General features: G+C 37.7%; 1 long non-coding RNA gene across 3 annotated transcripts; it reads left to right on the top strand.

The window, feature by feature from the left end:
- Positions 1–16,570: 16,570 nt before the first annotated feature.
- LOC118351062 (uncharacterized) lies at positions 16,571–56,655 on the top strand. Of its 3 annotated transcripts, XR_007402802.1 has the most exons (4): positions 16,571–16,769; positions 20,584–20,695; positions 45,971–46,104; positions 56,315–56,655. It is a non-coding gene; the product is annotated as an uncharacterized LOC118351062 (long non-coding RNA). The 3 variants fall into 3 exon arrangements; XR_007402804.1 differs by lacking the exon at positions 56,315–56,655 and having other exon boundaries at positions 16,571–16,765; positions 45,971–49,528; XR_007402803.1 differs by lacking the exon at positions 56,315–56,655 and having other exon boundaries at positions 45,971–49,528.
- The last annotated feature ends 15,434 nt before the right edge of the window (positions 56,656–72,089 follow it).

Below are 72,089 nucleotides of genomic sequence, written 5' to 3'. Positions count from 1 at the left end.
AAAATGCTATTTTGAGTCTCCCCACCATTTTTTCCTGCGGCCTCACTGAAAAAATGTTTGCTTTTCTGCAAAGTTGCAATGCTTGGAACCAGGACTAAGGATGATGGCCAGTAAATTCCAAGTCTTCTCTTAATGTGTTTGCTTCAGAGCAGGCTTATATTTTTCTAGTATCTTTTATTAGTGTTTCAGTCACCAAAAAAATTAAAGAGGATAATTCTGACCAAATTAGTAGCTATTTTTCATGGCATATCTGATAATGTCCTTTATAGATAAAGTGTAATATGCACTTAAAATAATCTCTTGAAACTCTCTCTTCAAAATATATTTTTTTTGGTCAAGTCTTACATTTTCTTTCCTTTGTAAGAGTCTGGATCATGTATAATAGAGGACATAAGTTCCCTTTCCAGTGACTACTTACTATGTTCATGATTCTCATTTTATTTTATTCACTCTATTTTATGGATTTTGCAAAGCTGACTTCCAGTTAACCTTATGCTCCGTGAGGCTAAACTTTTGATTGAAAATTATCTGATGCTTTGAACTCTGGATGCTCCAGTGCATACAGACCTATCTAAGGTTTTGGGTGACTCAGAGCTAGAAGTGAGCTTCCAGAGTTGATGTCATTAACCAGGTGCTGACCCCATGGGGTGCACTAGGTGGCTAAGAGTTAAACAGCATTACCTGTAGATCAGTGATGGTGCTAAGAGTTCCTCGTCCCTGGTCACATTATAGCATGGACACATCTCTAGCAGCATATGGTCCATTTCAAATTCTTCAGCACTTGGCTAAGCAATTCATGGAAGGCCTCACATCAACACCACAGACTTCTTTTTCTCTTAACCTTTAATTGTGACCATTGAGCCAATTCTGGAATATCCACTTCACCCTCCCCACACTCCCAATCCTCCTTATTCTTACACCAAGTTTAAAAGCTTGAGAAAGTTCCAGACTTATGTGGATGATTGGACCCAATAGCTCTATCTCCCTCCCTCAATAAGTAATTTATAATCCTATTTCACTGCGTAGATGAATGTTATCTCTAGAAACTCTACTTGCCTAATTTCCCCTGAAATGTATATCTCTAAGTCTTACCTTTATTCTGAGTTTTATCCCAACTATTGAATAAATGATGCTCTGTTGTCACTTTAAACTCAGACTCATGTGCAAATTCGAATTTATCTCCTATTTTAACACAATGTATATAACATAATATATAGGTAGAGGAGCCAATAATTTGCAACTGGAACATCTGAGTTTGGGAACTGGTTTAACTTGTAAATTTAGGTGATAAATTTGAAGTATGACTAGCATTACTAGTATTACATGTATTATCTCTATAAGTTTTTCTGCTTCCTTTTTATTCTCCCTGTTGGTGTCTAGGTCATCTATTCATGGAAATCCCAGACACGGCTTTGCGAAACACTGCTTTGATAAACTACTTCCCCGGAGCCAAACTCCTTGGTGTGATGCGTAAGAACTACCTTATACTTACTCAAAGATATGTTTTCAGATCTTGACTTTTCCTTTAAATTTTCTGCTTCCAGCAGATCTGCTACCTCCTGAACCTAATAAGGGACTACGATAACTTCCCAAATACACACTACTCTCATACTAACCTGTTAATTTCCTTTAATACCTATTTGAAACAATTACACTAGGATTTTGGCTTGTTCTTTGTCTAGAGGCCTGAATTGCATTATTATTATGTTTATTATTTTGTAGCCCCCTGCTTAACAATTTTTGCCAAAGAAAGACTATTTCCTTTGCCTTGGTTTTCTGATACATAAAATGAGGACCGTTGTATTTTTGACTTCACGGATCTTTTTTTAAAAGATCTTATTTATTTATTCATGAGAGACACAGAGAGAGAGAGTCAGAGACAAAGGCAGAAGGAGAAGCAGGCTCCCTGTGGAGAGCCTGATGCAGGACTCGATCCCAGGACCCCAGGATTACAACTTGAGCCAAAGGCAGATGCTCAACCACTGAACCATCAAGGTGACCCTACTTTACAGATCTTTATGGGATTTTATAGGTCAGTTAAAGCATTCTGAAAAACTTGAATAAAGATTAATAAAGATATATAATTTTATACTTGCCTGTCAGTTTTATTCCTCTGTTTACTACTATTATTTACATCAAGGTATTTTTCAGAAACTTATTTTTTTCTCAGGTTCTAAACATCAGTTCATAAATGAAAGGTCAAACTGTGACCAGTTGCCACTGTGGATGTAGAGAGAGTAGAAGAAACACACACATACATGTTTCTGTGCACTTCTTAAATATACTAAAGAAGAAAGGAAGGAAAGAAGGAGGGAAGAAGGAAAGGAAGAAGGGAAAAAATAAAACATGAAACGGAAGGGGAAAAAAGGAGAAATTCTGTAAGTAAATGACTAAGAATTTGCTGCCAAGCTTTCATTGAGCTCATTTACTTAAACTTTGATTTAAAGATAGAATATTTTACAAAAGAACCACCTATGACCCAGAAAACAAATTGCATCTTCACTCCTGGAAGCAAGTGGATACAGAAATCCCCCTTTATCCATGATCTTGCTTTCAGCAGTTTCTGTTACCAGAGGTCGGTCACAACCTAGAGGCAGATGACCCTCCTGATGAATCAACAGAAGGTCAACAGTTGCCTAACACTACGTCACAACGCCTCTGCTGTTCACCTCACCTCACCTTATCATGTAGCCATTTTCCCACCTCAGGTCAGGACAAGAAGAAGGCTGAGTACAGTACAATAAGATAAAGGAGAGACTGGACATTCACATCACTTGTGTTATAGTATATTTTTATAATAGTTTTATTTTATTATTAGTTGTTTTTCTTCATTACTTTCTGTGCCTGATTTGTAAGTTGAACTTTATCATAGGTAGGTATGTAGAGGAAAAAACACAGTGTACATATATATGGTTTGCAAGTAGGGGCAGTTTCAGGCATCCACTGGGCATCTTGGAATGTATCCCCCATGGTAAGCGAGGCCTGCTGTGCTGTGGCTCTGTCTGCTTTAACATGGTCTTGAAAGAAAGAGTAACTTGCAGGCAAGTAACAATATCCAGTTTTTAAAAACCTTACTTTTTCTCCTTCAAGATGAAGACCTTTTCTGTGTCTGCCAACAACTTTTCTTTATCTGGTGACCAGTGAAGGAACTTGACAGTTTTCATAAACCGAAAAGTAATTGAGAGATATAAATTTCAAATTGAAAATCTATAAATACGATTCAATTTGTTTGAGCAAAACCAGCTTCACTTTTTGGAGTCCCTGCACTCTCAACCTTGTGCTGATCTTGCTAATGTGTGGCAATGTGTCATCTTTTAATCTCTTTGGGTCTCTAGTCCCTTCTGGAGGTGAATCATTCCTTCCACAACTCTATACAATGTAGTGATTCTTAGCCTGGTTGGATAATTGGTTCTTACAAGAATCTGATAATAGCTATGACCAGTCTTCCCAATTTTCCCAGTAGTCTTCCTTCCTTCCTTCCTTCCTTCCTTCCTTCCTTCCTTCCTTCCTTCCTTCCTTCCTTCCTTCCTTCCTTCCTTCCTTCCTTCCCTCCTTCCTCCTTCCTTCCTCCTTCCCTCTTTCCCTCCCTCTCTCTCTCCCTCCTTCCCTCTCTCTCTCTCCCTCCCTCCTTCTCTCTTTTTTTCTTTATTTCTTCCCCCTCCCCTCCCCTCCCCTCCCTTCCCCTCCCCTCCCCTCCCCTCCCCTCCCCTCCCCTCCCCTCCCCTCCCTCCTCTCCTCTCCTCTCCTCTCCTCTCCTCTCCTCTCCTCTCCTCTCCTTTCTCTTCTCCTCTCCTCTTTTCTTCTCTTCCATGTTCAGTGTCTCCTGCAGGTAATTACCCATTATGCCAGTTTTTGTAGCAATCAAGCCCCATCAGCAACATGGAACTGAGAGTCCGCATAGTCCCACTGCACTCTCTGAGAGACTACATAGATAGAATGCTGGCTTTTACCCTAAGCCCTGCATTGAATCATGTACCTAGACCTGGGACTTTGAATCTGGAGCTAGACCGGGATAACTTTGCATTTATTCTGGAGGCACAGTGGGGGCAACATTCAATGTTCCAGATCAGTGGGGGAAGTGTTGTATATTGTAGCAGTGGGGTCCTAATCAGTCCCTTCCTGTGGTGTGATTTTCACTATCGTTTTGGATGCTTAGTGTCCCTTGTTTTTATAAGTGATTTCTAGATTCTACATTGTTCTAGTAAATTCAGTGAACTATACAATATCCGCCCAGTAAATTCCTTTCCTACATAAGTTCACCAGAACTGGTTTCTGTTGTTTGCAGACAAGAGTCCTAATATACATAAAGGTGAGAAAAAAAATCAGCCTATAATTTCAGAATTTTATTGAGTCCCTTAAACCTATCCATGAATTCTGGCTCCCTCTCAATCTTGTGATATTGGTGATTTGGGGGGACTGTGGGGATAGGGGAGGGTGGGATAAGGATGCTTGCTCTAATCCAGTTAATTGCTAAAAATATAAGGGGTCTGAAAGTTTCAATTTTCTCAGCACATTAATATAAGCTTGAGCTTATGAGCATTACTCCTAGAAAGCCAAATTTATTTAGGAAGTGTACACTTTTAATCCCAATTATGTACTTTAAATCTAGTTCTTGTTATTTTTGAGCTGAGGAACAGGACCAATCTCTGTTCACTGAGCAAGGTTAATCAAGAAAGGTCCTTCATAAATTCTTCTTCTGTAGTATGTACCAAAGAGGTTTTACTAGGGAAAAAAATAAGACACAAGCACTTACATATGGGTTTTCAGCGGGCTCACACAGACCTGACTCTACACTTCCCCCACACGAGTCTTTTCATAAAGAATTTCAGAAGTATTAACATGTAAGTTAGTCTACCTGTAGAATATATTCTACAAAGACAAGTTATACAAATCAATCTGAGCATGTTTACAGAGTACAGATGGGCTGCTGTTGAATATCTAGTTAAAGTATAACCAGCCTGTTACATATCTGAAACACCAGCTATGCACAAACATTGCATAGATTTTGTTAAAATATAAATTATTGACATTTGGGCTAAGAAGATGAATAAGCAATGTGTGTGTGTGTGTGTGTGTGAGAGAGAGAGAGAGAGAGAGAGAGAGAGAGAGAGAGAGAGAGAACTTTTCTCCAAAGTCATCAAGCTCTCCTAGCAGGACTTATAGCAGCCCTTGTGAGGTAATTATTATCATTAAAATTGTAAACACAAAGAAACTAGAAAGTATGGGATCCAGACAGTAAGTGAGCTGGGCAGGTGACATGACTTCAGAAAACGGGGACAGAGGGAAAACAAACCTGTTTCCTTGAACCCCTTTTGTGCTTTCTCTCATTTTGATCATGTAATTTCTAGACGGTCCAAAAACAGTTCAAAAGTAGATTTTCCTTTCCCCCTTTTAGAAGTCAATTTTCTTTGAAACACAGAGACAAACAGTTTGCCTGCTGCCTTCTTTGCTTATTAAAATGTATTGTTTTCCCTCCACTTGTAGTTCAGCTACCTGTGGCTAAGGCGAGCACCATCTTCTCCCCTGCAACCAGCATGTACTTCTCGTCTGCAGCCCACCAAGGAACACGAGCAGAGGCAGCCAGAGGATGTGGCTTGTGTGAGCCTTGGAATTATTCATTGTAGACAGAATTTATCTTTAATACTCCTGGAAGTCTCCAAAGTCAAATCTATTCCCCAGGCAGGCATTAAGTACAGGAAAGCAGACCTTTCCCACTCAGGCTGAGGTTGAATGATCATCTCCATGACAGAGTGATTGTCCATGAGAACGGAGTCTTTGGCTTCTCTGCCATCAGGGGAGTTGTTTATGGCCATTTATACTTTTTGTATAATGAGGACACCTGTTTGCTAATAACTGAACTGAGAGTAGCACAACACAGAATTAAAAAATAACATGGGACTACATTGCAGATCACATACAGAGACAGATAGATCTTTGCTCTTGGTAGCTTAACGGACCATAGCTTTCCTAAGTAGCTAAATTGTCTTACAGATTTTCTAGTATTTATTGCATTTCATTTTAATAAGCAGTTATTATAGTCGAATAACTAATTACTTTGTAGCAGGTATAACAAATATCATGGAGGTGTCATCAATTAAAGTGTTTTATCACTGCTTTTCCTGTGTCACAAGGTAATAATCAAAGGCAGAGCTTAAAAGAAATAAAATGAGTTCCATTAGTGAAGCAAATTAAGATTTCATTTTCAGTGAGACTCAGTATGCTTCAATGCTGCATGAATAAGCTAGCATAGACCAGAAACAATAATTTTATCAAAGTGATTTGTGCTGAATGTGTGAATAAACAAAAAAGATTTTCTGAGTCCATTCAGGGGCCAGTGTCCCCCTGAAGGAGCGCAGTGTTTGGGTTCCTTTTCTCTTTTACCTGGAAGACTATATAGAGAAGGCAAAGTCTTCAGTCTTAATTTGTGACTATGGTATAGAGGATGAGACTGCAAAATTCAAATAGGCTTGAAATAAGAAAGTTCTTATACTTCTATGGAGTCTATATGGAGGTCATATTTAAAAATGAAGACTAAACTCAGAACATTAAGGCATTGATTTTTTTTTTAAATGTCTGCAATGGGGCATGTTGATTGATATCCTTTTTGAGAAGTCAAGGGTCAGACAAACTGTAATAGGAATTTACTAGTTCTCCAGGGAGATTGATAAATATAACTGTTGATGCAAGACATCAAAAGTAAAAGTAACCAAGAATCAAGGGACTAAACTTTCAAATTACTGCCCTTCCCTTTTTTTTTTGAGAGAGAGAGAGAGAGGGAAAGAACGAGCATGTAGACAGAGGCAGGTAGGGGGAGAGGGAGAGAGAGGATCTTAAGCAGGCTCCATGCTCAGCATGGAACCTGTCGTGAAGCTCGCTCTCATGAACCTGAATTCATGACCTGAGCCAAAATCAGGAGTTCGGTGCTTAATAGATTGAGCCACCCAGGTTCCCCTACCAACCCCTTTTTGATTATACATGTATAAGTTATCATATGTATTTGAGTATATATATATATCTTTGTGTGTGTGTATCTGTGTGTGTGTGTGTGTGTGTGTGTGTTCTTAGAAACAGTTGATGGAATCATGGAATATTTGAAACATAGAACCAAAGGAAGTTTCGAGGATCACATTATCACAATATTTATTTCTCTATTTTTGTAATAAAAAGCTGAGGACAGAGAGCTCAATTGGCTTGTCCAATTTCATAGTTAATGATGAGGGACAGCAAGCACTTCCTTAACATTTAACAATACTATTTGCACATAAATAATAATCTATGTTCCTACTTTAAAACTTCAGTTTAGCTCACTCTGCAAAAAGAATTTTAATTTGGCTTCAAATTTCATCTCTTTACTCACCAATATAAAGGGTATTTGTAGCCTCATGCAGAGTAAAAATTACTTTAAATTGCTTCTGAAATTCAGTTACTACTTAGTACCAATGTTCTGACCATTATTTTGCAAGTAGAATGTGATCATGTTAATACTACTTAGTTGCAAATGCCCACCTGCCCAGGCAGAGCTTTGGGGCCAATCCCTTCCCAAATGATATCAAGAATCCCCAGTGAGGAGCAATTTACTCAGGAACATAGCTCTTAGTGTTCTTTTCTTCCAGATGCTTCTTGGAAGTTTGCTGTCCCCAAATCCTAAGCCTCTACTTTATGATGCTTCTGTCCTGTTTCTGTGTGGCTGGTCCCTGTGAAGTCACTTGGGCATCAAAACAGTACTTTTATTTTTGTCCCCAGTGCAATACTTGTGCTCAGAGCCTCATGACATCTTCAGGACACTCTTACAGCATCCTTCAGATGCAGGACTCATCTAATACTTCCCAGTTTCTCCTCTGTCCTTTCACTCCCTTCTAGCTTCAAAAAGCTTCTCCATTTTCCAGAAAATATTACAAGACAAATGAATACTTGCAGAGGAGAAGAATGTTGTTCCTCTGCCATCACTGAAAAAAACATTCATGTTGCAGCTTCACTCTGTGGAGACAACTTTTCAGGAATATCTTGAGATACATTTTACTTTCTGAAGATGGGTCATCGTTACTCTAATCATTCACTTCTGTTTGTAAGGATGATGGAAGTCTTTGTGGTTTGGCCAAAATATTGAGACTCCATTAAGATATGGCTCCTCTAGTCATTCAGATAAAAACCATCTCTAAAGTAACTTCCAAAAGGAAAACTGTGTTTTGTCTCTGCTTCTAGTGCCCCACTTTTATAAGTTCCAAATGGACCTCAAGACTTTTTCTGGGCCATTGACATGGAAAATGATAGTTGACAGTCTGTGGCCATTAAAAAGCATTCTTGGGAGTGCTGTCATGGCATTGGGCAGCCATTACTGTCATGTTGTGGGTAAAAAAAGGTAAAATCATGGTATTTTAAAAATGGAAGGGGACTTGGAAATAATTTTGTTCAACTCCCTTGTCTTACAGATAAAAGTAGTCATGTAACAATTTGTCATTTTATACCCAATTTGGAATCTTGCAATATTCTTCTATAAAATGAAAACATACAATCAAATAAGGTGTTATTCCTTGCAGAGACACTTGATTTGGGCATCACATTTCTATTCCATGTAACCACTGCACTGCTATATACTGTGGTAATTCCCATCCTTGATTTATAACAACCCCAGGTGCATTTTAGACTCCATCCATGAAATTACTGAAACACCTCAAAAATAATTCACATTTTAGTAAAGAATTCCACAAAATTCTTTCACAGTAGGGGAGTATTTCACAGTCAAATAAGATTAGGAAGATAAAGCAGCTTCTAAAATAGTGGAATTCTTAGAGCACTGATAAAATTAGTAGAAAGCTAAATGAATATCATGAATGGATAAGGAGGAGGAGACCAAAGATAAGAAAATGTACTTTATGTTTTCATGGATAAATGCAATAACATTTAAGTTTCTGAAAATTCTCTCAGGATGTTCAAATTCATTTCCAACTCAACTGATTGCCTAGTTCCCCTTGTATCACATTATATCAGCCTTGGATCTTCATGGCTCCCCAGTGAATTTCCAGTTCCTTGCCCTTTAGAAGAGCCATCTGCTGTATGAGTTCCCACTGGGTCTGACATAAACACTGATGTGTGAGTTCATCCTGAGGAGGGATAGTGTCTACTAAGTCCTTGGAACCTGGTGCCACCCAACATGTGGTTATTATGCTTATTTTTCTCAAGGCATCTTCTCTGACAAAGGTTATATTACAGGGCCAGTTTAGCTGAAGCTGGCACACTAATTTTATCTAATTAATTGAAAAACATTTAAAGTGGTGATTAAAGCATTGGTGGTCATTGAGAGCCCTAGATGATAAGAGCTCTTTTCTCAGGGGTTGAAAAATCTCTATTTAAACAAACAAAATGGCCACAGGAATTGAAAATATTTAAACGATATTTTCCCCATGAGTCAAATCTGATGATGGAGATCCACTAGAGTGATTGTATTGACATAGTTTATAGAAGGGTCATCAAAGTACCATTGACTGGAAGCAAATTGGTTATAATTCACCTGAGAATGTTGTGGTGCCTGCCTCCATTGTCTTCTGAAGTCGACTTATAAAATCAGACCAGCATCCTCATGGACGTATTTAATAATGCATTCGAGCAGGCATTTTGCCAAATCCCTTTGAGATAGTATTAAATAGAAAGGTGTTTTAAACATTCATTTTGATGAATGGCACGTAGGTAATGACCTTGTTCGGTCCACAGAGCTGATACACAATAAAGGCATTGACTAACAGAGAATTTATTTTAGTAAGGTGGAATTCATTTTTGGTACATTGGATATCTATCTATCTGTGTGTTCTTTATTTCAATTTTAGAAGATTTTTTTCTAATTAAGAAATTAATACATATTCATTGTAGAAAATTAGGAAAATACAGAGAAAAGAGAAAGAATAAAAAAATTATCCCTGAAAAATAACTACTCCTTATTTTTGTATAAATCCTTTAAGATATACAAATATATATTTATGTTTTATATTTTATATTGTTTTTTATATTTAATCTTATCAAAATTTTTGTATTTATTACCATCAAATTAAAATTAAATAGTACATATTATTGTAAAATTTGATACTTTTAAATATAATGCATTTAATGGAGGTATTTTTTTTTTTTTTTTTTTTTTTTAATGGAGGTATTAAATATATTAAATAACATAATTATTTTTTAAACTCTCTATTTGGTTATTTACATAGTTTCCTTTTTTGGGGTGGTTATTATGAGTAATTAATTCTTTGATGAACATTTGTGTATTTAAATCTTATTAGTTTCTTTTTAATTATGTAAAATTTAAGCATATCAGAACATGATTATACCCCATGTCAAGTTCCTAGAAATATTCATTTGGATAAAAGGGTGGGAGAGCTGTCAAGTACTCTTGCCATATAGGGTTAGATTGTTCTCCAAAATATTTTTTAGATCACAGTACTCTTGCCATATAGGTTTAGATTGTTCTCCAAAATATTTTTTAGATCACATTATCAGTTTAAGAGAGTTCATTTCCTCTTCCTTAATCAAGTCTATGGGTTTTAGTAATGCATCATTTAAATCCCATTTATTTGCATGAGAGAAAGATATTGCTAATAATATTATAATGCATAAATCTTATTTTAATAAGTTTTTACTTTCCCAAAGAAGTATTTGTATTCATAACTTACAGGGAATAGTGGTAGTTCCTTCTTCCCTTTCTAGTCTCATCCTTTGATTTTTCTCTTAATATTTTCAAATCCCCATGCTAACTGCTTTCAGGGTCCTGAATATACCATGATTTTTGTTTTCTCTGGGCCTTTGAGTATTTCCCCATTCTTCTAGCCCATTTTCCCATCCTTCCCTCCTTGGCCTCATTTCATCCTCATTGTCTGAGGCATCTTCTCTGTGCTCTCTGGGTGGGCTAGACACCTCTTTTCTGGGTTCTTAAACACTAGGTGACACCTCTAATATAGTATCCTCCCCATCTATCAGAAATTAAATATCCATCCAATGGATTATGGTCTCTGTTAGATGGTGAAATATGCAAGGACAGAGAATCTTATCTAAACACCAGAGAAAAGTACTCAGCACAAGCTAGGCTCTCTATGAATATTTGCTGAGTTCCTTGTGCATTATGTAATTGTTTTAAAGTCACCATGTAGATTGGGGTTTTTAATCTGGCATTCAGGAATATCTGTGATTTATTTCCAGAATGGTTCTTGAAATTCGTGTACCCTATCACTAGATTTTCAACAAGCTTAAATAAATTTAGCATGTTTTCCGTATTGTGTTGCTTTAGAGCAAGAGCCTTTAGTGGGGCAAAATAAACATTATCTAGGCTAACTAATAAAGCATGGTTAGAGAACAATTTAAATATTTGTGTATTAATATTTTACCATTCTTGTCAATCACTTAATTTTTTTGAGTTTTTAAAGAGAGAGTGAGAGATGAGCATCAGCAGGAGTAGGAAGAGAAGGAGAGGAGAAGCAGATTTCCCATTGATCGGGAAGCCTGATGGTGGGCTGGATCCCGGGACTCCAAGATCATGGCCTGAGCTGAAGGCAGACACTTAACAGATCCAGCCACCCAGGCACCCCTTTCAATCACTCTAAAGATGACTATTGAAGGATATTTAAAAAACGTTTTTGTAATCGGATTATCTAAATGACTGTCAGTAGGACTTTAGTTGTACTGATGTGAAAAGAGGTTCACAAAAAGTTGTCAGGGAAAAATGCAACATGTAGAACAACATATATAATAAGTTTTGATTTTTATGTTGAAAATTGTTAGAAAGCATATGATAAAAGTATTAATAGTGTTTACCTCTGAGGAGATTAATAAATGGAGCATGTGCATTTTTTTATAACTAATATTAGCTTTGTTATGAATAAGTAAGCGATTCTAGGTTATACTTTCTTTGTTAGAACACAGCAATCTACAGTATATTCAGATTGGGGTTTGTGACTAGGAAAAATTATTTATGAATTTAATTTGCTCATCTGAAAAGAATGTAAATAAATATAAAGATTCTAGGGGTAGGAAACACTACAGATAAGTTATTACCAATGTGTAAAACATAGTATCTGAGTGTAAAAGCAAAGGAGCTAAGACTATTTATTTAAAAGTAGGACATATGGAAATGATTTCACAATAAATATTTAGTGACTGGCTGCTATGCATAATGCCCCTAATGGGATGGTAATGAACAGAAATCACAGATTCATGGAAAATTGGAAAAGGTGTATGCAGTTAGGTATCTGGATCTGTCCATGGTCTGGAAGGCAGACCTCTGGACACAGCCCAGGGACAGTAGTTGGTCTACATGTGAGCAGATATTTTGAACATGGAACACCTGGGGCAGCACAGGCACGGGCCAATCAGAAGGTACACAGGCTCTGGCACTGGGGTAGAGGCCTGGAAGCCCATCTGTAGCAGCAATAACCTTTTGGCTCCTGGATAAAGGTAAGCTAAGGCAGCACAGGTCACAGGTCTCAGGGAGCCATGGGGCTAAATCCAAGTAACAATCCAATTTTTCAGGGTTTATAATGCTTACTGTTATTATTTTTTCATATTTTAGAAATTGGCATTGGATAGTCTGCTCATGAAATACATGTTAAATGAAGACATTACATTTGTAATAAATAAAAATGTAGATTTCAATGGCTTAAACTGTGGTTTTTTTCCTTAGGTTTTTCCACTATTCTAACTTTTAGTCACATAAATATCTTTGTAACTACTCTTCAGACCACTTTTACCCCAAATAAAATGGCCAAGTTAAATGTCATTCACCTTAGCTACTTTGGCACATTTTCTAGAAGTTGGTATTTTTTTAGATGATAAAGTACTAATAATAACCCTACAAATATAGTGAGTTTAGAGATGTCCTCAGGATACCAATGCTTTAAACTACCAAATATATATATATATATACATATTATTAACAACATATTTATTTTTGAACCATAGTTCATGGTAGGCCCTTCACAATAACGTCTTAGTTTTTCTATAGCATTTCACAAGACAGCATATGCGGTTTCATTTACTGATTGCAATAATCTTTTGAGAGAGACAATATAATTCATATTTTATAAATATGGAAACTGAGGCTCAGAGAAATCAAACTATTTACTTCAATGGACACAACTTAGAAGTCACATAATTAGAGCTAAAATACTAGGATGTTTTTCCCATACATCTAAAATTCTTTGTACCACATTCCACTATCTGATGAGTTGGCTGCCTTTTTTTTTTTTTTTTTGGCGGCTTTTTTTTTTTTTTAAAAGGTTTTTAGTATTGACTACAAATAACAGTTATGGTTAGTTTGGCTTTAAAGGAAGATGCTTTAAAGGCCTTTATAAATTTTTCATAGACTAAAAGCTTTTGCCTTTCAGGATGTAATAAAAATTCTCAATTACATAAATGTTGATTAGTTGGTTTTATAATATTGAATAATAGTCTCCATTGAGAAAAATGTATTAATTCCCTTCCTTTACATCCCATTTTCATTAACAAACCTGAAATGTGTGATGTGCCACAAATTCCTCTATGTATTTGATAATCCTTTGGGGTTTGTGTTATATAGCCAACAACTGCCACCACCAACCTACAGAAGCAGATGCTTTATGAATTATAGATTTTTGCATAACAGAAGTCAATGGCCACAAGTCCATTTGGATTTTAATAATTCAGAACTAATTTAATACAATTAGAGTAGGACAGATCCTTGTTACATGACAAAATAAGAAAAAGGTAGACAAACAATTAATTTGGTTAACTCAGGAATATTTTAAGTAAAGATTGAAATTAGTCTACCAGTTCCATTAATCAGTGTAAGCACTGTAAATCCAAAGGAAAAATCATGTGCAGGTGACAAAAATTTGTCTATTTTCTTCCCATTAACAGTAAAATATAGGCTCTTTTGCAGCCCAAGAATCATATGCTGTATATCTATGGAATATAAAATATCTATTAGAATATAAAATATCTTGTACTATTATGATGGTTAATTTAGTGTATCAACTTGACTGGGAAGAGGGAAGCCCAAATAGCTGCTCAAACATTTTTTGGGGTCTGTTAGGATTTTCCAGAAGAGATTAGCATTTGAATACATGGGCTGAACAGAACAGATTCCCCGCCCTCCCCCGGCTCCCCCAACTTCTAGCCCTCCAGTGTGAGTAGGTGTCATTCAATTCATTGAAGGCTGAATAGAACAATAATGTAGCGGAAAGTTGGATTTGTTCTCTGCCTGAATGACTGAACTGAGCCTATATTTGCCTACAGCACTCCTGGTTCTCAGGCTTTCACACTCTAGCTAGAGTCTACATGATCCACAATCAGCTCTCCAGCTTTCAGGCTCCCAAACTACACTGCTGGCTCTCCTGGGTCTTCAGTTCACAGATGGTAGATTGTGAAATTTCTCAGCCTCCATAACGGGTGAGCCAATACCCTACATTAAATCTCTTTCTACAAATATATTTTAATAATATATGACTATACTTATAAATTATGTATCTAGAAAGAATTAACATAAGAGATGTAATTATATATAATTATAATATTTATATATTATATGTCTAAAAGGATTTAATATAAGATTTTCAGGTATTTAATATAGTATTAATTAATACGTATTTTATATATATCCTATTGGTTATGTTTCTTGAAGAACCTTGCCTAGTAAAACCATAAATATCCTTATTTGCTGGGTGTGCTGGACTGAATATAATCCTTCCAGAAATGGCCACATTTTAATCCCAGAGACTTGTGAATGACCTCCTATGGCAAAAGGGACTTTGCCAATATGATAAAAGTTAAGGATCTCCATATAGAGAGATGATCCTGGTAGGACCTAAATGTCATCACAGGGTCTTTACAAGAAAGAGGGAGAGGGAGATTTGATTACAGAAAAGGAAGGTACCCTGATGCCAAAAGCAAGATGCTATGCTACTCCTTTGAAGATGGAGGAGGGGCTACCTGCCAGGGAATGTAGATGGCTTTTAGAAGTGGGAAAAGGCGAGGAAATACCCCTAGAGCCTCTGCTGACCCATTGTCTTTAGTCGGGTGAGACTGATTTTGGACTTGACTTTCAAAACTGTAAGATAATGTATTTACCCTGTTTTAAGCCATTAAGTGTGTGGCGATTTCTTATAGCAGCAGTAGAAAACTAACCTGGTGTTGGAGCCTATTCTGGATTTTGTTCTTTCCTGATAAAATCCCTATCAAGGATTTGGATGTCTCACATAGCACATTTGCCTCTGGATATTTTACTCCCATAATTCCAAGGAAGGTATTTGGAAGGGATAGGCCTGGGGTTGATGAAAGTCTCACTCAAAACTTCTGGAAAGTTTCCAGGGGAAACCAACTAGGGATCTGTGGGTCTGGCTGGGCTCTCCATAAGCCTGTCTGTGGGAACTAGACAAGGTGTTTCTCTCAGTACAATGTTCGGCAGCCAGTCCTTAGGAGGAAATGATCCAGCCTGGGTCCTGGCACCTGGTATCCTGCCCACTTATGCAGATCATGGATAAGATGATGAATAAACCAAGAGGAGAAGCCAGATTCTCTGATAAAATATCCCTATAAAGTACAATAAATTACTGGAATCATTTAATCAAAGGAGACAGACATTCAGAATGATGAAGCCCAGGAATTGCCCAGGGAAGGAAATTAGCATAATTTAAGAGTAATTTTTTTTTTGGTACTATTTTAACAGATAAGAAGTATAAAAAGAAAAGGTACAACATCTGAGGGGTTTGGGAACCTATGCTTTATTTGCCCTGTGCAGCATCCTTAGCTTTTCACAAGTGAGAAATGACAAGAGAATGGTTACCATCAGCCAGCTACACTCTTGGCAAGCAGGCTGGCCACAGAGCGGCTCAGTCATATTCGGGTGGGTATATCAACTCTCACTTTCCTTTTGGTGCCTTAAGACTTAGTAAGTTGTTTCAGAAACCAATAAATCTAAATTGCAAGCACAGAGTCTACATTTCTGTATCATCATCTGTTTGCCCCCGGGCACTCTGATCTTTGCTTGATTCATCTGCTGCTTTGCTTTGCTTCTCTTTGAGTCATCATCTCCTTGAGAGGCTTTTGAAGTACCTCTACTGTGCCCCAATGATTTATAGCGATTTCAGGATTCAGGGTTTTCACCTTTGACTCACAGTTCTCTTTTGCCTTTGAACGTGGGCTTGGAATAAATTGAACTGAGATAATACTCAATCATTACTCATTTTTGAATCTCCCAAGAATTGTGGCCAGTCAGCTCACAAAGCTGTAGGATAAGTTCTGTCTTAGAAGGATCCTTGACCATGTATTCAAACAAACTTCACAGAGGTAGTTCTGTGCATCTTCCACACCTGACAAAGTGCTTGAGTCCTAAAGAGCTGAGTTATTTTCTAAGAAGGTTCTCAGCTCAATGGGTATAGACTTCTATAAGGCTCTGCTCTCAGTTTATCACATTTGACCAGAAATGGACACAGAGGGAACACAGTCTGTACTCAAGCTATATTTCTGTTACACATGTAGAAAGGACAAAAACACAAAAGGATTTGAAGCACAGTGCCTGCAATGAAGACTGTATGCAGTCAATGATTGAGGCAGCTCAAGGGCACAGCACACTGCGAAACACCCAGGAGAAGGGCTTTGAAGTACAAGGTCAGCACTTCCATTTGATCCGTACTGCTTGGGACATCACCCAATACTCTCTGTTCTTTCATTCAATGCCCTGATTTTTGGCTCTTTCTGGATCTCCACCTCTGATCACCATCTCCTGCTTCCCGGCCGAGAGGGGAGGCAGGTAGGTAAGAGAAAGCACGGGCCGATGGGGAATGTTGGTATAAGGAAGAGACTTATTTCTGGGAAAAATGGCTTTTTCTTAATTAAGATGCAGATAATTCAGGATGAACACATGCTGGGGACGGCAAGGATCCAAGTGGATATACCAGACGTTCCAAAACTATGATCTCAGGTCTCTGGGTGTTTGGAATTAGTATCAATAGTTATGTGCCAAGAACACTGTCATTGTTTATAGATAGAATAAGTAAAATGTGTCAATTATGTCAATTACTTGTGCTACCATTTTTCAAATATAACAGAATGTAAATTCAGTTTTAAACACTAATAAATTCATATGAATTTAGTACTTTTCTAATTTTTATTTGTTCCTCAACATACCACAGTAAAAGTAAGAGTACCATCATGTGGACATCTGAAAAATAAAGAGCCTTTTGTTTTTTTCCTTTGAATTCTGGAAAAATAGGAGTAGGCAAATTCTGACACTTTAGAAGGGGTAAATGTTTCGTTGGATAAATGAAGCCATACTTTTTTTGAGTGCATATAGATATTCTTTCTATACAACCTAAATCTGTCCTTGGATGAATTTAGTTCATTCATGAAACTGTGCATTTGGGAGTTAAACTCTTTCTTTCAAAATCAGTTGTTCATCATTGGGTATGTCTCTTAAAATTAAAATATAAACATTTTTTCCTCTTAGAAAACAGTAGATATTAAATATAAAATAAATAGACAATGAAAATAGAAAAGGAAAAATTCTCATAATTTCACTGCCCAAGATAACTACTATTAATATCTTTCTCTATATATATCCTTCTAGAATTTTTAAAATATACATTCTTATGTATCTGATTTAAACAAAATGATCTTTTTCTACGTTGTATTTATAGCCTGTTGTCTTTTTGTCTTTTTTCTTTCATTTACCAACTTAGGATCAATCAACATCTTCCATGAGAAGACATATTACTAAAATTTGGAATTCCCTACTAAATAATTTTCAAAGAAATCTATGATTGAGGTAAATTCAGGTTCTAGAGAGCAGAAGGGAATTCTTATGTCTCCCTTTGAAATCATGCCTGGAAGGTATAGCAAGTTAATGCGACTACACAGATTTTTTTTCCAACACAGCTTCCTCCCAACTAAATAATTACCATTTCTTTCTTTATGCCACATGTTCTTTTGTGCTTTTTATTCTTCACCTGAGATTAAAACCTCTTTAATTAGGAGCTAGAGAATTCACTCTAATTTAGGATTCATATAAAAATCACTGGCCTGGACTAAACAATTCTAATCTTTCACTGCTTGTGTCCCTGTTCTAGGGTGCTTTTAGCAATACACATAGCTTCATATTTATAGAAATAAAAGGTCCTTTAAAAGCCTATTAAAAGGGTCCTCAGGAGTGCAGAGATATCAAATGGCACTCTAGTATTACACTGATTTTAGTTTAAATGAGATAGAGCCATGTTTCCTTTAATAAAAATACAAGCTTGCAAATGACAGACCTATAATATTTCCATGAGTCATAACCTCAGGAAGGGAAAATCTTCATAGGATAAATTTTATGTTATTCTTATTTTCTTAATTTATTTATTTGAGAGAGACAGTGAGAGAGAGAGAGAGCACATGGAGGGAGAGGGAGAAGCAGACTGCCTGCTGAGCAGAGAGCCTGATGTAGGGCTCGAGCCCAGGACTCTGAGATTATGACCTGAGCCAAAGGCAGACACTTAACCAACTGAGCCACCCAAGTGCCCTTTCATAGGATAACTTTTAGACTGAAATGATAATGAAATGGACTCAAGAAAAATTTAAAAACAATTAAATAATTAAGAGTGTGAAAATACTATCTATGAAGCAACTGACAAGATTGTATTTATTTCCTTTGGTAAAATGGCTGTTAGTGATTACAAATTATTATTTTTAATGGCAAATATGTTCTATGTTGACTTGTGACTGGCTATTAACCAATGTGAAGGACAAAACGAGAACCAGAAGCCTTAATATAAAGACTTAGATTATACCTCTCTAAAAGCAGATTTGACAGAAAGTACATTGGACCACCTGGAAATCAGATATCTGAGTGCTATTTGGGCTCTGCCACTGGTTCACCATACAATCCCTCATATGGCCTATTATCTCCCTGCATGAGAGTTTACTTATCTCTAAAATGAAATGATGGAACTAACGGATCGCTAATATTCCATCAGCCCTGACACACTCTGATCAGGGAACTATCATTCTTACCAGCATCGCAGAGACTGTCAGCTGCTTCCACCAACATCCATCTTTCTCTTTCTCCTTAGAAACAAATCTTGATGCCTTTAGCAGGGCATAATTTTTCCTGGAATAAAAAAGAACATTTCTCAGTTTTCTTGTAGCAGAGTGTGGTCATGTAACTAAGATCATGTCATAGACCTAAATAGAACTAAGGTCATAGACCTAAAAAAAGTAGAAGTAGAAGCAAAAAGTAGAAGCAAATGAGTTGTATGGGACTTTGGGAAGGGAGCCCAAATGAAACCATCTCAAGCTTTCTCTCCTTTAGGTCCAAGACTCAGATGTGCTGGCTTAAGCCATAAAAGTCACCTTGGACCACGAGCTGACCTTGAGAATGGAAGTCACTGCCTTGATGATAGAATAAAGATAAAATCCTCGGTCTCCCTAACAATACCACAGAGTCACCATATATGTCTTGGAGCTGTTCTGTGCTGTTTTTACATGAGAGAGAAGTTTACGTCTCTCTTCTTTAGGCGAGAATTTTTTTTTCTGTGAAAAGTAGCTATATTGAATTCTAACTGATGCAGTCAATAAAATGTGATTACTCGCTGTTGTAAAATAACTACAACTACCAATTATTTTGCACTTAATACAATGCCAGGTACAGTCCTAAGTGTTTTATGGACATTGTCTGATTTGATTTGCACAATAAGAATACTTATGAGTTAGGTAATATTACCTATAATTTACAAATGGGGAAATGGAAAGCTTAGAAAGATTAAATGGTATCTTCAGGGTCATGTAGGTTATGTGACAGAGCTAGATTCTACACCAGGTTGGGATGACTCCAAAACTTATTCTCTCAATCGGTATCATCAGTTTAGTGCATTCATTATTCCCTGTGGGTAAAAGATGCACAAAGAACACAATGTTAGCTGGTATTTCTAGAAAGCCTTACAGAATTGTCAAGAATTGGAGTGCCCAGCTGGCTCAGCCAGAGGAGTGTGCAACTCTTGATCTCAAGGTTATGAGCTCGAGCCCCATGTCAGGTGCAGAGATTACTTGAAATAAATAAATAATTTTAAAAAATTGTCAAGATGTAGACAACATTAACTGTAGTCTATTCTTTGAGCAAAATGAGGAGACAAAAATCCCTCATAACCACCATAACATGGACAACCTTAACTACCTAGGTCATCAAACATTTTATAAGAAATTTTAAAAATAGAAATAACATTACCTAATACTAAAGATTGCGTTGGCTATTAAATATGACAATATATGTAAAGTGAATTTCTCAGACATTAGAAGACCAGCTTCACAATGCGTGCTCAATAAATGGTACCTGACAGCATTATTAGGTAAGAAACCCATAGTGATGTTGTGAAAATTTGGGGGAGTCAGAAATAATAGGTTCAAAGACAACATCTGCAACTGGGTAACTATGTGAATGCAATTCAGTCATTTGATTTTTTTAGCATTTAATTTTCTAAGGAATGGATTACTTATCTTATAGAATTGTAATTGGAGACCATGTCTTTCAAATGCCCTTCCTAACACGGTTTAGAATCGCAGCAAATGGAAGTATTAATATTACTATTGTTCTCACAGGATTCAAATACACTTATTTGCCAACAGTGATTTTTCTCGTTGGTCTATGAACTTCGGCGGAAGAGAGTGTCTGCCGCGGGTGCGGCTGAACTATAGCAACATGCGCCTGTAGGTAAGGGGCCTCTGTGGGGTGGTCTCCGCAGAGGCAGACAGCTGTAGTACGTACTGTGGCAGGCATAACACTGGGCTGTTCTTCTGGGCCTGCCAGATTGTTCTGGAATTCAAGTTTGTCTCCTCCTATTTCTATGTGCCTTGGTCTCCTTCTGCCTTTATACTTTAGCCATGGCCGGTCCAACCTCAGTGGGGCAAGAGGAGGACTTTGCAATGCTCATGGGACACAGAGAGCCTAACTGCCTTGGGAGCTGTGTAGCAGGCTGGCGGCGGCTGCGAACACTGGGTACTCCACGTGAGAACATTTTCATCTGAGAACATTGTCATCTATTTCTGTTACTCATTCTCTTGGCAAATTTTCACTGTCTTGAGAAGCTAATTTCATAGAAATCAAATAATAAAACAGGACAGATTGAAAACAAGGGTTTTCTTACATAAATATCACGTATTTAATTCATTCTGACACTAATAATTTATTTAGAACTCTATTAGAAAGTGGACCTTGCTGACTAAGATTGCACAGCCTTCAAAGCCTCGTGCAAATTCTAAACTGTAAAAAATGTTTTCCCATCTCCCCTTACTCCCTTCCCCTCCGTGTCAGGTTTTATTTGAGGTTAAAATATCCATTTTTTCTGTTTTAAGTCTCCCAAATTTGCCTCATCCTTGATGGAAAATGGGTGACTCTCAACTCCTGCTTCTAGGCTGCAAGGGATGAAGGAAGGCACTGGAACCCTGGGGGATAGATGCTTGCTCATTGTCTCAATGTCACAGCTCTCCTCCTACAACCTACTGCCCCAGGAAAGGCATGCTTTGCTTGTGTTGGTGGGAGGTGCAAAGTCTGAGCAATCCACAACAGACCATCTGAAATAATTTTCCCAGGTAGCAGAATAAGCATCTAGCCAGGCATTGCACTGCTTTTCAAAGAGGTGAGTCCTTTCTTGTTCCCTAACTGCCATTTAAAAACTCCAAACAAAAAATTAAGCTGTTGATGCATGTATCAAAGCCAAAGCAAGGAATAACTCCTTTCAAAAAGACAGCAGTTTTTTGGAGGCGGGTGTGGGCTCTGTGTGGTTGCATCCTTAAATTGTGGTTTGAAGTCAGTATCAATTTTCTCTGATAACAAGACGTGTAAATCAGAAAGGCTGATATTACTACAACAGAAAAAAAGTGTAGAGCATTTGGAGGCTTAATTATGCTTTCATTTAAAAAAAAGATTTTATTAATTTATTCATGAGAGACACACAGAGAGAGGGAGAGACATAGGCAGAGGGAGAAGCAGGTTCCCGTAGGAGCATGATGTGGGACTCAATCCCAGCATCCCAGGATCATGACCTAAGCAGAAGGCAGATGCTCAACCACTGCCCACCCAAGTGCTCCAGCCTCCATTGCTTTTTATAACTGTGTTCTTTGAAGGGAAATGTCAAACCCTGTTTAGGTTTTTGTTGAAACTAACTTCCAAAGACTTACCTTCCTTGAGTATTTATTCCCCTTTGCTTTTCTGTTCACAGTACCCTAGAATTACCCTTCTGGCCCTGCCAGGCATCATGGTGTTTGCTTAGTGAGAGCTCATTGCACATTTTCTTTACCTTGCAGTGATGATGCTTTTTTCAAAAAAAAAAAAAAAATCATCAGTGAATTAACCAAACTGAGAAAAGAGTCTTCACTTCTGTTCAATGGGTTTTCTCTGATCTAGAAAAAATACGGTTTATGATGGAACTCGTGAAAACCAATATTTATCCCTGGCTTTCCTTTCTGCTCTAAATGTTGCATTACATTTAAAGCATTCAAATATTTCTAAGTCAGTTTATACCTTGACTTTTCTTAGAACTGTATAGTTTCCTCTGTGGTGTCTTAAGACTGGTCTGGGCACATGGTTTCTATGCCCATGCAAAAGGCATGAGTGCCAAGCACGGAGACCAATACCCAGATGCCTGTCCAGCACCCTGGACAGATGACACAGCCCCCAGGATTCTAGTTAAGCAAATCGCATGTGGGTATGAGTCGGTTGGGGTCCTCATTGGGGGATGACTCCCCTGAGCCCCCCTTAGGACCACATCCCAGGGGTTTCCCCATTTCCTGGCCCCTTCTTTCCCATCCACCTGAGTACTGTAGACTGGCTAACATCTCCCATTCCCAGCATCCTCCTTTTCTTCTTTAAAGATACCAATGTTGATGACACCCAAGGAAGTAAAATGGCTAAGACATATGCTAGTATCTTTTGAGTGAGATGGCAAATATAGGAGAGATAGGGTTAAATATTTACCTTAGACATAACTCAACTTTGGAATTTTCATACATTTATCTTTATACGTTAGCTCCTGTGCAGGCGGGCGAAGGCAAGGGAGAGGAAGGGAGGGGATGGTGGCAAAAAGCTATTTCTGCGGAGAGCAGCTTTCTGCAGCTCAGAGGCCCCGGATCTGGGGGGAACTGGGGGGCAGGCTAGCTCCTCCCTCAGCCAGACAGCCCTCCCCTGCCCCCTTGTCTCTCTGCTCTGGCCTTAACATCTCACATATGTGGAGTAAGCTTTTTCTCTCCCTGCCAGTGGGCATTTAGTAAGCTGGCTCATTCTTCATACACTACCCTCCCCTCCCCTGCTTCATTTTTAATTTTTTTCTTTTAAGTCACAAATTGGAGTGAGGGGGAACAGTGATTTTTAGGAAGCTAGTCCTCTTCACAAGGTCGGTTTGTGCCTATTACCCACTGAGAAGAGAACAATGTGAGCAAATGATCACATTTGATTAGAAAAGGAAAGAACAAGGCTAAGCTCATAATGACAATCGGCAATTTGAGGAATTAAAATTATTTTAGAAAAGCATTGATTTCTTCTAAATTAAAATATGCCCGGAAGCTTATCTATATTTTATATATGGTCAAATGACTTTTTTTTGTTACTTGGTCCCTCTCATTTTAAACCATTTGTGAGCTGACTTTCCCATTTATGCTAGAGGATGTTCTGTATCTCAGAATAATAATTGAGAATGCCCCCATAAATATTTTAAATTTATGAGGCTCTCTTTCTTACTAGCTACACTACAATTCCTTTAGTGTAACAGCTAAAGAAAAGCATTGTAGAATTCTCGAGAAAATAGTTCTTGGTTTTAACTTCTTTATGCTCAGCAGCCTTATTATTGTCAAAATTCCCCAAATTAAAATGCAAAACTCAGCTTCTTGGCTGGGCTCGCTTACTTAACCTTAATAAAATATAAGGGTCTGTTTCATTAATCGGAAACACACCAGACACAGTGCATGAATTTTATCTTCCACTTTGTCCTTTGTATTTCAGAATGATGATGATAATAATAACAATAAAAATCCTTGGATTTGGCAGCCAGACAATTGTGTTCTTTTTGTTTCTATCATGTTCCTATGTAAAATGAATTTCTCAGACAGACTAAATGCCTTTAGGGGCGAAAATTCCAGAGATCCTCTCCCTTGGAAATCTTTAAAAATAGAATAAACTTTCATTTGTCTGGGTGTGGTTTGAGCACAGTCTGTCTTTGGCAGAGGGATGGTTTAGTTGACCTACTGATGTTGCTTTAAGCTGCATGATCACTTAGAGGGAGAATTTTCCTTTAATCCTTGCCAGATTTAATTTATCACAACAATGCATGTGCCTATGGATGTCATGAAACAAAAAAGGAGGTGCAATCTTCTTTTCCATTGTAAAGTAATAAAACAGTTTCTCAAATTTGAGAAAGTAAGATTAAGTCAAGAAAATGTCTGGTTTTCTACCCCTCTTCCAGCTTCTCCTGAAAGATAGTGAAATTTGATAAATAGCGCGCTATTTAAGACAAGATGTTTTCAAACAACTGGGCCAAATCAGCAAAATGGAACCATATGCTCCATGAAGACCACCTTCATGTTCCTTGCATGAATCTGACGCTGGGCATCTGGACAGAGGTGGGGGGCACTGACCATGCCAAGGTGTGCTGCTGGGCATTGACGGACTGGGGTTGGGAGAGGGCTGGGGAAAGTGGTTTCACAGATATGGTTCCCACCTGTGTCAGCCCAGGCCCTTGTAATGCATGCATCCTCTGTCCTCCTGTTGACCTCCCAGAAACACTGTGGGCAGCCACAAATTCCCCTGCCGTCCAATTGCCCCCCCCCTCCCACCTGGGGTGATTATATAATGAAAGTTTCCACTTTTCTCAGAAAGGCCAAAAAAAAAAAAATAGTGTTACCATGTCAGTTCATTCATCATTAATACATATACACATGCAAGAGTCATACACACATGGGGAAACTTTTTTAAAAATGATTTTATTTATTTATTCATGAAAGACACAGAGAGAGAGAGAGAGAGGCATGAGCAGAGGGAGAAGCAGGCTCCCTGTAGGGATCCCAATGTGGGACTCGATCCCAGGACCCTGGAATCACGCCCTGGGCCAAAGGCAGCCGCTCAACCGCTGAGCCACCTAGGTGTCCAGGGGCAGTTGTTTAAAACTATATTTTATTTATAGTCAAATTTTAAATCATATTTATTCAGGGGTTCACCAGGTTACTTTCTCTTCCATGACAGAATCCAAAGGTTGATTTTTTTTTTTTTTTTTTTTCAAAGGTTGATTTTGTTTTTAACAGTCTTTAGTGAGGTATTACTTATTGATCGGAAAATGCATCTACCGTATGCATGCAAACCAATGTTTTTTAATGAATTCATAAAACTGTGTAATCATCACTATAGCCCAGTTTTAAAGGTGTTTCCATTACCTCAATAAGTTCCGCAGGTCCATTTGCAGACAACCTCCCCTCCTGTCCCCAGCCCTAGGCAAGCACTGACTGCTTTCTGTTCTAGAGACTTGCTTGTTCTAAAAAGTTTACACGGATCAAAGAATACAATAGGGGATCTTTTCTGAATGCTTCTTTTGCTTAGCATGTTTTTGACAGTCGCCTGTGTTGTAGTATGTCAGTGGTTTGTACCTTTTTATTGCTGAATGGGGCAGCCCAGGTGGCCCAGCAGTTTAGCATCGCCTTCAGCTCAGGTCGTGATCCTGGAGTCCCAGGATCGAGTCCCGCATCGGGCTCCCTGCATGGAGCCTGCTTCTCCCTCTGCCTGTGTCTCTGCCTCTCTCTCTCTCTCTCTCTCATGAATAAATCAATAATATCTTTATCGCTGAACGGTCTTTCAGTGTAGTAGGTAGACAACATTGTTTTTGTTATCAGTTCACTAATTGAAAGACATTTGGTTCCCAATTTTTGGCTATCACGAATACAGTGCTGGGAACATTCAGGTAAACGAGTCTTTGCGCAAATACAAGTTTTCATTGTTTTTGGGTAGATAGCCAGGGGTAGAATTTTTATTTCACATGCTAAGTTTATATTTAATTGTTTTAAAGAAACATAGTTTTCTAGAGTGATTGCATCATTTTACATCCCCTTCAGCCATTTTACAAGGATTCCGATTCTTCCTTGTCAACACTTGCTGCTGTCTGCGTTTTGATGATAGCCATCCTACAGGGCGTGAAGTTGTAACTCATGATTTTGATTTGAGTTTACCTAATGATTTATGACGTTGAGCATCTTTCCATGTGCTTATTGGACATTTGTAAGTCTTCTTTGGACAAATGCCTATTCAATATCCTTTACCCATTTTTAAATTAGGTTGTATTTTTTTTAAATTATTATTATGGATTTGTAGATGCTGTCAACTGAAAGAAGGCCAACCTCAAGGTAGGTTGGTAAATGCTTTACTCATTGTCCTCCAGAGGATGCTAGCCCGGGAGAGAGTCTTTCACGTTGCTCTGGAGAACTGCTCCGAAGCTTGTTAGCTATAGGAGATTATATACGCAAATAGAGGAAGGGGTTAAATGCTTTCAAGGAATTCTCCAAATATTTGAGTGTCACAAGGTGTAATTTTTTTTTTTTTTTTTGGTTTACTGATTTCCACATAGACATCTGAAAGACCCTTACATCATCTTAACAAATTATGTTTCTATCATAACTGGTTGTTCAAAAATATTATTTGCATGCTTCCACTTAACTGATTTTCCAGTTCTTCTTGCTTTTTTTTTAAGTTTAATTTTAATTCCAGTCAGTTAACATAAAGTGTTATATTAGTTTTGGGTGTATATATAGCAATTTAACAACTCCATGCATTGCCTGTGCCCATCATGGCAAGTGCACTCCTTAATACCCATCACTTATTTCTCTCATCCCCCGACTCTCTTCCCTTCTGGTAACCATTGGTTGGTTTGTCTTCTGTAGTTAAGAGTCTGTTTCTTGGTCTCTCTCTCTTTTTTTGCCCTTTGTTTATTTGTTTTGTTACTTTTTTTTTTAAAGATTTTATTTATTTGATAGAGAGAGAGAGAGCATGTGCAAGCAAGGAGAGCAGCAGAAGGAGAGGGAGAACCAGGCTCCCTGCTGAGCAAGGAGTGCCATGCAGAGCCCTATCCCAGGACCCCAGGAGCATGACCTGAGCCAAAGGCAGATGTTTCACTGACTGAGACACCCGGGTGCCCCTTGTTTTGTTTCTTAAATTCCACATGAGTGAAATTATAAGGTATCTGTCTTTCTCTGACTTATTTTGCTTAGCATAATACTCTCTTGCTCCATCCATGTCCTTGCAAATGGCAAAGTTTCATTATTTTTTATGGGTGAGTAATATACCATTTCTTCTTTATCCATTCATCAGTTGATGGACACTTGGCTATGGTAGATGATAGCTGCCATAAACATCAGGGTACAGGTACCCCTTTGAATTAGTATTTTTGTATCCTTCAGGTAAATACCTAGCAGTGTAATTGCTGGGTCATGGGTAGATCTATTTTTAACTTTTTGAGGAACCTCCATACTGTTTTCCAGAGTGGCTGCACCAATTTGCATCCCCATCAAGAATGCACAAGGGCTCCCCTTGCTCCATATCCTTGCCAACACTTGCTCCTTGTTTTGTTGATTGTAGCCATTCTGACAGGTGTGAGGTGACAGCTCATTTTAGTTTTGATTTGTGATGTTGAGCATCTTTTCATGTATTTGTTGGTCATCTGATGTCTTTGGAAAAAATGTCTATTCATGTTTTCTGCCCATTTAAAAAATTGGAATATTTGGTTTTTGGGTGTTGAGTTTGTAAGTTCTTTGTAAATTTTGAATAATGACCCTTTCTCAGATATGTCATTTGCAAATATCCTCTCCCATTTCACAGCTTGCCTTTTAGTTTTGTTGATTGTTTCCTTTGCTGTGCAGAAGCTTTTTGTTTTGTCAATGTCCCAATAATTTATTTTTGCTCTTGTTTCCCTTGCCTCTAGAGGCATATTTAGAAAGATATGGTAAGGCTGTTGTCAAAGAGGTCATTGCCTGTGTTCTCCTCTAGGATTTTTATGTTTTCATGTCTCATATTTAGGTCTTTAGTCCATTTTAATTTATTTTTATGTATAGTGTAAGAAAGTGGTCCAGTTTCATTCTTTTGCATGTAGCTGTTCAATTTTCCCAATGTCATTTTTTGAAGAAATGGTCTTTTTCTCATAGGATATTCTTTTTTGCTTTGTAAAGATTTATTGTTGTGGGTTCATTTCTGGGTTTTCTATTCTGTTCTATTAATCTAGGTGTCTGTTTCTGTGCCAAGATCATTCTGTTTTGATCACTACAGCTTTGTAATATAACTTGAAGTCTGGAATTGTGATGTCTCCAGCTTTGCTTTTCTTCTTCAAGATTATTTTTGGCTATTTGTTTTTTTTTTTTTTTCTGGTTCCATACAAATTTTAGGATTATTTGTTTTAGCTCTATGAAAAATACTGTTGATATTTTGATAGGGATTGCATTAAAAGTGTAGACTGCTTTGGGAAATATAGATATTTTAACAATTTCTTTTCTTCCAATCCATGAGCATGGAATGTCTTTCTATTTCTTTGTGTCATCTTCAGTTTCTTTCATCAGTGTTTTATAGTTTTCAGAGTACAGATCTTTCACCTCTTTGGTTAGGTTTACTTCTAGGTATCTTACTACTTTTGGTGTTACGGTAAATGGGATTGATTCTTTAGTTTCTCTTTTTGCTGCTTCATTATTGGTGTATAGAAATGCAACAGATTTTTGTAAGCGGGTTTTGTATCCTGTGACCATACCAAATTCTTTTATCAGCTCTATCAGTTTTTCGTGGTCTTTCAGATTTTCTCTACAGAGTATCACATCATCTACAAATAGTGAAAGTTTTACTTTTTTTTTTTTTTTGACAATTTGGATGCCTCTTATTTATTTATGTTGTCTGATTGCTGTGGCTAGGACTTCTAGTACTAGGTTGAATAACACTGGTGAGAATCAACATCTTGTTTTGTTCCTGACCATAGAGGAAAAGTTCTCAGTTTTCTCCCATTAGGTTGATATTAGCTTTGGCTAATATATGGCCTTTATTATGTTGAGGTATATTCCCTTTAAACCTATTTTTATGAGGGTTTTTTTAAAATCACGAATGGATGTGCTTTGTCAAATGCTTTTTCTGCATCTATTGAAATGATCATATGTTCTTATCCTTTCTTTTATGAATGTGATATATCACATTGATTGGTTTGCAAATATTGAACTACCTTTGCAACTCAGAAAGAAATCCCACTTGATTATGGTGAATGATTTTTTTTAACGTATTCTTGGATTTGGTTTGCTAATATTTTATTGAGAATTTTTGCATCCAAGTTCATCAGGGATATTGGCCTATAGTTCTCTTTTTTAGTGGAGTCTTTATCTGGTTTCAGTATCAGGGTAATTCTGGCCTCATAATGAATTTGGAAATTTTATTTCATTTTTCTATTTTTTGTAATAGTTTGAGAAGAATAGGCATTAATTTTTCCTTAAGTGTTTGGTAGATTTCCCCTGTGAAACCATCTGGCCCTGGATTTTTGTTTGTTGGGAGTTTTTTGATTACTTATTCAATTTCTTTGCTGTTATTGGTCTGTTCAAGACTTCTATTTCTTCCTGTTTAAGTTGGTGGTTTATATATTTCTAGAAATTTATCCATTTCTTCCAAGTTGTTCAATTTGTTGGCATATTATTTTTATATTTATAATTATATAAATTATATTATACAATTATATTTATAATTATATCTATGTGTTGCTGGTTGTTATTTCTTCTCTCTTGTTTGTGATTTTATTTATTTGAGTTCTTTCTTTTTTTCTTTTTGATAAGTCTGGCTAGAGGTTTATCAATTTTATTAATTTTTTCAAAGAACCAGCTCTCGGTTTCATTGATCTGTTCCTTTTTTTTCTTTTAGTTTCAATATCATTGACTTCTGCTTTAATCTTTATTATTTCCTTCTTTCTGCTGGTTTTAGGCTTCATTTGCTGTTCTTTTTCTAGCTTCTCTAGGGGTACAGGTAGGTTATTTATTTCAGATTCGTCTTGCTTCTTAAGGTAGGCCTGTATTGCTACATACTTACGTCTTAGGAACAAAATTGGTCCTAAGAGGTCCTAAGATCACGTTTTCATTTTCATTTTCATGCATTTTTTATTTCTTCTTTGATTTCCTGGTTGATCCATTCATTGTTTAGTAGTATGTTGTTTAACCTCCACATATTTGTGGTCTTTCCAAACTTTTTCTTGTGGTAGACTTCTCATTTCATAGCCTTGTGGTCAGAAAAGATGTATGTTATGATTTCAATCTTTTTATATTTGCTGACATTTATTTTATGACTTAATATGTGATCTATTATGGAGAATGTCCCATGTGCACTTGAAAAGAATGTGTATTCTTCTGTTTTAAGGTAGAATGTTTTGAATATATATGTTAAGCCCATATGGTTCAGTGTGTCATGCAGAGCCATTGTTTCCTTAGTTTTCCATTAGATGTCTGTCCATTGATGTAAGTGGGGTGTTAAAGCCCTCCATTACTATTGTATTAATATCAATTAGTTCCTTCATGTTTGTCATTAATTGTTTTATATATTTGGGTGTGCCCCTATTGGGTGCATAAATATTTATAATTATTAGATCTTCTTGTTGGATTGTCCCCTTTATTTTGATGTAGTGCCCTTCTTTATCACTTGTTACAGTCTTCACTTTAAAGTCTAGTTTATCTGATATAAGTATTGCTACACCATCTTCTTTTGACATCTACTTGCATGACAGATGTTTCTCCATTCCCTCAGTTTCCATCTGCAGGTGACTTTTGATCCAAAATGAGTCTCTTGTAGGCAGCATATACATGGGTCTTGTTTTTTATTTTATCCATTCTGACACCCTATATTTTTTGATTGGAGCATTTAGTCCACTTACAGTCAAAGTAATTATTGATATGTATTTATTGCCATTTTATAACATTGTTGTTTCTGAAGATTTTCTCTGATCCTTTCTTGTCTTTGTCACCTTTGGTCTCCCCCTTGCACTCAATTAGTTCCCTTTAATATTTCTTGCAGAGCTGGTTTAGAGGTCATGAACTTTTTCAGTTTTTGTTTGTCTAGGAAACTCTTTATCTCTCCTTCTATTCTCAATGATAGCCTTGCTGGACAGAGTATGCTTGGCTGCAGATTTTTCCCATTCAGCACTTTGAATATATCATGCCACTCCCTTCTTGATTCCCAAGTGTCTGTTGAGAAATCTCCAGCAAATCTTATGGGTCTTCTTTGTGAGTTAAGGACTTCTTTTGGCTTGCTGCTTTTATTTTTTTCTTTATTATTATATTTTTCAAATTTACTTACAATATTTCTTGGTGTTGGTCTGCTTTTGTTGATTTTGATGGTAGTTCTCTGTGCCTTCTGGATCTGGATTTCTGTTTCCTTCCCCACATTAGGGATATATTCAGCTATTATTTTCTTAAAAAATACTCTGCCTCATTTTCTCTTTTCTTCTTCTTTTGGGACCGTATAATACAAATATTATTATGTTTGATGGAGTCACTGAGTTCCCTAAGTTTATTTTCATGTTCCATAATTTTTTCTCTTTTTGTTCAGCTTCATTATTTTCCATTATTTTGTCTTCTAGATCACTAATTTGTTCCTCTGCTTTTTCTAGCCTGCTGTTCATTGCATCAAGCTCATTTTCAATATCACTTATTGGTGATTAATTATTTTTAAATCCTTTTTTTCTCTGTGGCAAAGGTGCCCCTGATGTCTTCTATTCTCTTCTTAAACCTAGTGAATATCTTTATGATTGTTGCTATAAATTCACCATCAGGCATGTTACTTATATCCATTATTGCTTAGATCTGTGGCCATGGCCTTACCTTGTTCTTTCATTTGGGATAAATTCCTCCTTATTTTGTCTAAGTCTCTGCCTTCTTCTGTGTATCAGAAAAGCTAGTTATGTTTCTTGCTGCTGAATGTAATGTCTTTATGAATAGGACATCATGTAGTGTCCAGGGTCTGGCACTTCAGGAAGTGTCTCTGGGGTGTGCTGTGTGCACTCTGCTGTTGTGTTGTGGCTGCTGTACTCATCAGGCCAGTTATCTGTAGAGGCTCTCCTTGTCTGTTGTGGGCAGTGTTTGGTCCTTGGCCTGAGTGTGGCAAGTTTAACTAGGTGTACTCTGGTCTGCCTGTGAAATGAGACCTGATAACACTTCCATGAGAACTGAGGCCCTGCAGAACTTGCTGGTTGGGAGATGTGTGGGGGCAGGGGTTTGGGCTGATCTTCTGGACAAGGGGTCTTCTGCATTGGTACTGAGGGAAACTTGACAGAGAGGGGTAGTCCCAACAGAGCATGGAGGGGAGAGGCTTTGTGTAAGCAAGTTAGGTAGCCACTGTAGGTGCTGGGCTGCTTCCTGCAGGGGGCTCTATGTTTATGCTGAGGGCTGGAGGAGGAAAATAGCTCCAGCCAGCTCCTTTGTTCCAAGAGAAGAATTTCCACGAACACTGCTTTTCTGAGACATGTTCCAAGAAATTGAATAATCTCCCTGCTGTGTACCCTAGGTGTTGTTCAGATCACTATTTCCATGCTGTCTGCTTTTGGGGTTTTGCCTGACATTTCTGCAGGAACAGCACAGTGCCCTCCAGGTTCTAGGCTAGTCAATTTCACTGACATTTAAAACTCTAGGCTTTAAGCCCTACTGGTTGTAAGAACTCATGAAATTCTGGGCAGCCCAGGTGGCTCAGCGGTTTGGTGCCGCCTGCAGTCCAGGGTATGATCCTGGAGACCCAGGATTGAGTCCCACATCAGGCTCCCTGCATGGAGCTTGTTTCTCCCTGTCTGTGTCTGTGCCCCTCTCTCGATGTGTCTCAAGAATAAATAAATAAAATCTTTAAAAAAAAATTCAGCCCCTCTTGTTTTCCAAACCAATGGCTTTGGGGAAATGTTCTCCTTGTGTATTTAACTGTGTGCTTCTCTCTCTCTCTCTCTCTCTCTCTCTCTTTCTCTCACCCTTCTCCATGACCACAGCTCCCTTTCATCCACAGCACCTGTGATCCATCCATTTCTCCTCTAAATCACACCTTTACATTCCCTACTTTTTTCTATATGGCCTCTTCTCTTCCTCCAGTTGTGGAGCTTGTGCTGTCAGTCTTCAGGTCTTTTGCTGGGTTGTTTAGGATGATTTAATGGTTATCTAGTTGTGCTCATGGGATAAGACAAGCCTAGGGTCCTATTCCACTGCTGTCCTCCCTCTCCTATAATCCAGTTCTTCTTGTTTTTGATATCTTCTTGAGGTCACATGAAGGCGTAATAGAAGGCTGACATCAGCCACCTACTGCAGTTGTAGTGCACAGTGCTCTTTATAGATTCTGGATACAAGTCTTTTTTAAGATTTGAAAATATTTTCTATCAGACTGTGGATTACCTTTTAACTTTAATCTATCAAAAAACAAAAGTTTTAAAATTTTGATGTCCAGTTAATCAATTTTTCTTTTATAGGTCATGATTTTAATGTGACATCTAAGACATTTAACACAATTACAAAAGTATTTTATCTCACATCTCCCCTAGAATTTTTATAGTTTTGTCTCTTACATTTAGCTCTGTGACCCATTCTTAGTTATTTTTTATGTATGGCATACTACAAAGATTTAAGATTATTATTATTGCTTTCTTTGCATATGGATATCCAATAATTCCATCACCATTTGTTGAAAAAATTATCCTTTCACCACTGAATTTCTTTGGCTCTTTGTCAAAAGTCAACTGACCACAAATATAAAGATTTATTTCTGAACTTTCTATTCTGTTCCATTGATCTATATGTCAATCTTTATGCAGATCGCACTGCCTTTATTATAGCATTATAATAAGTTTTGAAGGTGGATAGTGACAGTCTCCTTTGTTCATTTGTAAGTCATTGTCCTCGTACTACTTCTTTCACTGTAGGCAATGGTTTTAATTTCCAATCTCAAAAACAGTTATTGAAAAAGAGATTGTCTTTTCCTTTACATATCTGTAACTTGCTAGGTTCTTCTTATTAGCAATTATATACATGTTTACAAGTATAACGTAAACATGTATACATTATATACATGTTTTATTTTTTCAAAAAAACCTACCATCTCAAAAATAGTGGCTTAATAGAATACACATTTATTTAGCTAACAATTCCAGGAGTCAGCAATTTGTGATGTGCTCAGCTGAGCAATTTTTTTCTCCTGCTCTTCTTCATGTGTGTGTGGTCAGCTTCCAGTTTTTTTGGTTGTTCTACTTCTGGGGTTGACTGGATGTCAGCTAGGGCAATGGTGGGTAACTAGGTCACATGTTTCTCATCCATCATCCTGACCTTGTTTCCTGGGCAGTGGAGCACCAAAAACTCAAGAGAGAAAACTTTTCAAATCTCTGCTAGTGTCTCCTTTGCTAATGTCCCATTGGTCAAAACAAGCAACAAAGCCAAGACCAATGGTAATTCGGTAGAGTTCTACCAAAAGTGAATACAGGCATGTATGACCTAATTGAAGGCATTGCTGGGGTCAATCTACCACAGTTTTTGGCAACCTCATGGAATTAGATGCTTTGAATATAAAGAGAACCAAGTTTCTGGGGATAAGCCAAACCAAAGTTTAACAAGCCAGTTATTCCAAAGCAACCGTTTTTGGTCATTGGGACATACTCTTCCAGAAATTTCCAATCCATAGAACCCATCTCATCCAGTAGCTAACACTAGAGACTAAGGACATAGAGAAATAAAATGGCTCCTTATAATTTTCCCTAGGATAACAAAACTTTTAGTTTGGGGAAACTAAAATAACCCAAAATATTTCCTCCATAAGAACATTTAGGGACCTTCAATTCCAACCCCTTCTCTGCCTTAACATGATTTACTTTCAGAACAGAATAATCCTAGAGACCTTAGTGGTCATATAGACCAAATATAAAGGTCGTACTTTAGAGTTCCACTGAAGAGGTAGTGTTCTTTACATGACTAAATCTAAGCAACAGGGCATCCTGACATCAGGATTTACCACTTCTATATAAATTACCAAATCACACAAGTGTTTCCCTGTATTCTTTCTGGAAAAAAAATTACAAGGAGCTACTAGATTTTTGGTAGGAGATGAAGCTTTAATTCCAAATTCATAGTAGTCAAAATTAATTCATTATTGTCTCTTTCTCCATGTGATATGGGTCACCACCTGCATTAGAGTCCCTGCTGCCACTGCTGTTATGAAAACACTCAGAATATTTTAGCAAATAGGTGGACTTGGGTAGTAGATGAGAGGAAGGAAGCTGCATGGTCTATACTTAGCCCCGTGAATTAAGATGACCTGCTGGAAGCCTTTGGTGAATAGTTTCAATGTGTTAGAATGGTAGCTCTGGATTAAATATATTACTTGGGCCAACCAGAAAAACTCAACCATCGATGACATAATATTGAAAACAACAATTTAGCAAATAGTTTTACAAATATGACCTCTTTGAAAATTGGGATTAATCTGAGGTGTCTTTATTTCAGAATATATGGATAAAAGCTGGATTTATAATTTAGATAGACTTTTTTGGGGGTAAACTAACCAGTTAAATCAATTCCATCTAGGCAATGTAACAAGGCTCTTTGATTTATTTTTCCTCCTCTGACAAGTGTTTTGGTTCAAATGAGTATTTTAGTATATTATGGTGGTATATATGGTGGCTATGGAATTTGACCTAATAAATTTAAATCAGTGCCAGTCCAGATCACTTCAAGTGCCTAGGAAGAAACTAGTTTCTTAATGTTGATTGTCCTGCCTGTCATATAAAGAAGCTTCTGAGGAAATGAAGGCTTGTCCTCAATCCAAGATAGGTATAGTTGCTGCCTTGTAGGACCTTAGTTTCATTGATTACCTGTAGGCTTCATACCCTGTTTAAATATGTGGATGTAAGAAAAAAGATGCTGCCTGACAAAGATGAGTGGCTTCGTTAATTCAATTAGCAGTGGAAAATTTACGAGCTTTAATTAGTATAAAATAAGCTACAGAAGTAAAGATAGTGATTAAAGCATGCTAATCTGATTAGAATCACAATATGTGTGGTTCCAGGCTACTTCATGATATGACTTGCCTGGCCAGCAGAGGCTGGGGAGTTGCAGAAAACTCTTTGGAAGATGAAAGTACTTGCACATGCCACCCAAACCTGGAGCTGCTGTTGGATTACTAAATCACTTGGGGGAGTGGGTGGATTATGCCTGAAAAACACTGGGAAAAGCTCGGGCTTTGTTGAATTGATAAAAGCCTTCTTTCTGGTAGGAAGCCTATAAAATCCATGACCACCTGCAGTGAAGGGAGCTAAATCTAACTTCAGAGCTCTCACAAGCTGAGCAAGATTTTAACCCAGCCTCTCAAAGCTTCAAACTTATGAAAAGTCTGTAGAGTCAAAAGATTGTGAATTGTCCATACTTTCTTTATTCAGATCCACACAATGAAAGCAGTGTCCACTTGAGATATTTAGACAAAGACTATCCAAGTATGCTGTGTATTGAGAGAAATGTTATACTCAGTGCTGTACAAATCACATCATCAAATGATCACTTAAATCCTCTCCAATGTTCAATTCCTTGGTCTAACTTCATATCAAACTAATTTTAGTTTATGAGTGTAGATAGATGAAAACTGTCCATTTCCCTTCCAGCAATTCCCAGTTCTCTCTGCCCCATTTTCTGGTTTGTAAAGCTTCCAATTATCTCAAAGTTTGGACTCTAAAACAGGTCATGAGTCTCCATTATTTCCTATGTGCGTATGCAGAGCATTGTTTATGAGGTTTTCATAATATTTAGGTAGTCATAAACTGACAGAAACCATAACAAGACTTCACTTTTCAAACAAAATGTAACCAAAGTTTTTAGAAAATATTCAATTATAAATTAAATAAAATGGCATAGTTTATACTGGCTTAGGCTTTTAATACTTGGTATCAACTATTTTAAGTTTTTATTCCTTCAGTATGAGCTTATTATAAGAAAAGGTTTTTTGGTGTTGCAAATGCTAGACATAAAAAAATTCATATTAAGTGGCTAGTATTGTGACAAAAGGTTATGGACATTTCAAATCAAGTCATTTTTTTTTAAATAGACATTTTTATTGTCAATTTGATGGCATAGATTTCAGCCACAATTGTGTCACCCTGCCTATTGAAATGATTTAGTTCAAAATAAACCAGCATTTTTCACTATAGATTTTTCATTAAAAATATCTGCTAAAAGAAAAGAATTTTTCTTTTGTGCTTGTGGCTACAATACAAAAAGGATAGAATGAACTACTGCTGAAATATTCTTAGATTAAATTTATTAATTCCTTATGTGTATCTCATTCATTAAATTATAATTCATAATATATAGTTCATGGCTATCATGAAAGATGATGTGAAGTTCAATTTCAGTTGCACTGCTATCTATGTGGTAACAGAAATATTTTTTTTCTCAGCCAATGAATATTTGTTGAGAACCCCAGAAGATGCATTATTCTGTCCTGTATGTTGGAATCTTTTTTGAAGAATATATATGATGTGGTAAATAGGATACTTGTCTTTCTTAGATTTTTAAAAGAGGCATACTAATAATGGGTGTTCAATACAGACATTTGGAGATATGAATAATGACCTTCTTTCTGGAAGGAAGCCTATAAAGAAGTTCAGTCTGTTCTCCCTTTCTTTCTTCTCAGTCTGAAAGCCCTGAGGTAGCGCTGAGCAAAACAGGTACCTACAGGCAGTGACACAGGATAGGATTTGTTGCTTGACCAGGTTGCAGATGGTGTTTGCACTGACTGGAGCATGTTGAAGCTCCATTGAGAGGTGTTGGGATGAGCAGGTGGGATGCTTATGGAAGCCCTCACGTGGAATGAGCACCCCAATGGGTGCTCCCCCATGGGTACTGGAGTCCAGGTGGGTGAAAAGGCCTCCTTCCAAGGAGGCAGAAGCTTAGGTGGCCCATGCATGGGTGTATTAGACTGATTGGAGGAGAGGGAGAAAGTCCCCATGTTGGAGGATGGGGAATTGGAGCTTTAGTGGGTGCAAAGGGCACGTTTATAGACTAGTAAGGCGTATAGAACCCAAGAGGGAGGAGGAGGCAGCCTATGTGCAGGCACTGGGGGTGTGACCCACATAGGTCACGAAAGCTGAGAATAAGGTGAGGAGAGCATCCTGGTGGGAGACAAAGGTGATGGCAGCAGCATCTGTGGTACAGACTGGAGCTCTGCAGAGGGCACCTATGCAGGGGTGTGGTGGCTATGGGTGGTAAGAGAGCATGGAATTGGTCATAGAGGTGGTTTTGCAGGGAACTGGTCACTCTCTGGGGGACTGAGTGAATAGCAAAGTATAATGAAGATAAAAAGAAACTGGAATAAACCCATGGAGTTAGCTTGGAATTACAGTATTGGTTTGAACTCATGGTTTTCAATATTTAGGTGTAGATTGATATATATAAATGTAAATAAATATTGATAAGGATGTATGCGTGTATACATGTATATGTATAGTATGTGCATGCATATACACGCACATATTTACTAGCTATGTCCAGAGAGAGATCCTGAGAGCAATGACACTCTAGTGTCATCCAGATGCTGGTACCTAAAATCTATGCTCTAGGAAAAGAACCAGGATTTCTTGGAGAAACGGCTGATTCTAGGGACAGATCAGGTTATTTACAAAATAAATGTGAGGTATTTCATTATGGTAGAAGGTAAGGAAGTACTCAAAGAATGAGGAGGACATTTCAAAAAGATATAGACAGTCAGATGGCCAAACAAGAGACAATTTTAGTATCAAAACAAATAATAATAGTAAACCTTTTCTTTACAATAGACTACCAAATGCTTAATGTATAAGGAGGAGGAAAATCATTTGGCTCCCATCGTAATAATAATTCAGGCAAGAAACATCAGTGGATGCAATTAAGTGGTAGAAAATTTGATGAAGAGTAGAATAGGCTCTTAAAGTATCTTCACAAAGGGACAAAGAGTGACTTTATGGTAAAGAAATCTACAGGCAACTTGACCAAGTAATTAGGGTGAACATTACCAAAAGGGACAAAAGCAAAATCACATAGCACCTGACAGGATGAAAGAAGACCACAGCATCACATTTGTGATATTTCTGCCAAAAATAGATAACCTGAACATAATCACGAGGAAACATCAGACAGCCAGAGTGAAGGACATCCATCTAAACAACTGGCCTATAATTGTCAAAGTATCAATGTCATGAAAGCCAAGGAAGCCTTGAGGAGCTGTTTGAGATTGAAAGAGATGAACAAAGCATGTTCACCAGATAGGATCCTTGACTGGAACCCTTTACTAAAACACATACTCTTACCCAACTGGGGAAACTTGTATGTAGATTAGATGGTAGTAATATATTAATACTAAGTTCTTTATTTTGATAATTATATTGGGGCTTTGCAGAAAAATATATTACTTGTAGGAAATACATTCTAAAATAATTGAAGGTAACAGGGCACCAGGGCCACAAAACTATTTTGAAAGTTTGAAACCATTTCAAGAAAAAAAATATCAGGAATCTAAGAGCTGCTTGTGTTATGATCTGGCTGCTTGGAGGAGGACAAATCACTTCAGCTCTTTATCTTCATCTCTTAAATAAGGGGGTTGGACTAAATTATCTTTAATCTCTTTATAGATCTAATATCATCACTTCTCAGGTGTCAATCAAGAACATTGTACTAAAAAAAAAAGAACATTGTACTTAGGGATTAGGCAAGAATGGAATAAGTGGTATAAATAGCTGTGGAGGAAGAATCACTGGTTGCATTTTGTGGGAACTCAGATTCCTGGTGTTAGGCAGAAGATGAGGGAGTGCAAGGAAGAGAAGTGCTGTGAGCACACAATCTGAGCGAAGTTACACATCAGGAAGAGACAAGATCCTATTTTTTGTTGAGAGCTTTCTTGATTCCCTTCCCCTCTTCCCTTCACTCTCTCCCTTCCTCTCTCCTTTCTTCCTGCATCTAGCAACTATTTATTAAGCATTTCCCACAGTCAAGGCGCTGGGTGAAACGCTGTGGGGGGTAGAGGCAAAAAAAAAAAAAAAGAGATAGTTTCTGCCCTCAAATTGCTTACAGTCTAGTAGAAGAGGAGAGACATAGATAAAAAAAGCAACAATGAACAACAACAAAACCCCCCAAACTCTGCTTCAACTGCACTAGTTCTGCCACTGTGATGTTCAGAAATGAATCAGCCTCTTGATCAACAATCTGTCTCCCTCACATTCCTTCCCCTTATTTGATTCTTTTATAGACTGGGTGACATGTGGCATTGATAGCTGTACACTTTATCAGGGGGAAAAAAAATAAGCCTTAGTCAAGTGAGCAGTACTCTAGAGACTTTATCTGCCTCATGCCTCTAGGAATAAAATGGAATTTATCTCTGATTTTTAAACACAGAGAAACTCTGCTTTCCCTTTCCTACCACAGGGAAAGCTGTGATTTAACAATTTATGTATGAAATGGTTAATTTCATTAGGGCAAAATTGTGAAATACAATGTGAATTGGGTCCCTCTTAATATAAGCCATCTTTTTAAGCTGGTAAAAGCATAACATGTACTAATGCATATAGTATTGTTATTAACACAGTATTATGACATTATATTATAATGTCAGGGAATTTATATATATTTTTATATATGCCACTGAATCAAATCAGCAAGGGAGTTAATCTGCAAAATCCATATTATTTTCTTTATCGGTGATTTTGGAAAAAGCATGGAAAATCATATTGTTTGAACGAAATATGTTTTTAAAATGAATTTCCAAATAAAATTTCCCCTAATGTTCATCCTTGTTCATTAAGCCTACATAAAAGGGACTAAAGCTGCCATTAAGTGGTGGTTGAATGGCTCTCTGTTTGAAGTGTACACTACTATTCCAACCCATAATGTGTCTATTGTTTTGGAAAATGCTAATTGATAAATTGATTGTGATATTCATGTTCCGGCACTCCAGTTGAACAGTGCACAATGCCCCATGTGATGATGGAAAAGAGCTTGTTGTTTGATGCACAGTGATAGCCCATCCACATCTATCTCAATTGTGAAGGGTTATTTCAGTGCCTTGATTGTTTTTCTAGATGCGAATGGCTTAGACCAGAGAAGGGTCATGCAAGATATTAAATTACGCTTGTTCCTTTCATTAGTGGAGTTGCTCAGATTAATAGATGCTGAGCTAGGAAGCTGCATTTGACATATTTGTAATGGATTCTGAGGGTGGCTGAGAAAGCCAGCATGGAATGGCAGGGCATGGGGCCACGGTTCTGGTCCTGCTCTGGCTCTCTCCGACTCTGTGATGTTGGCAAGGTACTCTGGGATCTCCTCTAAGAAGTAAGGATTTGGACAAAATAATCTCTCAGTCCCTTCCAGTGCTTTTAATATGAAATATCACTATGTCAAATTTCTTGCTTGTTATGGTACTTAAGTTAATATGGGAAAAACTGACAAATAACTTCCAACCAGTCTTTCATCAAATAGACACCAAGTCCCTTTTATGTGCTAAGAACTCTGTTTATTCCAAAAGTATAAAGATTAATAAAACATAGCGTGTGTCATCGGGAGTTTATAATTTAGCCTAATACTGGCAGACTGATAATAAATTTAGTGCAGTGACGTTACAGTAAGTACCACAATATAACTAAATGTAATGCGAGAGCCTAGATATGACGCGGAAACAGAAAAAAAAATATTGCTATTATGAACATTGTTGGAAAAATTGTACTGAATTAATGTTAAATTTCCTGAGTGTGATAATTGTATTTTGGTTATTTAAGAGACATGCTTAAATATTTGGGGTCATGATATCTGTGACTTAGTCTCAAACGATTTAATAGAAATATATTTATACACACACTCACACACACACATACATAAGTATGAGAGAGGCTGAAAGCAAACACAGCAAAATATTTCCAATTGGTGAAACTGGTAAATGGATATTCTCTTATGATTCTTGAATCTCTTCAGAAGGTAATAGCTAGAAAAAGTAATGTGTGCTACGGTGTAACAGGAATGCAGGATAATTACATGCAGGGAAATTCTAATAGCTGGTCCAATGTAGCAGGATATTAAATCATCTCATTTTTGTAAGTCTGAGGCCCCTAGGATGAAACATGTTGTTGACCAGGTGCCAATGATTCTGAAGCGCTGGTCAACAGCTCCACAGAACCAGGTATGATGTGGCCCGGGGCAGGTCCAGTACATTGGCTTCTTCTAGCTCATAGGAGAGAAGATGGAAGATTATTCTGAGGCACAAGAATGGTTAAGTAACTTGCCCAAGGTCATCCAGTAGGTAACGGAGCCAAGGAGCCACAAACTGGCTTTTGCCAAGCAGTCTCCTTGCTTTACCACCATATGGTGCCTCGGATGTTCCATGTTAGACTGTTTTTAGTTTTATTTTCTCTGTCTACTTTCTCAACTTTAGTTTGGAACAAAAGTGTTCAAAGAAGCCCAAATTGCATGATCATCAGTGACTTGGTCAAATCGAAACTTTGCTGGTCTGATTACTTCAGAGTCCTGATGATTGTGACTTGGCCTTTCATAAGGATTATAGAAGGTTATAAGTGATTTATCTGGTCATTGATTTTGAAGACTTTCAGAGCAATTGGATCTAGTATGTGCAGCAAGCTGGATCTCTAAATATATTTTTTAAGGCATATAAAATACGTCTGTCTTAAAGAAACTGACAACCATCCAATTCCCCATTAGTAGAGTGGAGATTAAAATATATGAAGAGTGAGATTGAGTAGACCTTCTCTGAGCCTTTATCCAAGCTGCTCTTATGGGACCAGTGTCTCAAGAAAGATACTAGGTCAGCTTGAAGTAGGACATGACTTTATCTTGAGTTTAGGGAACTGTAAGTATTTTGGAAGATGTTCAGGAATAAAGTCCTGAAAATTTTCTTTTCAGGTTCATAAAAAGAGAAGGCACAGTCAGTTAGTTAGGACAAAGAGATTTTGGAGGAGAACACTGTGAATGCTAAGGGACCTTTAGAAAAATTCTCGGCAAGAGTGTTTTGCTATTAGGAGAGGAGGCAGTACAGAAGGAGAGAGGTTAGACTGTAAATTTAGAGGAATGATAATCTTTGGAGTCTGCAATTTGGAGCAAAGTAGTCTTGCATTTTATTCCTCTGGTGTTTGTTTGTTTGTTTTTCACTCTGAAGCTTCAACCTTCAAAGCAGAACCTGACAGGTTGTGCTCTGTTAATCTAGCCTTCTGGGAAACTGTCTTCAGTTGAATAATAGCAGCAAATCTGTGAGTTCACTCCTGTTCTGGATGCTCATTCATCTCAACCAAGTGGCAGCGGAGGCCTTAAATGAGCCATACAGGAGTGCAACTGGCAAATAACTTCAACTGGGAGTTTTGAATAATGTTACTTTTAGGTTTTGAAAAAAGTTTTATTATGTTCATCGTGAAGCCTAATGGAAGGTCTTCTGCGTCTTGAGAGGAGGAATTATCATGTGCAAATTTCTCAGAATCTAAATTATTTCAGTGGTAATCCAAAGACATTCCTTGTCAGAAGCAATATTATTTTACACATGCTAGACAAGAGGAACCATTGCTCATCATCCCAGCCAGAAATCTGGAAAAGTGACTAGTGAATACCATGAAGAGTTATGCAATAAATTCTTGATGTGTAATATGCTTCTGTTTTTTTGTATCTGATATGATTTCTAAGAGTATTTCTGTCAATTCATTTGAGATAACAATTTGTGTACATTTGTCTATGTTTGATACCTCTTCTTTGTTTTAGTTTTTAATTTTTTTCAGTCTCATTGAGATATAATTAATATACAGCACTGTAAAAGGTTAAGGTATGCAGCATTATGACTTGACTTACATAGGTCATGAAATGATTACCACAATAAGTTAACATCCATCATCTCATATGAATTTTTTTAAAAAGGTTTTTTTTCCATACAATGAAAACTTTTAGGATTTATTCCCTTAGAGACTGTCAAATATGCCATATAGCTGTGTTAACTAGAGTCACCTTGTTGTATATTACATTTCCAGGATTTATCTATAACTTGGAGTTTGTATTCCTTGACCACCCTCCTCCATTTCCCCCATTCCCTGCCTCTGGTAACCATAAATCTGATCTTCTAAGTGTTTTTTTTTTCTCTTTTTCTTTTTTTTCCAGATTTCCCATATAAGGGAGATGATGAAGTATTTCTCTTTCTCTGTCTTATTTCGTTTAGCATAATGCCCTCAAGCTCCATCTACGTTGTTACAATGGCAAAGATTTCCTTCTTTTTTATGGTTGAATATATAATATGCACACGTACACACACACACACACACACACACACACACACACAGCTCTGTTTCCATGTCTTGACTGTTGCAAATAATGATACAATGAAATATTTTCCTTTTGATATTCTCCTGTGACAAATATAGGCCATAATGTGAACTAACCCTTGGTGATATTTAATTGATCAATTAATTAATCATTTATTATATAAGGCTTGCTTTACTTTCTAATTGCTTCATGTGTACAAATACTTATTTCTCCTCTGTTGTGAGACATGCTGCTGGGGCCTCAACACAGTGGAAGGGAATAAAGGATGTAGATAGGATCAGGCTAATGGAATTCTTGTGGAGAGCTGGTCTCTGCCTAGGGAGGCTGGTGCTTTATATAACAGTGCCTGGGGAACAGTGGTGAACCCTAGTGACCAACTGGGTAGGGTTGCCATCACAGGGGTCTAATCAATTGAAGAGGACATGGAAGCAGGAAGTCACTAGATTGGAGGAGGGGAGGGTGTAAGGATGCAGTTAGGGGGATGCTATCAGCTTAATTTCAGGGAGTTCTAGCTTTAAGGAAGGTCCTAGCCAGCAATTTAAGGGTGGAGGGAGTATATCGAGCCACTGAGGCTGGAGGGTTGTTGATAAAGTCTTAATGCATTTGAAGCTTAGCCAAAAGGGTTAAATTTCAGAGCAGAAATCTATGCCCAGTGAAGGAAATAGTAGGTTCTCTCAGGAAGGCAGAAGGTCTTTAAGCCAAACTGAGACTGCGACCAGGCCTTCCTGTATAAGACAAACATGACATCTGTTTTCATAGATCTGGTCCAGCCTAAGGAATGTCTCTGACTTCTCCTTCTCTCTTGGCCCGCATCACCAATCTACAAAGACATTTGTGCCCCTGAGCCTGGATCTCCTCAGGTCAGTGCTCTTTGGCAGATACTATGACTGGATCAAGACTGGCCTGGGAATTAAAACCTATTTGTCATTCCGGATCATGTATTTACAAATACATGTGGCAGGCTGTGAAATTGGATGCTTCCACCTAGAGTCCCAGGTACAATAAATACCAAGAACCAAAATAAAATTTGCCATAGACTACCAAGATGAAAATTACTAATTTAAATTTGAACTTTTTATTTGGGAACTGGTTACACAATTTCAGGTCTCTTTCCAGAGGCCCTTCACCAAAATCAAAAATAGGGGTTAAGTAAGATTGGGAAAGGATCTTGTGGGGACAATTTCTATGTAGAAAAGGCATGGGTGATACAGTGTTTTGAGCATCTGACTCTTAGTTTCGGCTGGCGTCTCATGGTTGTGAGATCAAGCCCCCATGGGGCACTCAGAGGGGAATCTGAGTTTCTCTCTTCCTTACTCTCTGCCCCTCCTCACTGTGCATGCACATGCTCCGTTTCTAAAATTAAAAAAATATATAAATAAAATCTTAAAAAAAAAAAAAAAGAAAGAAAGAAATGGTATTAAGGGCCACAGTTGCCCTGAAGGGGCTCATAGCCCCTTCGCCTAAGGCTATTAAGGGCTGTTGTCATGGATGACCTGGCAAGTTTCCAGGACGACAGGGCACAGGTACCATGGTCCTGCTTGAGAAAGCTGAAGTGGCTCATGTGGAAGGAAGAATGCTGTGGTTGAGAAGAAAATGCATTCCTCAGGAACACACATCAATAGGGTGTGACTGCTGAGTCAGCGGGCATCATACTGACAATATTTTCTTTTCTTTTTTTTAGATCATGCATGAGTGCTGGGAGAGGCACAGAGGGAGAGAATCCCAATCAGGCTTCATGCCCAGTGCAGAGCCCAAGGTGGGGCTCAATCCTGTGACCCTGAGATCATGACCTGAGCCGAAATCAAGAGTCCAAGGGTGAGATGCTTAACTGACTGAGCCACCCCAATCCTGATGACATTTTAAAATGAATCTTGCCCAAGGGGTTTTCCTTCCAGGGTGAGAGGACCCAGGTGGTAACCAGCTGAAAGGTATCCCCACCTGAGACAGAAATGAAGTGGGGCCAAAAGCCACAGGCTCAAGGAGAGAACTGCCATGTCACAGAAGTGGCAATTGATGGGGCCTGCTAAGGAAACTTCAAAGGACTGATATAAGCACCTACACAAGATAGTCTGCTTTAAACACCTGTAAGGGGGATCCCTGGGTGGCTCAGCGGTTTCACGCCTGCCTTTGGCCCAGGGCGCGATCCTGGAGTCCTGGGATCGAGTCCCGCGTCGGGCTCCTGGCATGGAGCCTGCTTCTCACTCTGCCTGTGTCTCTGCCTCTCTCTCTCTCTCTATGTCTATCATAAATAAATAAAAATAAATCTTAAAAAAAAAACACACCTGTAAGGCCTAGAAAGCATGACACCCATCTGTGACAGTGATGGCCATGTAAGAAGCACAGATATTTCTGGTGCTTTTATATCCAACCTCCTCCAGCCTTAGGTGGTGGAAGCAGGAAGGGAACTTCTTCCCCACTGCCAGCTACAGGCTTCAGCTAAAGGCAGAACTGAGATTTAACTTGAAATCAAGTTAGAGCTTGCTAATATGATCTGGGCAAGGAAGTTTTACATTGCCTGCAATCATGTTTGGTAAAGTTACCATAGGCCTTTCTATGATCTAGGAGTGACCCAAAGCGTTCTAGAAATGTCTTCACTGTCACTCAAGGGCAAGGAGATGGATGGGTGGCAAGTACTGAACGGGTATAATGGGGTGGAGGGAAACAGAAATAAAATTGTGTATATAGTTCATTCATCTATTTATCCATTCATCCACTGTGTATTTATTAAACACCTTCTATGTGCCAGGTGCTATATTCAATCCTGAATATAGAAGCAAGTGAAAACAATATTTGAAAAAAAACTTCTGCTTCATGGAGTTTGATAGGGAGTTTATGTTTAATGTCGTGGAGACATACAAGTACACAAGTACACATAGATGGACAGGTCTACGAATGAGCTGCCCGGATGTTCTACTTATTTTCCACCATCTCTTTAAAGCACTGGTGAAACCCAAAGCTCATACAGCTAAAGCCAAGTCTTGTGATTTTGGTCCTCTCTGTTGACTTGCTTATATGCAAGATTGTTCTTGAATGTTCCGTGCTACTCTTCATTCATATTGCTCTGTTCCTGTATCGTGGCTGCTAAATTAATCACCTCTCCTTGGCCTCCTAGGTTTAACCTTGAAGTACTGCTTTTTGTCAACCATGTGTATAAATTAATTTCATTTTTGGATATTTTGTTGCAACACTACAAGTTCCTGCTTAAAATTGTTTCTGTGACATAAAAATGGCCCATCTTCCTGCTCTTCGGTACATAAGACCATTGGGAAGAAATTTTGACTCTGGTGACAATTTTTGCATGAGTTTCCAGGCAGGGATGAATTAGTAGGATTTGTATTAAATGCACTTTAGTCAGGATGTGGCTGGCAGTTGGCTCCAACCACTCCTCTCTCTCCCCCTGGCTCCTGAATGCACCGGAGACACAGCCTGCCTCACAGGTCCTACTAAAGCAGGACTAGGAAAAAAGGATTGCTTTGACTTATGATGGGAAGAGAAAAATGTTCATGCTGAATGCTCTACTATGGTGTAAAATCTCTTAAATGTAGTGTGTGGCTGTCTTTTTGAAAAATTTGCTCCATAATTCTTTTATCTTCACTTCTGTGCAGTGGAGCAAATGTAAAACTAATGAAGTCCAAATTTTAAAGTTGAAACATTTTGATCATTTAGCAGAAGGGAAATGATGGCATCTTTTATTAAAATAATTATTAATTGGTATTTAGAAGAAGGAATTTATAAAACATAACGTCTCCTGATAGGTATTTACTTACTTAAAAACTTTTGGGGGGTGCCCAGCTGGCTCAGTTGGTAGAGCATGAACTCTTGATCTCCAGATTGTGAGTTTGAGCCCCATGCTGGGCATGGAGCCTACTTAAAAAAAATAATAAAATAAAAGATAAATAAAACTTTCTGAAAATATCATGTCAATTTACTTCTTATGACACTGTAGCTGTTGCCTAGTTTCAGGTCCATAAGCTTCTTTAAATGCCATATGGATGTTCCTTAATCTGTCATTTAAAATTTTTTTTTAAGTTTTAGTTCTCCTGTGTAAAGAGCACTTCGAGGTTTTTGTTAGTGTAATTTAGCCATCACGAACAAGCAATTTGGCTGAATAGTACCTGCTATATACTGGACCACTTCTACTTGTGAATATTGATAAGTAGCCTTTTACCATCGGTGTGAGTTCATTCAACAAAAACATTATTGCTTTCTTGCTATGTGGACACAGTACTAGTTTCTGTGTCAGCTAAACAACAGGACCCACCTTGGAGAAGCTTATCATGCAATGGGCTGTGAGGAAAGAGATACGTAAATATGCAATTTATGCTTTTATAATACACAGGATGTAAATTTATAATTGTAATAAAATGTGTTAAAAGCTGAGGGAAAAGGATGTACAGGCTGCTCCCTATTTCTTTCTCATTTCTAATCTCTGCCTGACTCCTCTTAATGACAGAGCGAGCACTTTGACATGAGACAATAGGCTATAAGGAAAGGTTACACATAAAATTGATCAAAAAGATTGCAAATGCTGAGGTTGTATGTGTGAACTGTGAAGTGGGGATGTTAATCCTGAAGAAGTATGTGTTAATAAACAACATATATTGAGTATACTGATTAAAACTGTCTGATTAATCCAACAGTAAATGCTCTAGAGGCATTAAATTGAGCTTTTAGAGAATTATTATCTACTTGAGTCTTTTTAATTCATCAAATGCTCCTAATATATTATTTACCACTCACTAGTTTTTGAAGTCACGAGAGTAATGTAATTTGGACACTTTAAAAATACATAACTAGAGATAAAATAGTAAAATAATGAATCTCCTTCCAACCATCCATCTTACCTTTCTAACTTACTCCATAGTTAATGGTTATGCACAAGTAAATCTCTGGAGACATTGTAATAGTACCGTGCCTAGTTTCAAAGTGTGTATTCATATAAAATTCCCTTTGCTTACCATTTGGAACTAGAATTCTGAGAATCATACACTTTGAGTACGTATTTCAGGAAGAGAGTATGCCAGTGTGCCATGATAGGAGATACATAGGGAAGGGAGTCCACGCACTCAAAGCTGAAGCATTCAGGGAAATAGAAACCTATTTGTCATGGGACCAGAAGATTTAGGAACATAAAACATCTGCAGAGTACAGCTTTAACCAAACAGTAACATTTTATAAAATATAATAATACACGTTATCAGTTTCACAAGTAAAATTAAGAGGTCTTTGGATGGGATAAGCGCACAGCTATTGAGATTGATACCACCTACATACTTCTGAAGGTCAAGATGATTCTCAAAATTGAAATTTGTAGTTGTGTGTATGGCTATGCACATTTCAATATAAATGATAATAAATTAGATGTGGCTACTCTTCTACCTATTGTCATATCTTTGTCCTGTTCACATTCCATTTTCCACTTCCTTCTACCAAACACTCTCCCTCCCCTAGGGAAATGAGATAGAATCTGGAAATCTGGAAGAGAAGTGTGATGTGCTCAGGGGCTGGGGGGTGCATGAACAGAGAAGGAAGTGAAATGTGGGAGTGGGTACAGTAAAGAATAAGAGCCAGGATAAACTCCAGCAAGGTGGAGTTTTTTAGATGTTATTTTTCAAGGTGGTTCTTGAGCTTTAATTTTTAGGAACTTTTGTGGTATTTGTTGGATCTGACCATAATTTGGTCTTCTGAGGCAAAAGTGCAAATGCTTTGAAAGAGATTCTAGGTACAGATTTTTTGAAGGGAAATTTTTTTTCTTATCTGGAGATTTCTAAAATCACTAGCTGGTTGACCATCTGTGGATCGTTCAGTCATTATTGTCACTTCCCCAAGGATGGAGGGAAAGATGAGGCCACCTGATGCCCTGTCATTTGTACCTTCTTGCATCTTCTTTCTCTGAGATATTTCCTAATTTAGTTTATTAAATCTAAAGCTGAACAAACACTATTGAGAAGTTCCTAAATAGTTTTTAGGCAAAGTGTATCATAATAGTTCAATAATACTCTTCTGAATTGACCTTAAAATGCCTTCTCTTAGCCTGCCGTTGTCAATAATTCTTTATTCTAACAATATTTAGGTGAAGGGCCATAAGAAGGAAATGTAGAATTAGTTGTAGAGATAAAGGCTATTACTGAAGATCTTAATGTGTTGGGAAGTGAGTGTTCCGGGCAAATTCTATAGGAAGAATTCTGACAGATGGGATCAAATATCTCACAGATAAGAAACTATCTCTAGAAATATGCCAGCTTTATGTGGAAAAAGTGGCTAATTTTTTGTGAAGATAGCAGTCCTGTCCTTAATTTCAGTGCATTTAGACAGAGAATCATATATATATATATATATATATATATATATGATCATATATATATACTTATATATATATATAAATATATATATATAGAGAGAGAGAGAGAGAGAAACTTGTCATCTGAACAGTGTTCTAATAGTAAGAGTGTAGACACATCTTTGGAGCCTATAACATGAAGCTTTTTAGAGAAAGTGTTCATCTTCCATGTTATTTGTTATTCTTTTGAAAAGTACTTTATAGGCTTTCTGCAAGTGCAGGATATTGGACAGAAATCTAAATTATATTCTAGTGTGATGGGAATATGCCTGCCTTTAATACACCACAATCACCTCACACAAGGTAATTCTTATTGCCTCACTTGTAGTTCTGGGAGTAAATTTTGAAGTTTCCCAAATTGGCTATGATGGTTAATACATGAGCAGTCACTACCCACTCCCTTGGTTAGGTTACATGCTTAATTAATCGCGTTTCATTTCCTTTCCGGCTTTCATACAAGTTTCTCTTACTCTACTTTGCATGATTTTTGGAAGAGAGCGTCCTCTGAGGACTCCACCTCTTCCATCTTTGGAGAAGTTCTCAGGAGAGGCAAATTAGCACATTGTAGCATCAAGGCAAGGAAGCCGGGTTCTGGGTATGGAAGGTGAATGCGGACAGGGAGTTCAAGAGCACAACTTTTGAAGTATGTTTCTGCCCCCGACTTGTGGCCTATGGGACTTCACTTCATCTTTCTTTGCTTCATTTCACCTGTCAGTTAAAAAGGGCATAATATTTATGTCCACTGTGCCTTGCAAGTCATTCACTTTTTTGATTTTTATAATGAACTCTTTGTTCATATTGAAGCAAGCCCGTGTTATTAACAAATGATACAGTCACAATGAAAAACTCCTTTCCCATGCAGAAAGCCCAAGGGACAGCTGGGGTTCCTATTACTCAGCCGCACACCTTTGCAAATGGATGAGCCTGTACCACCGCCTAAAGGTCAGAATGCAAAGGATTCGCTGATTCAGCAGGAAGGATCAAGCCCTGGAGTTTCAATCTACCTATCTAAAACACCTCATCTCTTCTTAGTAGGAATAAGACCTGAAAATGCTTAGGGCAGAACAGAATCTTATTTTACTTAGACCCAAAAGTTTTACCCCTAATGTCAGTCTTCTAGGACTGTATCATCCAGTAGCTACACCAGAGAAATAAGAGTCCAGATGTAAACTCACCGGCTGTTGAATGTTCTTAGAACCATGGTCTTCCCCACTGCGTGTGACTCAAGGAGACGATCTTTCCCTGTAGTAGTTTATTCATTTAGAATGAAGCAATACTCATAAACTCCTGAGTAATTAGACTTATGAAGTCTGAATTTTGAAACTATCTTCCCATTTTGTTCTTTCTCTAATCTCTCCTCTGGTGCTGTCACTCCAATACTAAAACTGAAGCTCTTAAACCTGCAGTAGTCCTTTCTAATTATCATTTTAGAGGAAACATTTTTGGGGGAAGGCAAAACTATCACAAAAACTAAAATTAGATTTGGGGACCATTTATTTCCCTTAAAATTGTAAATTCTCTGCCTTTATTGCTAGCATACTTCTTTTAGTAATTGTGAGTATCACTGCTGCCATTGCTGTTTAATTTTATGATTAAAGTTTGTGTACTACTTCCCATGTAGCTTTAAGCACTAAACTAAGAATTGCACCTGCTGTGCTAAGAATTTCACTCGCCAACCATAGCAGGTAGACACTGTTATTGCCCTCATTTTACAGATGAGTTGTAGAGAGGTTAAAAAGCATTTACAATGTCCTTGGGACCCCTGGGTGGCCCAGTCAGTTGAGTGTCCGACTCTAAATTTTGGCTTAGGTCAGGATCTCAGGGTTGTGAGAACCAGTCCCATGCTGGGCTCTGCACTAGACATGGAGCTTGCTTACAATTCTCTCCCTCTCCCTCTGTTCCTACACCACTCACCCCTGCCCCTACCATCTCTTAAAAAAAAAATTCCAAGGTCCCATCACTGGTAAAAGGTAGAAAGAGCACTAAAGCTCAGGTTTGTCTACCTTCAAAACTATCTGTGCCCTCTCTTGATGAGCATGCAATACTCTGCTCGATAGCATGATGCAGTATTTGTTAAATATTTTTCATGGGAATGTTTGCCGATTTAGGATTTTTTAAAAATGATTTATTCATTTCAGAGAGAGAGAGAGAGAGAGGGTGTGCACGTGCACACATGACTGGGAGGATTACAATCATTTCATAAAGCGGATTTTCAGTGTAATAACAACAGGCAATATAGTCTGTAAATTTTATTGCCCTAAAGAATAAAAGAAACCACTCCTCTTCTATGTGGGCATGAGAGCTGCTTGCTTTGAGTAGTTCTCCTCTTGTGCCCGATCCCACAAAACTGGGGCCTGTGTTTCAAATCTGCACAAGATTCCCTAGTCTTCCGCTGGGGCGTGAAGAAGGGCGAGGACAGAGGCAGTCATCCATTATGTGAAAAAAGGGATTGAAATGAGGGACACAACCTCCCCAACATGTTTCTTATCAAGTATGAATACCCAAATATTAGATGTTCTTTTGTGTGTTTCTCAAAAGTGTGAGTTTTTACTAATTTTCTTTAAAATGAATTTTTATTTTCATTTAAGTAGTACATGCATACAATGAAAACTTAGTAAAAACTGGCGAACAACAGGACATGTCTGTCTTCTCTCCTCCCCATTTCTCCTCACTTCCTAGTTTCCTTGTTCCAGAATGACATTCAATTCCCTTAGCTTATCCCACTGGTGGTAAACCTCCATATCTCTAAAAATAAGATACTTGACTTTTTAACCACTGATATAATTTTCATCCCTATAAGAAGCATGATATGAATTATTTCATAATTTTGGCTAAGTCAACAGAATATCGGTCACTGATGAACTAGTTAGTGTCCTAGGAAATTAACACATACTTCTGTAATTTTTTTCTAATATGCAGTTTCTTCTCCATTTTCTCTGTTTTCTGTCTCCAAAATGTCTGGTCTTTTTTTCAGATTAAATTTCTAATATCTTGAATTATTTCTCAATTTCTTTTTATTATAACTTCTTAGAACTATCCTTTTCTTTATTGTCTGAGCTTTTCTACTTATTAATTTGTATATCAATTTTCAAATACTACTTCTTGATCTCTATAACTATTTGGGAGCATCAGATTCTGTAATTTAGTGGAAGAACTGTCTTCTCTAATCTCTGTGAGGATACTGATTGTGGGATTTATTTCCCCTTTGTGTGTGTATTTGCAGCTATATGTATGTATACTTATTTCTTCTGCTTTTGTATATTTTGAATTCCGTATTTTCTTTCATTGTCTTGGGTTTGGGCCATAAATCTATTTTTTAAGAGCAAGGCTTTATAAAATTGTTGAGAAGCTCTGTTTATGAGGAGAGGACTTGTCAGTTGTTGGCATCACTATTCCATGGTTGGGTTCAATTTAGCTTTTCCCTAGGTATGTCCAAATGTCTATCTAGAGACTTTTCAGGGAGGAATCTTCTGAGAAGTCTTTATCTCCTGCTGCAGGTGAGGCAGGCTGAGCAGGGCAGGTAGAAAGGATAAACTTGGCTGCAAGCATTCTGAAGTAGGTCAAGAGAAAAGAGTTGAGAATCCTATAGTTCTCCATTTGTGTTTCACTTATTCCCTATTTTATTTTGTTCACCTCAGTTCTCTATTGTGTTTTGTGTTCCCCAAGTCCAGAGATTCTATTTAAATTATCCACAAAAAAGTATCTAGCCTCCTGAGGGGTGAGGGTGGATGATTTTCTAGAGAAGCATAAATTAGGATATCGATCCCATAAAATTAGAAAAATTGAATAATCCATTAACCACGAGCTAAATGTTTATATTTTAAAAACAATTTACATTTAATTATACAAATATTATGTAAATCTATTTTCTTTTGACCAAGTTCAAGCAATACAAATAAAATCTTTTCCCACTAGAATCAAATTAAACCTCTTCCTCTCTTCTTCATAAAATATTATTTTTTTCATAAAATATTATTAATTTAATATGTATGCTTCAGTGATTTATAGAACCTATGTAAAAAACGGTGATTCTTAATATTTTTGACGTAACTTATGTTCATGTTTCTTTACTATGGTGCTTCTCCAAGTGTAGTGCCCTGATCAAAAGCATCAGCATTATATGTACTCTTGTTAAAAATGCACATTCTGGCCTCTACTCCAGATTGACCACTGAATCAGAAGCTCTGGCAATGGGGATCAGCAATATGAAGTACTCTGAAATTCAAGAACCACTGACCTTGAGAATTCATGGTGAAGATCGTGAAGAAAGATTATGAAAACGGGTCCAGAGGCCCAGTGTTAGACAGTTCAGAGATGATGGCAACATGATGTTTGCTGTCTCTTGGAATACTTTTTTTGAATACTTTCATTATAGATCAATGAATAATGACAAATGTGGAATTCAGATTTTAAAAAACTTAATCCTGGTCTTACTGCCAGATTTAGGGAAGAGGAAATACTTAAACTCCCCCAGCTCTCCCCCCCTCTTAAAAACTCTAGGGAAGCAGCAGGATGTGTAGAGATGGCATCAATCATGCTGGCACCCTTTTGCAATGCTCAGTACGTACCGGACAGATGCAAACACTTTCTATCACCATCTCTTACCATGTGGAGGATAAGATTGCATTTCTGGATATCTTGGTTTTAATTATACATCAGAATGGTCTTCCGCTTACATACTGGTAAAAACTTCAGGCTCAGAATTTGGAGAATCAGATGCTTGTAGAGACTGTGCTGTTTCTTAAGAAGGCATGCATCGCTGGGAAAATTATTTTTGCTCTCTAGTCCTTAATTTTTCCCATGAGCAAAATAGAAATTGGACCGTATGACACTCTGTCATCCTAAGATCCTGAACATCGATGATAAAATGCAGAAGGAATTTTAAAATAAGGTGCTTTCAGGAAATTGGTTCCTCTCCCCCCGCCACCCTAGCACCACCCCCCTCCCCGTCAGAAAAACCCAGCCTGAACATTCGTTGTTCCATCTCACTTAGGACAACCTCATGACTCATGACTTATCCTATCTTTCTTCCTTCTTCTACCGCCTGTAGAAGGCCAGGCCACATCTCTTGGGTGGCATTCATCTGCACAGAGCCTCTCAGAGAATGCGTGCCACAGCAACAGTGGCAGAGTGGTCCTGGCCATGAAGGAGAGGCTGGATTACCAGAGGCTCTGCTGTGGCTCCTAATTAGTGAGCAGTGAAGCAGCAGGGACACACTGGCCTGGCCAGAAGAATGTTCTTTCACTTCTAGCCAGTTCTCAGCATTCTCCACAGGATGGGCCACACTGGCTAGGACTATGAGGATAGATAACACAGCCTCAAGCACACTCCCGTCTTGTAATCGGGAAATTCCAGGGTTGTAGGGGGAAACGTGTGGTGGTGGTGCTGCTCATCAGGCTACAGGCAGCTTGGCACTCAGAATCTGATTGAGAAAGATGGAATTATTTTATAGTTCAGTGGGTTCCGAATTGTTATTCTACTCAAATCTTTATTGCATGGCCCTTGTTAATTTAATAAGCAATCTGTATCCCTGGTACAGAAAACAAATAGGTTTTATAAGAGAAGGTCTAAAATCTGAAGTGGCAATAACATAACTGAGAACATAGTTTTATTTATTTTACTCAGTGGCAGATCGTATTTTCTGTAATTTCTGTGCAAACAAACCAATATGGTCTTCTTCTGAAGGGCATAATTGGAACGACAAAAGTGAAGTCTCCATTGACCACGGAAACAGATTGGGGACCACAGTAATTTGACCTTATGAAGAGTTGCTATTGGAATACATAAGCACAAACATGAAGACACTTCTAGAATACTACTCAACACGCTTTGCCCCAAAATATTGCTTCTGCTTTGGAAAAATTACTTTCCTAAAATAGCACTTAATTAAAAAACATCTGTCCTATTAAACAACTGTATGAACATTGAACAATAACGACGTTAATAAGAGTAAATCCCCTAAAGAATAACTCTCTGGCATCAATTCTTTGCAAAGGTCTCTGGGAGCCATGCCAGGAAAATACAATAAAATTTACTAGCCTGAAAGTTGTGTCTGTCCTTTCCCTTTCTGTGTATCCTTCGTCTGTGCCATTCTTTTAAAACAAATTCTTATGATTTTACTAGAAATTTGAGAACCTTGCTTTATAAGACAACACCGCCTTATATTTTCAGTGTTACGGTTTTGTCCCAATGGCATATTACCGTTTCTTTGCAAAACCATCATCTCTCTTTGAAGTTGATTCCACACATCCTCAATGATCTATATTTTCCAGATACTGATGCAAAGCCTTCATCACTACACTTTGCGGGGCTCTCATCCCCGCCTTGCTGCACTTTGCATGGGCTCTTCCTCTCTGAATCATAAGTCACGAGGAGGCAGGGCCATTTCCAAAATCAATTCCTGGCAGAAGAGAAAGGGCCTCCATGCATCAGGAAACCATTTCAAAGGTTAACAGTTTATCCAAGGGCATTAATTAAACTTCTTTCATAAATAAAGGCTCAGTGCTGTCAAAAGGTGCAGTGCATGGGGAGACAATTCCAAGGCTATAGCTTCCTTCGCAAAAAAGAAATGAAGCTCTTCTCAGACAAAGCCTATTAAGCACATTCACTTCCAGATTGTTAGATGTAACAAATGAGGGGGAGAGACAGACAGCAGAAGAGCCCTTAATTCAAGGAACAAAGGACGCCTTCTATATTCTCTGGCATTGTGGTCCTGTCTCCGAAACATTCCAAGAGCTCCAAAGATGGGGATAATTAAGCAAATGATTAATACCAAACCAAGGATGACTTTTTAGGTTCATTTGATATCAATTTCCTTCAGGGAGAGTATCTTGTTTATTCCTTTTAGCATTTTATCCCCAGATATAAGATTAAAAATTACGTGGCCCTGGTTAAACCGTTGAAAAGAATTGGAGAATTTTTGTTGCTAGGCTTTGACTGATGAGATTCTTTGCCAGTTTGTAAGAGAAGAAAAATGGAAAAAATTATAGAATAAACTATCATAGTCACTTTTGCTGGTGAATGTTTATATTTAGATCCGTTTCAGCATGGGACAAACTAACATCAAGGGCAAGGATATAAACAGCCTGACTTTTGTTGTCACATGGGTACAAAGCCGTATCAAGATGAAGCGCAGGCATTAGAAAATTGTAAGTGAATATTGGGTAAACAGAGACCCAGAGCAGCTTCTCTAGTCACCAGGCTATATACAGAGCCACATATGTCTTAGATGTGAGTGACATGTCATAGATTCAGCAGAAAGTGGATAATGCAGAAAGAAAAATCAGCTTAAACATATTTAACAAAAATCTAAAAGATTGTTTAATATGAGGTCTATTTTTTGTATAGAATTTGCTCAACCTGGTTTTAAGTGGAGATGTTATAGCTGCTAAATCTTCCAAAGGGAACTGATGCAAAAGATAAAGTATAATCAGTCTCCAAGCTTCAGCTTCAGACTTTTATTTTTGGTCAGGAGAACTCTTTCTGGGCCTCCTTTTCCCATAGCTAGACATTTTCCCTTTCTCTCTGGACCTGTCCTCTTTCTGCCTCAGTGGCTCATATCCTTTTGAAGACACAAATAGTTAAGGGCAAATAAAGAAACAAATAAAGTGGGTTATTTTTAAGGTGGATACTGTCAAGGATGATGAGGCCTGCATACTGGCTGAGTGCATCAAGGCCAGGCAGAAGCACGGAACAGTCTGAACATGCCAGGTACAAGAAGCCAAAGCTCCAGAGGCACAGTGAGGGCCCAAGGTACAGATGGATCAGGAAGAGATGGGAACTAGCTTCTGGGACTCAGAGATTTGCTTTGTTTCATTCTGAGAGTATGTTTTCTGATTGAGACAGGATTAGCTTCAGGAACAAGATTTAGGATACAGATTCAGCTACTCTTTTTTAAAAAAGATTTTATTTATTTATTCATGAGAGACACAGAAAGAGAGAGGTAGAGACTTAGCGGAGGGAGAAGCAGGCTCCATACAGGGAGCCCGACGTGGGACTCGATCCCTGGACTCCAAGATCATGTCCTGAGCCAGAGCTGCTTGACCTCCAAGCCACCCAGGTGTCCCAAGATTCAGCTACTCTTAATCACATGATGCCCAAATCCTCTCCTTGGTGTAAACAGAGGTTAGTATTATGTGTAGGGAACTATACTATAATAGTGGGGAGCATCTCTTTCAAAACTAATGAGAAATCAAAACCTAGGGAGAAAGTATGAGTGAGGGTCTTGCAGGGCCCTGGAGTTCACAATCCAGAAGAGAGACTAGAATTGTGGAATATCGTATGGAGACACAAAAGTCAGTTGAATGATCCAAGAATCCAGAATTGGAATACATGAAAATAAAAATCCCACAAAATGGATGAAACTCTGAAAATTTTCATCAAAAGAAGACATAAATACATAATGTTATGAATGAAAAGTGGCCCACACTACAAACAAATTAAAAAGATAATAAGAACACTACCAATAATTACTTTCCTCCAATTTTGAAATCTACAATGAAACAAACAGGAAAAATATAAGGGAAAATGTAAGGTGTATACAATTCAAGACATAATTTCAAGAGAGTTAAAAGCTCAAATAATCCTGTATTAGAGAAATTAGTCTTCAAATCTTCAAATAAAGGAGTTACATAAAAATAATTGTTTATGTAAAACAGCAGAAATGGGGTTTCACAGGTAAATTTTACTGAATGTTCAAAATGCAGATTATCCTTTTTTTTTTTTAATTTAACAAACTCTAGTGGTTAGAAAAGAGGGAATATCTAACTCATTCCACAAGAGAAGCATAACCTTTACATCAAAAGCCAACTAAGGTGTAGAAAAGGGTACTACAGGTCAATTTTACTCATTAAAATAGATGTAAAAATCCTAAAAATCCTATATACTAAAAAAGCCTTGAAAGTCAAATCCAATACCTTTTTAAACAGAGAATATCACAGTTACCCTAAATATATAAAAAGGAATTATCTTTAAAAAATGTCATTCACATTAATAAACATTTAGATGGTGAGTATAATTAACATTGAACATTAATAGAGGCTCAGAGAAATCTTGCTATGGAAAAGCCTATTTAAACTTGTGCAACTCAGATTTTTCCAAAATTTACTTTAACATTGAATTATTATTAAACTTATTATGAAGAATTACTTAAATTAATACATGCTATCAAACATTTAAAGAAACAAACCCAATAAACAGAATGCTTGAGTCTCTTAAAATAGATTGTACATATATAATTTATCTTTTAGAAAAATGTGTCGTAATCTATTGAAAGTGGCCCTGGGACAGGAGGCATGAGATGGGAACTGTCATCCTTGTGTTTGCTGCTAACGAGATAAGTGACCTTTAAACTTATTTGCATCAGAGTTTTCTAAAATAAAAATCAAAGAGGCTGGATTATATAATCTTTTTTTAAAATATTTTATTTATTTATTCATTCATTCATGAGACACAGAGAGAGAGAGAGAGAGAGAGAGAGAGAGAGAGGCAGAGACACAGGCAGAGGGAGAAGCAGGCTCCATGCAGGGAGCCCGATGTGGGACTTGATCCTGGGACTCCAGGATCATGCCTGGTGCCAAAGGCAGGTGCTCAACCGCTGAGCCACCCAGGCATCCCTGGATTATATAATCTTTAGAATTTTTTCACTTTTTCATTTCCTAAACGAGAAATATGTAAATTTGTACACTTACAATTTGTGTATCCTTTTGTGTACTTTCATGAAACTTGCTAAATAAAAGGTTTTCTGCCATTTTGATAAATTGTGTGGAATCAGTTATCTAACAAAATAATCGTTCCAACAATGTAAGGCTCTAACAACCATGATCTAGAGCCCAAGAGCAACTGTAAGGTGCACCATTCGAAGTACATGGCACTTTGGCATCTTTATTCTCTTATGCCTACCTTGAAATAAGCGTACTCACTTTAGGTTCATTTGGATACTGCTTTTTTGATGGATACATAATTTGATATTCATGGTGATTTCATGATAAAAAATAACACACCATTAAACTTTTTCATTTAAAAATATCACAGACTTCTGTGTACAATATATAGTCCCCTCTGATCTCTGACTCTCATCTGAATTGTGCGCTCCAATCTCTCCCTGAATGACACTCTATTCCACAGAATCAAAATGTCTTTCAGCTAGAAGAGTTCCTGACCAATAGTAGATACTGAATAAATGATTTTAAAGACTGAAATTAGTGATGATTACAATATTATATTCTATACTGACTCCTCATACCTGCTCCTGAAGACTTTTTTCTTCTTCTTCTTCTTTTTAATTTTGGTGTTCCTAGTCCTTAAATAGATCTATGCCCATAGCAGATGGATTAATAAAGTAATTATAAAGTTGTTAAAGTGAATGACAAAGGCTGGTCAATCTCATGCGATAGATATTGATTAAATCTACACTATATATTACCATATGATACATGTATGCGTTTTAAGTAAAGTTATCGATGTATGTATAATAAAAAGAATAAAAATAATTAAGAACTTAGGCAAAGGGGAGCTACATATAAGAAAACAAAAAGATAGGTTTTAAAGTGGTTCCCAAAGACCTTACCTTTTGGTATTCATTCTTTGTACAATTCCCTACCCTGGAGTATAAGCTAGAGCTAGTGATTTCCATGAAATGAATAGAATACACCAACAGTGATGGAACATCACTTTCAAGATCGGGTTACAAAAAGACATTGATGTATATCCTATTTCCTCTCTCTTGCTTTCTCACTTGCTTGCCCAAACTGCCATGCTGTGAGCTGCCCTATGGAAAGGCCCCTTTGGCAAGGAACTAAGCAAGGCCTCTGACTAACAGTCCAGTCAGAAACTGAGGAACTAATGGCTGAGTAATATTCCATTGTATACATAAACCACATCTTCTTTATCCATTCATCTTTCGATGGACACCAAGGCTCCTTCCACAGTTTGGCTATCGTGGACATTGCTGCTAGAAACATCAGGGTGCAGGTGTCCCTGGCGTTTCATTGCATCTGTATCTTTGGGGTAAATCCCCAGCAGTGCAATTGCTGGGCCGTAGGGCAGATCTATTTTTAACCCTTTGAGGAACCTCCACACAGTTTTCCAGAGTGCCATTTGCTTCAACGTGGATGGAACTGGAGGGTATTATGCTGAGTGAAATAAGTAGATCGGAGGACAAACATTATATGGTCTCATTCATTTGGGGAATATAAATAATAGTGAAAGGGAATAGAGGGGAAGGGAGAAGAAATGGGTAGGAAATATCAGAAAGGGAGACAGAACATGAGAGACTCCTAACTCTGGGAAACGAACTAGGGGTTGTGGAAGGGGAGGAGGGCAGGGGGATGGGGGTGACTGGGTGGCGGGCACTTAGGGGAGCACTTGACGGGTTGAGCACTGGGTATTATTCTGTATGTTGGCAAATTGAACACCAATAAAAAATAAATTTATTATTAAAAAAAAAAGAAACTGAGGAACTCAGCTCAGGTGACTGTGAAGTATTAAATCCTGACATCAATCATGTGAGTGAGCTTGGAAGATCTTCCTTTCGACAAGCCTTCAGGATGAGAATATAGTCTGAGCCAAAATTTGATCACAAATTAATGAGACCCTGACGTGGAGGTGCCTGTGAGATAATAAGTGTTAGTTTTAAGCGCTAATGTTTTGGGTAACTTGTTATGTAGCATTAGCTAACGAATACAGCCAAGAATTAAATTAACACATCAAAAAGTATATATTTGTATTAGTTGGTTGATATACAATTGCTAGAAGCTAGCCAAAATCTTTTCTCTAAGTTAATGGAGAGCTAAAGCAAGGAGAGAAGTAGTTTACATGAAACGTAGTGTTCAGATGATAAATACAATGTAATTGTTTGGGAGAATCATTGGTTTTTCTTCATTTTGGAGCTAGAAGAACTATTTCCCATTAGTTCTCTTAAGGTGATCCCTGGTAATGGACTAGCTGATGTCTTCACCATCATCACTACAATGAATAAATGATGATCCACAGGCTCACTCTCAGTGTCTAATATCTCTCAATATATGTCAATGGTAGAGTACTGAAGCTTTATTTATGAGTCCTTTTAGAGGAGGCTACAAAAAGAGTGCAGACACACATTATTTTGATGGTTAGGTTTGACCTTAGAATAGAATTGGAAATTCCAGACCTATGGATGAATAGATAAATGGATAAATTCTAGCTCTATTCTTTTTTTTTTTTAAAGATTTTATCTATTTACTCGAGAGAGACACACAGAGAGAGGCAGAGACATAGGCATAGGGAAAAGCAGGCTCCCTGCAGGAAGCTCGATGTGGGACTCGATCCTAGGACCCCGGGATCATGCCCTGAGACAAAGGCAGACCTCAACCACTGAGCCACCCAAGTGTCCCCTAGCTCTATTCTTAAAAAGAATTGGAGAGAATAAACTTTAAGGTTGTAATCAAAGGCAAGAACCAAAAGTAAAGATAATTTGTGTTGCAATTTTTTAAAAGGTCCACATATTAAAGTAAATCAATAGGGCAGAGGGTAGGATCAAGGTTCCTCTACAAAAAGTAAGTATAATATTTGATGCTTTTGTTGTATACAACATAGACAAGGTACCATGTTAGCAAGTAATTCTTGAAAATAGGGAAAAGAAAAAGCAGTCCATCCTTCTAGCTCTTGTAGTCAATGTCAACAACTAGTTATGGCATGTAATCTTATCTGTGAAATATAATAGGCCCGTGGATGGCTACCAAAGCTTTCCAGGCCCAAGAGTTTTAGTTGTCATGAGTTTCTCTCCTTGCAACTGCTCACTTTATCCTGAAGTGGGAAATAACTGTTCAGAAATGGGTAGTATCTGTTTGCCTTCACTCACCAGTAGCACATATGCTACTAGTCCTTGGAAGGACAATTTTTACTTTCTTCAAAACCAGATAACTTTATTTTTTTTTATTGGTGTTCAATTTACTAACATACAGAATAACACCCAGTGCCCGTCACCCATTCACTCCCACCCCCCGCCCTCCTCCCCTTCCACCACCCCTAGTTCGTTTCCCAGAGTTAGCAGTCTTTACGTTCTGTCTCCCTTTCTGATATTTCCCACACATTTCTTCTCCCTTCCCTTATTTTCCCTTTCACTATTATTTATATTCCCCAAATGAATGAGAACATATAATGTTTGTCCTTCTCCGACTGACTTACTTCACTCAGCATAATACCCTCAAGTCAGTGGCATTTCTATACACCAGATAACTTTAAAATAGAAACCATTATTATTATTTTTTAATTAAAGATTCTATTTTTATTTACTCATTAGAGACACAGAGAGAGAGAGAGGCAGAGACACAGGCAGAGGGAGAAGCAGGCTCCATGCAGGGAGCCCAACGCGGGACTCAATCCCGGGTCTCCAGGATCACGCCCAGAGCCAAAGGCAGCACTAAACCGCTGAGCCACCTGGGCTGCCCAGAAACCATTATTCTATGTGCTATTAATGATGAGAGAGTAATTTTTCAATTAAAAGATTTTTTTTATTAAATCTGCTCTCCTTTCCTCCTGTCCCTATAATTTTCTGTAGATATTATTTTTTCTGTCATACCTATCTCCTTGATATATTTGATTTCCTGGAGTACTTCAAAAACAGACTTTCTGCTTATGTAGCCTATTAGAAGAGCAAATCTCATTTTCTGCTCTGCCTTTTCCTCAATATGACCAAAGGGAACATGAAATCGTGGGGATTTCTGGAGGGAGATTTATCAGTCTTTTCTGATTTACTCCAACTGTGTGATATAAATTGAATTTGGGGCCCTCTCTTCAAGAACAAGTTATTTGTTATCAGATAAGTTCATGTTAGTGGATCAGATGTGGATAAGGTGTTTCTATTATAACCTTGTTAGGTGTATTAGAGTGCTCTGAGTTCTAGAATAATGGTTTGCTATCTTGAGCAAACTTGACTTCCATTTCTCACTACCTCATTTGAACATCCTTGGACTGCTGGATAGCAAATGTCTTTTCACATAAACCTGAACAGTCTGAGGACAGCTGAACTACTTACTGCAGGCATTTTAATAGACACAGCAGATTAGTGCATGACTGCCTCAACCATTGTAAACATTATTGATTGAAAATACAGTCTATGAGAACCAATTAATAATGTTATGGCTGCTTTGTAGCTTGCTGAAGTCACGTGACTTACTCCCTGGTAATTGTGGTACTCTGGTGTTCAAGGAATAATCAAAACTTACAAGAAGAATAAAAAGATAATGTAAACCATTTTGAAATATGAATGTGACATAGGTGAATATGAGTCACTCATTATCCAAATTTCTTAGTTGACTTGTTCAGTATTTAGATAATGACCCCACTCAGATATGGAAATGGTGAAATCAACTGATATCACCTCAAATGTATTGAAGAACATTCACATATGTGGAATAAAGGATTACTCAAAATAATTAACATTCAGCTGCAATTATAGAATGAACATATTGCCTCCTGTATCTCAGCACTGTTATGTTTTATTTTCTTTCGGACTTATTTATTTAGTGACTAACCTGGGATACTTAGTAATTTACAGTGAGTCTCCTTGTCATTAGTGTGAATTAACAAAATGGTTCTGTTGTCCTTGGTAATTAGTTTGAGTAGGAAATGAGGAAAAGACAACACATTTTGAAGGTTGCTCAATACTACCTTTATCTTCTTTAATGTCCGTGAGCTAAATATGGAATTTTAATTTCCTTCCTAATTATCGAGGAGTCTTGCTAAATGGGCATATCCCCCAGGCACACTTGCTTATTTTCACAATCTGTATTTTCACTTCACTCTTTTGAAATGTGTTATTTATGAATTTGCACAAACACTTCTAGAGGAAAGAAGGAAAAACTAACCAATGTTAAATAGCAACTGAGGGGTCACCTGAGTGGCTCAGTCTGTTGAGCATCCAACTCTTGATTTCAGCTCAGGTCATGATCTCAGAGCCCCACATCAGGGTCCATATTCAGTGGGGAGTCTGCCTGAAGATTCTCTCTTCTTCTCGCTATGTTCCTCCCACTCCTACTTTCTCTCTCTCTCAAATAAATAAATAAAATCTTTAAAAGAATGTAGCAACTGAGGGTGTTAAGCCTTCTTCAATGACATCATCTCCTGGGGTCTTGCAAGGCTTGTTAATGTTGTTACTTCCCCAGCACCCCAGATAGGGAAACTGAGATTCACACTTAGGTCTAATTCTGAAGCCACAATCATTGTGATAAAGCAGCACATTCTTTTACTCATCCTGAATTGGCTTAAATTTGGTCACCTCACCAGCATCTATTCTCAGTTACCCCTGTCATGTGATGCTTCATAGTTTTTGTACCTTTAGCTGGTCATGGAATACGAAATATTCAAGTTCATATACTTTTCTCTCCTCTAGATGTTGTAGATTCCATGGAAACTAGTTCTGCGGTAACCAAAATTCTTCTGATATTAACATCAATGGGCATTTCAGCCCAAGTAGAATATGTAAAATTTGAGTTAAAACTGTCCCTACAGTGTTATCTACAATCCCAATGATTCTAACAAGCTAGGTAAAGGGTTGTCATTTGGTTAAATCCTGCATTGTCAACATAATAATAACACTGACAGTAATAATGGTAGCTATGCTTTATTGATTGTGACGTATATTCTAGGCTTTTATCCACACAAAAACATTGCTAGTAGGTTATAATTGTCTGAGGTTTTCAAATGAGAAAAATGTGGTACAGCATGGTTAAGAAATTCACCCCGTGTCTCCTAGCTACTAAGTGTCAGTGTTAAAATAATATTTTCAACTTGCCCATCATCAATTAACATTTTCTATTGTCCTGATATTAGTTATATATGCTATTCTCTCCTAATATTGCCCTTTGGTATTGCATTTATTGTGTTAAGATATTTTTGGTCTATTTTACCAAGAATTATAATGGCGAGGGCTGAAATGATTTTGAAATCAATAGTAATTCTTTATACAAAGATAATTTTGAAAATCCACAATCCTTCATCTTACAAAGAAATTAAGATAAAAAATGTATCAGTTTTGCTATTTATACAAAGGGAAAACAGACCCTTATGCTTTATAATCTATTTTCCCCATATGGTTCTTGCTGCATGCCTTGAGAGGGTAATCTCCAGATTCTCAGATGAGTATTATTCAAAAATTTGGGTAGTTCAGACTAGTAGGTCATGACCATACACATGAATAACTGGCTCTGAGGAGAGTGATATGCACTTACATTATAACAAATGAAAATGCCATCTTCTTTGTGGTTTGATTATTGACCTCCCTATGATCAATGGTCACGCATGGAGATCTAGCTGTAACTTTAGAAGGGAGACTGATTATGAACAAGTATGAACAATAACAAGTCTGTAAATAGCCAAAGCTTATAACCTGCCATTTACTATTCAAAAATCTTGAAAAGAGAAAATTATTAAAATATTTATTTAATATGGTTAAAAATAATGTTTAGGTATAGAAGACCACTCTTATCTAGTGCTCTTCCAAAACTTCAATTGCACAGTGCCAATTTATACATACATTTATAAATTTTATTCATCCATGCCACAAAAACAGAAAATAAAAATTTTGAAGTAAAATATTCTTTCTGTGCTCTTAGTGTATTGTCTTATGACCTCTCTTCCTCTGTATTTTTACATTCCAATATGAGCCTAATTCAAATTTTTGCTTTCACAAATGAGCTCATACAGCTTATATATAAAGCTTAAATATAAAAGATATAATTTGTTGTTTTTAGTTCTGATCTTACTATGTTAGGTAAACTGTGAGTTTCCCCTAGGGAAGTAACAAACAGGAGAGAAGCCTCTTGTTTTACAAATTCCCCAAACTGTGATATAAACTTGATTGGAGTAAAATTGTTCCTATTAATACTATGTATCACCCATCTAACCTCTGTTGAATGTGTTAGGTGCTCAAAGAGATGATCCAGTCAGAAGTTGGATAAAAGGAAAGTATCAGAGTGTCATGCCTGCCTGTTCGTATTCATCATTTCCAAACCATATCCCTTTACCTTCTGCTGTGAGCATGAAAGGTGAGGCAGGGTGGTGGTGGGGGTGGGGGTGGGGGTGGGGGTGGGGAAATGTAAGCAGCAAGGAGACTCTGAAAACAGAGATGGAAAGAACACAGAAAGAAGAGAGGAGACAGGAATGAAAACAGATCAGGACATTTGTGAGGATACTCGAGAACATTATTTACTCTCGGGTAGAGGAAAGTGGAAGCCAATTAGGCCACCAAAGACCCAGAAGGCCCCTTCACTTTAGCAACCTTCTGTCCCAGCTGAGTGGGGAAAACACTTGCATAAATTGCCCAGAGGGCTATTGAAATCTATCTCCTGGAGGATTCTGGAATATGTCTCTATTTGAAGAGCCTCGTGACTGTGACAATGACAAATATCCATTGCAGGACATTGAGAGATGGTGCTAAACTGTGGAAATACAGGGCTTTGTGATTCACGTACTGTAGAATATATGCGTATTGATTTTTCTTTTCTTCAAAGAAAATGTCCTTTGATACATTATGGCTGCAAAATTGGAAAGCACAGCTTTTGTTTTAAATTGATTTGATTTGATTTTCTGAAAGAAGAAATGATCTATAGATTCCATCGAGGTGGATAGTTATCACACCAAGTGTGACATTCCTATAAGTTATCTGGGCTTTAAGACTATTGGCATCTCTGGCACATGAGTGATATATACATACCAAGGAGGATTTACTATGTTCTCCACTCCTCCCCCAAATTTCAGAGGGACAAAAATTATCAAGAGCTAAGAAATTATAAACTTCACTATATTTTTAAGTTTCATATTCTCATATTCATTAAGAGAGAGTAAAACTCACAAAAATAGTCTACATGTTGATGCTGTTCACACCTTAATCATCATCATCATCACGTATTTTGTGAGACAAAATAAATCTATCTATATTTATAACTGTATTTGTATCAAATCTGTTTTTCTTAGTCCTTTCTTTCATGGTTGAAAAGAAATTAACAAAAGTTATTTTTTAAATGTATTTTAATATAGTATAAATATATTTGACAAATACCACTTTTATATATGTGATTTATGGCAGATGAAAACCATCGCTTGCTTGCTGTTTTCAAAGGTCTGCTCCCTTGATGCTAATTGAAATCTAAATGAGAAAATAAAACCAAAAGCTCTAGAATAGTTATCTTAGGACAAGGATTTGCAGCCTTTTAAATCATTATCTGCATGATGAATTGCACAGGAAGGAGTCACAGCAATTGAATTCAAAGTAAGAGATTTCTGCAATAGTCATATTTTATAATTCCCTATTAACACTTAATTCCTAGTGTGAAAAAAAACTGTTGGCTCTTGATTAGCTAACTTGAATATGTTCTGTGGTCTATATGAAGTAAATTCTTCCAGGAGTTTATAATCGAGAAAGTATTCTTAGTATTTTGAAACCTCTTTGGAGTCATGTAGGGTTATTGCATCCAGGATTACCTTTGTAAAAGGAGAATGTTACCAAGTTAACTGTTCTGTGAGCTAACTCAGTGAAGTGACAAGAAACTTGTAATGAGTAGTTGTGTTTTAATCCTAGGTCATCTTTTTTTTTTAAGATTTTATTTATTTGAGAGAGAGAGAAAACAAGTGGGGGGAGAGACAAGGGCAGAGGGAGAAGCAGACTCCCTGCTGAGCAGGGAGTCCAATATGGGGCTCAATCCCAGGACCCCGAGATCATGACCTGAGCAAAAGGCAGATGCTTAACTGACTGAGTCACCCAGGTGCCCCAATGCCAGGTCTTCTTAAATGATTTTTTAAAGATTTTATTTTATTTTATTTTATTTTATTTTATTTTATTTATTTATTTAATTTTAATTTAATTTAATTTAATTTAATTTAATTTAATTTAATTTAATTTTAGAGAGAAAGGGAGAGAGAGAGAGAGTGAGAGAGAGAGAATGAGTAGGGGAAGAGGGAGAGGAAGATAATCTCCAGTAGACTCCCTGCTGAGCATGGAGCCTGACACAGGGCTCAACCTCGTGACCCGGAGATCATAACCTGAGCCGAAACCAAGAGTCAGATGCTTAACCAACTGAGCCACCCAGGTGCCCCCTTAAATAATTTTTATGACAACCTTAGAAAAAGAATTTAATATCCTTTTCCCAATTCATGAAACAGAGCAGGATTATACTTAATTTACAGCACAAGAATTTTGGGAGACTCCAAAATGTTGATAATATTTACAACGAAAATGTTGATAATCAGGACAAAAATAAAAATTGCCTCATGTCCTATACCTTTTAAAAAGTTAGAAGTTGTTAAAAATTACATAAGAAACTAGTTCTTTAGTTTTTTCCCCCTTTGCTTGTATTACATGGGGATTTGTGGTAACGAAAGAATCATAAACTTCTAGAACTGGAAAAACCTTAGAAATAATCTATTTTACAGCTGAAGATCAAAAAAAGTGAAATGGCATACCGAAACCCATACACACAGTTGAAATGTACTCTAAATAAGATTGTTAGCTTCCTGCTGAAGTTATCCTTCTTAGCATTCAGGTAAGATTGAAAATCATAATCACGCTACACCTTCTCTGCAAACCCCACTTCAATCTTATGATTTGAAGTCTGGCAGGGCAGAAGCTTCCATGTTCTTATGTGACAATGACTTCCTGGCAGTAGTTGTTTGGTCTGGGGGTATTGATGATGATGATGAAGAAGAAGAAGAAGATGATGTTGATGATGAAGATGGTGACAAAAACACCTGTCACTTATTCAGGGGTTACCATAAGCCCTTATGATGCATAAATTGGTTTAATCCTCACAACACTTTGGGATAGCTACCATATTGTTTCCATTTTCCAAATGGAGAGATGGAAATAGAGAAGGTAAGTACTTTACCAAAAATCATACACCTGTGAAAGGTCAGAGCTATAACTCAGTGTGGCTCCAGGGTCTGTATACTACAGATGAGGGCACTAAGTTAAGGCATTCCCAGTGTGAACTCCTTAGAAGTTGAGCAGTATTAAAAAGAAAGATACGTAAAATTGTATTCTGAAGTGCACAGCACTTTATTATTTTTACTCTTGCTTTCTGTCATTTAACCGGTATTCACGACTACCTCCTGTGTCAGGGTCTAGGTGCTGTGGGCTGAGAAGCAGTGAACAACAAATAACCATGGGCCCCATCCCAACAGAACTTATGTTCTCAAAGAAGTTTAAAGAGAAGCAGAAAACAAAGAAACAAACCAGGAAGTACATATGTGATAGTTGTAAGTGCTCTGAAGGAAAGTATGGTACGCAGTGCCAGAGATCTGTCTCCTTTTGGTGGAGATATGGAGGCTGGAGTTTGGAAGGTGAGATGATGAAGCCACATGAAGATTTAGGGCAGGCGAGTTCTTAGCCCAAGAAAGAGTTATGGCAAAGGCACAGTGGCAGAAATGCACTTGTAGCAGTTGAGGAATAGAGAGCAGGCCTACATGACCGTGGGTAAATAAGTCTGCAGGGGTAGGGGGTCAGTATGGCGAAGTAGGCTGGGCCAACACATTTGGGTTTTATTGGAAAGCACTGGAGGGCTTGAAGTAGGGAGAAACGTGATTTGCTGTATGTCTTTATGTTCTAAAACAGAGACAGGCAGATATTTTCTATAAGGACCAGCCAGTAGATATTTCAGGCTTTGTGGACTCTCTCCTGTGGACGCTACCTTGATGGCTCCATTCTGCAGCTTTGGTGTGGAAGCCACCATAGGCGATACCTAATGCACGAATATGGCCACGTTCCTGTAAAACCTGATGTACAGAATAGTTTGCTGACCTGTCTTCTAAAAGATCATCTTGGCTTCCATGGAACTATGATGAAGATCTGACAATTATAAAGAATCAGAATCCCCTGTGTAGTTCAGACAGGTATTCTCTCAGGGTGGGGCCATATTCAAAGAAATGCCAATCCCCTCCAAAACACACCTGTGAAGCAATTGTAAATCTTCACAGAGGTGTCTCAAAGAAACATGCCAAGGAAGATTTCCTTTCCTAATAGACAAGCCCTCCTAAAATCCTTATTTAACACTGTTTTCCCCAATCTTATGCACAGAGCTGGCACCTAGGTTTTACTCCCTTTCTCCAAACTCACCAAATCCAGCCCACATCAACTCTAATCTTTTCTCCCCTTAATTCTTCAGTCAACTATTTCCTTTTAGGCCATCAGTTTTCAGTGTTCATTGACTCTACCACTTTTTAAATTATTGATAATCCTCAACCTGTCTACTTCTACTCCTTCCATATTTCAATTTAAATTGACTGTAAATCTAATTAATCCTTTGCAGACAACCCTTCCTTCTGTGTACACAGGCTTCCTGAGCTCTATCTGGTTCCATGTCCACGATGCCACCTGAAAGCCTACCCACCCCTAATCCCAATACCTTTCCCCATACAGTTTGCTTGTTCACCCTTTCAAACAACAGTTTTTATGCCTTTCTCCCTCTCTGCTACCTCCAACAACCCCTTG

Source organism: Canis lupus, chromosome 16, assembly GCF_003254725.2.
Source record: "Canis lupus dingo isolate Sandy chromosome 16, ASM325472v2, whole genome shotgun sequence".
In the NCBI taxonomy this organism is placed as follows: Eukaryota; Metazoa; Chordata; class Mammalia; order Carnivora; family Canidae; genus Canis; species Canis lupus.
Note: the sequence above shows the minus strand (reverse complement) of the source record. Positions and strands in the feature narration are given on the sequence as shown.